At 36.8% G+C, this 72,089-nt stretch overlaps 1 long non-coding RNA gene across 1 annotated transcript; it reads right to left on the bottom strand.

Moving 5' to 3' along the window:
* Positions 1 to 25,798: 25,798 nt before the first annotated feature.
* LOC146762632 (uncharacterized) lies at positions 25,799 to 45,535 on the bottom strand. Its single transcript, XR_014946781.1, has 4 exons — positions 44,978 to 45,535; positions 41,817 to 41,896; positions 33,413 to 33,497; positions 25,799 to 30,734 (listed from the first exon to the last, which is right to left on the bottom strand). It is a non-coding gene; the product is annotated as an uncharacterized LOC146762632 (long non-coding RNA).
* Between the last annotated feature and the right edge of the window lie 26,554 nt (positions 45,536 to 72,089).

The following is a 72,089-nucleotide window of genomic DNA, read 5'->3' as shown; positions in this document are numbered from 1 at the left end:
GTACATCAGAGCTTTTGTGCCCTAGTCATACCCTGTCTTCACACAGGGGTAAGACTGAAGTATGTGGAAAGACTGACTTACCACTGCACCTGCATTTCCGTAGGAAAGAAATCTGCATGTATGAAGCAGGAAGCAGTTGCTTCAAATGAGAAGTGAAGAAAGGCAATGGGTGAAATATACATAGACACGGGACTGCAAATCTTTCTGATAGCTATCTTATTTTGGAACTAAAGACCACAGAAATAACACTCACACCACAAAAATGGCAGGCCGTTAAAAAAGACTCGATCTTTAAGAAAGCCATCTTTAACATGACTGCTGACAGAAATACATGCCTATTAAAGAGAAAAAAAAGGAAAAAAATAATTTTAAGAGAACAAAATTGCCTATTTAGAGCTTTTGATGAAAGAAAAAGTGATAAAAGATACAGCTGAGACTAGCTAGCTCTGTAGAATGTAGTGCTTATTATATCTCACACAGTTTCAAAGTGTTTTTCATTACGTAATATTTAACAGCTTTATATTTCTAATTGCAGACAAATTGTTCCTGGTGTACTGAATACTACTATATATTTTAATTAAGAGTACATAAAATCACTGGATAATGGAAATTAACAAGGACTTGTACTTTTGAGTTGTCGCATTTTTAACACCACAAAGTAGTAAACATAACACAGTTAAAATGCTTATTGGAAAACATTCTTTTAAGAAATGAAGTTTGGAAAATGTTTCCAATTCCTAAAGTGCATTTTAAATGAGCTGATGACATAATATCCACCTCTTGAGATTCTATATTATTCTTAATGCTATGAGAAGTGTCACTAAAATCAGCCCAAACTGCTTGTATGAATGAAAATACAAATATGCAGTTGGACTAAAGTTTATGTGTATTTTTACTTCTGGCAAAATATAAATAGCTCTTATTTTTAAATGTGGATGTTTTGTCTGCTGTGTTATATCAAAACTCAGTGACAGCAATTAAATCTGGACATATACAAATGAAAATGCAAATTGGAATCAGAACCAATATTTAGATTTTTGAAATCTACATTTTATTTATTTTTCCCCCCACTGGTGAGGCCACACTTCAAGTACTGTTTTCAGTTTTGGGCTCCTCACTACAAGAAAGACACTGAGGCCCTGGAACGTGTCCAGAGAAGGGCAATGAAACTTGTGAGGGGTCTCGAGCACAAGTCCTATGAGGAGTGGCTCAGGGAGCTGGGATTGTTTAGTCTGGAGTAGAGGAGGCTCAGGGAGACCTCATTGCACTCTACAACTTCCTGAAGGGAGGGTGTGATGAGGAGGGGCTTGGCCTCTTCTCCCAGGCAACAAACAGAACCCGAGGCCATAAGTTGTACCAGAAGAGGTTTAGATTAGACATAAGAAGGAAATTTTCTTTCAGAGAGTGGTCAAGCACTCGAACAGATGCCCAGGGAAGTGGTGGAGTCGCTGTCCATGGCAGTGTTCAAGAGTTGTCTGGATGAGGAGCTACCAGAGATTGTTTAGTGGTTTTCTGTAGCTATGGTAATAGGAGGACAGTTGGGCTACATGATCTTGTAGGTCCTTTCCAACCTTGTGATTCTGTGATTCTATGATTTATAATACTAATTACTTCAGATAAAAACTTCTGGAACCAGAATTGAGAATTCATCAACTAACTTCAAAATTGGACTAGAAATGCCTTTAGCAGATGAAGGCAACTGGAAAAAAGTACCAGTACATTAGGATGAACATCTGATTCTTATTTATTTTATTTTGTGTGTGTGTGTGTTTTAAAACAACAAAGTATTTTTAAACTTACTGAAGATCTTTTCAGATCTGGTAGCTTAGTGGTATGTGATCAGGCAATTCAAGTTGTAGAGACATAAATATTCTGGGAGACTAACAGTAAGTATTCAGTAACGCTATATAATTTTTCCATGCCATCATTGTTCTCTGGGGTTTGTTTCATTTCTGTAAACTTGCCATCTGAGAAATTAAATGTACAAAGTAGTCTGACTTTTTACACTGCGTGCCCCAAGCAAGAAGTCCATGAGAAGTCATTCAATTTCATAACTATTTGTATATCTGAACATGTTTTATGTTTCATTTTATAATAAGCTTTTGAGCAAACATATCATGCATTCTCACTTTTATAGTAGAAACTTTGCAGGCAGACTGTCTTCTTTCATCCATTACCTTAGGCTGCAATACATAAAGTTCATCACTGAATCTGAACATAAAGAAAACTACACAAACTCTCTACACTGTGAAGAGACAGCTGCCAAATTTTCTTTTTTTAATCTTCATGTAGGTCTTTAGACAGGTCAAAAAAATCTCAGAGGGTTTCTTAACAGGGAGTGTATTCCTCTCTCTCTGGGCAAATGCAGTCCCATTTTCAGGTGGTTTCACACCAGTAGGTAGTTCAGCATTACCACAGTCTGCTCTCAATCCCTCTCCTCAGGAGAAGATGGGGAGAAAATAGGAGAAAGAAAAATGCTAGTTTTTTGAGGCAAGAACATGGAGATCGGAGATCAGTCACCAGTTACCATCATAGGCAAACAGATTCAGCTTTGGGAAGATAGATTTAATTTATTGCCAATTGCTAATAGACCAGAGCAATGAGAAGCAAAAGCAAAGCACAAACACCTCTGCACATCCACTCTCTTCTACCTCCTCTCCACAAGCAGCACAGGAGAATAATGAAAGAGAGATGCCGTCAGTCCATAATGCTCTGTCTGTGTTGCTCCTCCATTATTACTTTCTGCCTCTGTTCCGTGTGAGGTCTCTCCCACAGGCTGTTATCCTTCCTGAACAGATCCTGCATGGGCTTCCCACAGGCTGCATCTTTCCCAGCACTGCCCTAACACAGCTCTGTACTGTGGGGCCCACCCTTCAGGCACTGCTTCAACATGGGTCTCCATGAGCAGCAGCTCCTCCAGCCCTCCTGCTCCATCCACTTCAAACTGCTCTCCACTGGCCACAGCTGTGGCCTGAACTGTTCCTGCAGGGGCTCTGCATGGGCTGTTCTTCCTCTGGGTATCACCCACTGCTGCCCCATGGGCTCCTCCATGACTGCACGTGAAGATCTGCTCCATGCGGTGCCCATGGGCTGCATGGAGATGGCCTGAGTTTCCATGAGCCTCTCCTGGGCTGCAGGGAGCTGCTGTTGTGTGCCTGGAGCACCTCCGGCCCCCACCTTGGTGTCTGCAGGGCTGTTTCAATATTCTTCACTTCTCTCTTCCAACTGCTGTTCATAGAATCATAAAATGGTTTGGGTTGGAAGGGACCTTCAGGCAGGCCTTTGCCTGTAAATAGAAAGGGTTCATTCACTTGGTGGTGGCTCTGAGGAGACAGATTATGAAGAAACATGAGATACTCCTTAAAATGTTCTGATTATGGAGTCCTTGGGCAAACAAATATTGTTGGGTCTGACCTGTTACCTGCAATTTAAAAAAAATTATTATTGTCAGCATTAAGCATTGTGCTCCAGTGGTAAACATAGTCTCTCTTTTCTGCCCTTGGAGAGTCGATAATTTAGGAACTTTTAATTAAATTCTGATTGTTGATACCCACCAAAGTACTTGACTTTGAGAATACTTTTCTTTTAGCTAACTTGCCAAAATGCTTCAAAGAGCCTACAACAAAACACAACAAAGAAGTGCAGCTGAGGAAGTGCATCGTCAAGAATACATTTGCTGCCAGTCACTCCAGTTTTCAATTAAAATACTGAAGTGAGTGTAAGTTAGAAATGAACGTTAACTCTGATATCAATAAAAGTCAGCAAAATTTTATAGTGTTTCACACTTTTTTGTCAATTAAAATGCAGGGAGGAGTTTTGTGAGCATATCATCTCCTTGACCAACATCTTTCAAATTGATGTTTACAGTCCTTAGAATTCTGTGTATCTTCTCTTTCATTGGCATGAAAACTACATTTTCCCTCTTGAGCAGAAGTTTAAACCTTCAAATCCTAATAAATCTTTTTCTATCTTTTTCTTAAGCCTGAGATTGCTGCAGTCATGTAAGATAGCTAATGCTGAAACAAAAGTCTCGAAAGGGGAAATGGCAGAAGTAGAATGTAATACCAGTTAACTTGGCCAGCTTGCTTCAGGTACAACCAAGATTAAAATATCAGTTTGCAGGTTATGATATTTTTTTTTATTTTTTTTTTCCCATGAAGAAATATACTTATTTTAGTCACACACACTCTTGGGTGAAAAGTAAAAAACATCACAGAGGGCAGAGGTGCTGTTAAGAGAGCAAAGGACAGCTTGGAAAAGCAATTAACATTTACAGTGAAAAAGATTTCCTAGAAGCTACTGAATAAAATGGCTTAATAACAAAATACATACATCTCTTAATGCACAAACCACTAGTGAATGGCTGATATAGCACAGCAAAAGTATAGTTATTATTTTGTTTTTGCTGGATTGTTTTCGGTCATATTTTAACAAGCAGTACAACTTAGAGTGTTTTCTAATAAACTGTCCATTTTAAAACGTAGAAAAGGAAGCCCTAACTTTTTTTAGAATATAGAGCTAAACACTTGTTGTTGTTTTTTTTCCTTTCCTTTTTTATTTTTAATGAAATTAAAGCATTTACAACAGCTTTAGAGACTTTAATATAGTGCCCCTAAAACAAGCTCTTAAAATATTTTAATTAAAACAATATTTTGAGTAACTGCTGTGCCTAAAAATACCCAGAAGCTTCTAAAATCGCAGGGTAGAGGAAGTAGATATATTTTTTAAATGAAACACTATGCTAAGAAGTTGAGAAGGATCCATTAAAGAAAAATATACATCCTGAAGTACTAATCACTTGCATCAAACAAACAAAAAAATCAAATCCATATGCAAGCTAATCCTTTGATTCTCATCTATGAGCTATTTGTTTGTAAAATACGTGAAACAAATAAAGCAGCACTTGGAAGGGCCTCACAAGTAACAACAAGTCTAACTCCTGACTTCACATAGGAATCTGTTCTATTGCCCAACTAACCTCTTGACATAGATCTTTGCCTAATACCTAACCTGACCCTCCATACTGTTCCCTTGAGTCCTGTCACTGTCACCAGAGAGCAGAGATCAGAACTGTCCCTCTGCTCCCCTTGTAGGAAGTTGTAGGCTGCCATGAGTCTTCCTCTTAGCTTCTTCTGCTCTAGACTGAACAAACTGAGGGACCTCAGCTGATTCTAAAATACCTTGACCTCTAAACCCTTCAGTGTCTTTGTTGCCATCCTTATGAATCTAAAAGTTTAATATAATTCTTGGATTCTAGTGCTCAAAAGTGCACATGGTGCAGAGCAAGACAATCACTTGAGCCCTTGATCAGCTAGTAGTGTTGTACTTGAGGTACCCCAGGATATGGTTCACCCTTTTACCACATTTTTTGGTGAAATGGTGGAAAACTGCTGGCTTGAGAAAACGAGCCAGTTCATCAGTTCTGATAGTATCAAGTCCCCGTCCCTGTAATATGATCACAGAATTTGGCCATGAGATCTCCACACCTTTTCTTACTCCATGTGTGTTTTTTTGTTGTGTGTTGGTTATTTGTTTGTTTGTTTGTTTGTTTTGTTTTTTGTTATTTGTTGTTGTTTTTTTTTCTTATAGTCATCATGTCCTTGCCAAGGCTCTGTATTAGCAAAGCATTTTTGTATGAAGGTGTAAGGTATCTCTGCACAGGCATAACCTCAAGAGTCATCACTATTCATGGAGAAATCCTGTTACACAATCTATTGCCATGCACAAAATCTCCAGGGACTCTTGGGTTACTTACTATTTTGGGAGTAATGGTAATTGACTTGTAGTCATAGGTTGTTTCATTTAGATGCATGCTCAGTTGACTCTCAGCTGTTGAACCAGGTGTCTGCTATCCATTCTTTCAGCCCCTCAGTTTGAGACAGATTTGTGGTTGTTGATCTGTTTTAGAGGCAGTGTAATCTTGCTCATTGTCTCCCTATGCAAAGTGTGTGCATGTGTGTGGAGAGGAGGCATGTGCAAGAATGTTGAAGAACAACAGATATTAGAGGAAGTAATAAAGAACATCAAGAAAAAAATCAGAAAACTAAGATAATATGTCAAGAGGTATAACTGAGATAATGTTATTCAGCAAGGGAAGGATCAAATTGGCTTTTTGATCTTGATAGAGCTTTGGGTGAACAACAGTTTGTACTTAGAGTTGTACACACAGCAGACTTGGAGCAGTTTCTGGACTGCCTCGGTAGTATAATGTGACACTCAAGAAAAACCCTTTGAGGCAAAAGTATCACTAGATGCCAGTTAACATTGAAGATCACAGGTCAGTGACCACCAGACAACTGACTACTAGTTTTCTATTCTCAGCTTAAAGGAAACACTTCACCCTTTTGTGACTTCTCCCTTATTTGCCTTAAGTGTAAGAAAAACATCTTTTAATTGTCACTATTTAAAATTTTACCTCTTTAAGTATACACAACATCATCCAGGTTGACAAATCTTAGCAAAATGCTCTATGCTTCTACTTTAAGAAAGAACCTTTCTAGAGATTAGAGGAAAACCATGCATCCCCGAAATAGAAAGAGCAGGTTATCTACTGCTCTAATGATTTGTAACTCCTTCAAAAAATAGCAGATTTTTTTTTTTTCTGCTATTTTACTGAAACTCTAAGCTGATAAGTAAGAGGTAGAAGGAAAATGACTGTGAGCTCTACTGAGCTGTCAGTTGTTTTATGGAATTAATATGGAAATTATGTTAAGGGGGATCTGAAAGCATTGGAGAAGCTGTTTGAAGACTTGCACAAATAAAGAAGAGGGCTTTGTTCTCCATAAACTGTTTTATTTCCCTGCAGTGTTTATGCCCTTAGCAGATGATGTTTGCTTCTTGAAGCTCCAGAGAGTCAAAGGTAAAAAATGCCACATAGAAGTAATATTTCAAGAGGATTTTTAGAAGGTCAATTTTCCTTTCACTTTTCTTTCACAGATGTTCCCTCATTTGTCTGAACTCACTGTGAGCTTTCAGTTTTTACCAGCACAATCCTGTAATAGCCTTAATGCTAATATGGAATTAGCTCTAAGAAAACAGACCTAAAAAGTATTAGGCCATTTCTATCAAGCACAGTATTAGATATGGAGTGTGTTTAAATTTGTCTTGAAACCTCTGAAAGTTATTTTCTTTCTGCTGCTTTGTCCTTAATTTCCATTGCCTCAATGCAAAACAGAAGTGCCATTCTCATTCTTCCTTTTCATTTCTATGTAAAACTTGTATGAAGGAAATGTGAGAATGCCTGTATTTCTTGTGAACTCTAAAACAGACAAAGACTATGGGTTATATGGAGTCATGCTATGAGTACAGTTGACTATTGGTAGTCTAAATAAGCACAAACCTTAAAAAGGAGAGAGGAACTGAAAAAAAAAAAAAAGATAAAGGTAGATTTTTCTAACGTATCTTTTAAAATTTCTTTAAAACAGAAGAACCTGTGTCTTCTTGCAACTTTCTTCAATCTTTTAGCATTGTCTATGTCAGTGTATTGCTTGCACTATGAATAAGTACACAATGCAATCATTACTCATTAATCTTCATGTTCAAAAAATTAACACTGAATTCTGTTTGTGCTTATGCAACAGGAGTATCCATAGTAAAAACTGTCCAAGTTTCCAATAGCAATTTCCTGAACATGGAGAACAGATCTATAAGGAGAAATAGGCTCACCAGTGGAGCTCAGAGGAATGGCTCATAGGTCAGCAATGTGTGAGTGTGAAGGGCTTTATTGAAAACAACATTCTTAGAAGTATCCAATGGTTTATCACAGCTTTCTGCATCAGTTTATTCATTATATTACTGCACTAATGTTAAAAAATTTAAGAAGGCATTCTCTTATATTAGTTGAACACAATCATAGCAGACCCTCAGTTGAACACAATATTCTGTCCACTGAAAAAAATGAAAAAAACATTTTTTTGGACTTCTTTGTTTCATTTTGCAGTTTCTATTCCATAGGAAATACAATTTTCTTAATGATAAAATGGAATTTTTAATAGGCTTTGAGAGAATAGTGTTACATGTGAAGATAGGGGTCTCTGTGCACAGCCCCAGGCAATGTTAGGGTAGATGGAGAAGTGCTGTACAAATATATCTGTAATGGTATGTTTATTCATTCACAGTAAGCGGGGCTAAAAGAGCATTTCTTACTTTTCTAAAGTCAAGAAACAAAAAATTATTTTAAGGTAATTATCATACTAGAAATTATTTTGACTTTCATGGTGAATTTGTTATTTTCATATCCCAAAGAATTCTTCTTCCTTGCAACTTTCTGCCTTTTCTTATGCCAGCATAGTATTGATATAACAGCTGTTTTTAAAAAGACAGAAACACTATAGTAGAAAAACATTTAACTCACACATTTTGAGAGATTTGACTATTTGTTTTTGAAAAAATACTGGATATTATGTTCATTTTCACACTTCAACCTGTCTGAACATTCTCTATGAACTGCTAAGTCTTGTGGGCCTGAGGCAGTCCAGGATCCAAGTGGGGAAAGTAATCTCCCACATAATAATCCCAGCCTTTTAAGTTCTACTCTCTGCTAAGGTCTTAAGAAGATTTATACAAAGCCTACAAGTTCCCAGTTTGGGTCCTTGGCAGCACACTTGAATTTTAAACCTGCTCTTTTTTTGGTTTATCAGCTGGGCCGGGAGGGGAAATAGTTACTCACTTTTTAAACTCCTGCTTCTGTATTCCTCTGCCAAAATTATACCCAGTTTTGCAGTTTAGATTCTTGAGAGTCATCAGCCTCACTTTTTCACAAAGTTTAGCCTTGTGTTCTCTCCAGCTAATCCTCTCTCTGTCTTCTTTCACATATCCCTAATGCTCTTAGGAATTCTTCACACAAATCTTACTAAGAGGCAGAAGTAGCCCATGATGAGGACCCTGTTTTCATATTCATCCTTCTTGCTGAAAGTGACAAACTGTCAAGCTAACATTGCACTTACAACTATTACGAGTTTTTGAATGGAATTTTCTCTAGCAAAATATTTATTAAAAAACAAAAACAAAAACAAAAACAGGATTTTAATATAAATGCAATTGAGAGCATTAAAACAAAACCTGGAAGAAATAGCCATCAAAGGTTAATGCTTTGAGCCACCACCTTGCTCTTTTCTGTGCCTCCAACATAAGATTTAGGTAGTTTATTACACCTGATTTATAATGGAAATGATATTTTTATCAGTCAATTTTTTTAAAGCGTATTTCCTCTCCTTCGCTTGCCTGTCTTTTTTATCCTTCTCAGCTTACAAAGTAACAACATATCAAACTTCCAACTGGAAGTCACATGCACCTAATAGGAACATTAATATGACCTCACATGGTAGCCTGTTTTCACATTATTTGTATATCAATTGATAGCAGAAGATGTTCTAGTTTTTTCAGACCTGTGGGCATTAATACCATCATCTCTGGATTCAAGAAACACCCTGGGTCAAAAAGCAGATCAACAAATTTCTTTTAAAGGAGTAACCTTTAAAAGGGGGTTCTTTCTCCTTAGTTTTACCTAATATATCTGTATCACATCTCAAGGCATAAAAATTCAGTGATGCCACTATTTCTCTACTGGATTTATTTTCACATAAAGTATATTTGAAATATCAAGAGCTGTATTTTGTTTACTGCTGTTTTAAACCTGGACCTTTTCTGTAATTGTTTCCAGAATGGCTCAAGAATCATAGAACTGTAAGAGTTGGAAGGGACCTTTGCAGATCACCTAGTCCAACACTCCTACTAAAGCAGCTTCCCTAGGGTTGGTTGCACAGGATTGTGTCCAGGTGGGTTCTGAATATCTCCACAGATGGAGACTCCACAACCTCTCTGGGCAGCCTGTTCTCATATTTATATGGAACTTCCTGTGTTCCAGTTTTGTGCCCATTGTCCTTTGTTCTGCTGCTGGGCACCACCAGGAAAAAACTGGCCCCATCCACTTGAAACTCACCCTTTAGATATCTGTAACCATTAACAAGATCCCATCTCATTCTTACGGCTCTTCAGGCAAGGATTCAAGACTTTTCATGTTGATATTTCTGATAGAGAAAGACCTCTTAAATGCTTTCACAAAAGCTTGAAACTGAATTGGTCTTGGACAGATACAGAAAACTTCATAATAAAGCACTATTTACCAAAATAAGTTATTAGCTAATGAATACTTCTATAGCTAGAGTCTATTATGTCAGAAGCCAAAGCCTTTTTGTTCTACTGGCCAGGTCCTCTTCACTGCAGGTTTTCAACATTCAGTCTCAGAAGCTACTGAATTCAGATGTAAAGTTAAGCTTTAATTGTAAGCTAACCATTACTGCAAAAAATCTCTCAGGTTTCTTTTTAAGAAGACTAAAAAATTCCTGGCCTTCCAGTTATCATCTAAAATATACACAATCCTAGATTTATTTTAGTATCCTCAGTGTTTGACATGTTGTCTCAGCATTGAGTTTCTTTCATCTTAAAGGAGTTGTGATCCAGACATTTGCCTTTTAGCTCAGTGTTTATTCTCCCATAACCTGTCACACTCTGCTCACTTACAGATATTTTTTCATGTATTATCCTTAGGTTAGGTGCACTTTTTTTTTTTTTTTTTTTTTTTTTTTTTTTTTTTTTAAAGAATATCAGTAGTTTGTCAGTTCTTGAAAAGTAATTGTTCCATTGTCTGTTAACTGAGAAGGATTTTCTAGCTGTCAACATACCAGAATTACTGGGATTGCATGTTGACAATATATTTTTGAAGTAATGCATGTTTTCAGTTCTGCATTTTCCCTTTCTCTGCAGGTTGACTTAAACTTCTTTGCACTCTACAAACTCTTTCCAAAGCTTAGTGCTGTCTGTCAAAGCATTTCTGTATTTGAAGAGGTCATGAAACTGAGATAACAGCAGATGTGACAGCCAGATACTGGGAAAATAACCAGGGTACTCACAAGCTAAAAGAAAAATTTCATTGTCTCTTACTAAAGTGTGAAGTTGCATATACAGGATAGTTGTGGAATCACATCCCTCATGAACTAGGCTCAGAAATGAGTAAGCAGCACTCAATTTAACAGTTTAAAAACTCATCCCACGTGTTATATAATCTATTGCTAGCTGGGCATATTGTATGAGTGTGCCACAAGACACCATGCAGTTTATCATCCTGTTGGTCTGCATGAGCAGACTCAGAACTTCCAAACTCCTACAGCTCTAAAAGTGCTCAGCAATTCAGGATAATTCTTATTTCTCTGTTTAATAAAATGTATACATATTTTTATGTGCACACATAAAATATTTCCATTTCCTCATTAAGAAAAAGGTAGCCATTTTCTTTCAAAGATTCTTTTGTTTACTACTTTTTCCTTCCACAAAAATCACATTTCTCTAATCTAAAATACTGCTACCCTGTATTTTTTGGACTTCTCATGAAAGGCTCATTTGATTTTCCTGTACTATGTCACGTACCTGAACACTCTCCTTAAATCCACACATAATACAACAGCATGCTTAAGATGAAGAAGCAGTGTTAGTAAGAATTCTTCTCAAGTTATTTGAACACAAACACTAATGCCCAACTATAGCTAGCTGTCTGAACAACAGATGAAAAAATTTATACCACTAAAAATCAAAAACTTATTCTAAAGTGTTAGAGGAATACTATCAAAGAAATATGCTTTCAGTACTCTGAGATGATGAAGAAAAAAACACTTTCTATTTTCTATTGATCTTTCCAAGTTTATCAGACCAAAACATTTTACCAGCATATGTACAATACACATCAAAACACAAATATTAAACCTACAGGACATTTAATGACATTCATAGGCCTACTGGGGTAGTCGACTCTCTCATTTGTATTTCACTTGTTTGGAAAAGGAAAGATACTGCATCAGCAACAAGCCTGACTGAGCAAGAATAGGCACCCTACACACATCATGTGGGACATGGGCAGCTATGTTGCACAAAGAGAAAAATGAAATAAAACAATGTCTTGAGGTGGTAGGAGTTTACAAATTTCAGATGTAAGATCCTTTTACATGCTACAAGGGAATTATACCATGCTTTGTTGTATAGTATGCCACAATTCTGTATCTAGGTTCATCTGCATTCCATATGCTTAATACATAGCTAAAGCAACTTTCAGTTTAATTCTAGCTTAAATAACCAACATAGACTCAGAGAACAGCCCCCAAAAAACTGAAAATTTGAGCTGTGGCACACTGGTGAATTGAGATCCACATATGTGATGGCAGACTGTGAGAGGTAAATTACAGAAACAGCAACTGCTGCCATCTCTGAAATTTCTATTTAGTCAACATCAGTGCAGCAGATGATCCATAACAACCTGTCTCTTATCAACAGGAACATCTTGTCTCCAGAAAAAGAATCATTTCTGCTTAGCATTACACAATCTAAGGCAAAAGTCTGCTTGTACCACTTTCAGCATGTCTGATAGCAGAAGCTTAGTCTGTCACATACCTGTTCATGTGGGAAACCTTGGAAAAACTCTGTACATTCCCTAGTGTTTTGCACCATAGCAAAGTGATAATTAATAGAAAATTATAGCAATAACAAATCTGATTGCAATAACTTATTACCTCCTCCATGCTACTACTGTGGGTTAGCCCTGCTTAGAAGTTAAGCCCTTCACACAGATGCTTTCTCACTAACCCCATCCAGATGAAATAGGGGAAAGTTAAAGAATAAATCCCCGGGCTAAGATAAAAATAGCAAAAGCTGTGTGCAAGCAAAACAAAACAAGGAATTCACTCAGTACTTCCCATTGATATGCGGGTGCTCAGCCCAGGAGAGTACTACAGGAGAGTAGGTTTTATCATGTGTTATAGGTTTTACTTGTGGAGGCCAGCTCTGAATGTTTCCCCTACCTTCTTAATTTTATTGCTGAGCACATCATGTGGTGTGGGATATCCCTTTGACCACTTCAGGTCAGCTGTCCTTTCTGTGTCCCTTCTCAGCTCACTGTTCCCCTCAGCTCCTTGCTGATAGCACAGTGTGACAGAGTAGTCCTCGACTGTGCAAGAACAGCTAAAATATTATTGTACTGTCACTGCTGCTTCTGTCAAAAATAAAAAAACATGGTATCATATAAACTACTATGAAGAAAACTAACTCTATCCTATGCCTCCATGGAAAGGATCTTACAGTCTGCCAGATGAGAAAGTATACATTAAATATCATAATTTTGATAGGCACATCCTCATCAAATTGGATCTCCCAATATGAATTGTTTTTTGGGGAAAGAAGGAGAGAAAGCATAAACCTCCAGACACAGAAAGCAAGAAGTCATTTCCCAGGAAGGAGTAGTATGGTTCAGTAGGAAACCTGACATGCCAATAACTTTCCCCATAATGGTTAAGAAATAAGGATGGAGAAAAGGAGTCTCTCTCTGCAGGGTTATCACTAAGTCATATCAACTCAGGGAAGAATTACTCATCTTTCTCTGTACAGAGAGGGAGACATTTGCCATAGGAGTATGCCTCCATAAACTCCCTGTGAAATAATGCAACTCCACTCGTTCCTACTTTGTGCATCATAAAAATAAAACAGTCTAGTCCTGAACAGAATACATTCCTTTTTTCTAAATGTTTGCATGGTCTTTCCAGTGGCTGGAACATTAGCCAGCCTGTGTCAATTTACAGACACAAGAGATTTCCAACTTACTTCAGAAATCTGCGGGGAATTTGATTTTGTGTCATCATTAAGTTATATTTTAAGCAAATTTTCTAACTGGACCTTCTATCTAGCTCTGTCTTTGTATAGACAAATACCTTATCTGCGCAATAGTTTCTTCTAAGCATCCATTTTTTCCTGAAGATAATAAGGAACATATTTTCCAACTGTGAATTTTATTTTAGCATGTGAACACTTTGCTGTTCTGTCTGCAGCCTGATGCATGTCTAAGTAGTGAGCACTGGTGGGAATGGCATTGCTGTTCATCTTGTTTTGGGAGAGAGCCATCACTCAAGTGCACTTACTAAGGTCCATTTGATGATGACCTGTCTGGTCAGACAGTTGGAGTGTCTGAGCAGGTACCACAATTTAGAGACCTAGAACTTAGCCACATTTAGGAGGGCAAAATGCACTTGTTAAAGTGCCAAGTGGTCATTTATAGGAAACCATTTCTAGAGAAACATTACAACTTGCCTCTTCTTTAGATGAAGAAAGGATGAACAAACATCTGTCTGGGCAAACATTTGTCATGCAGACAGTCTTGATATCTCACTACAAAATAAATAAATAAATAAATAAAATGTTGGGGGCAAGCATGCTTTGGTTTGAAAACAGTATTCTGAATACATAAAATTCATCACTATAGCTCTTGGACAGTAAGGCAGGTTTTGGATTTGTACTTGTTTCTTCAGTGCTTATGCTCATCCTCTATCATTAAACACTAAACTTTAGATCTTTGGTTTTTAAAGAAAGGTGTACTAATTGGAAAGAAAAAAAAAAAATCCACAATCAAGTCAGAAACTATCAGTAATTTACCTCTTTAGCCTTTTATGTTTTAAAAAGAAATTCACTCTTTCATCTTTGGAGGCAAAAATGAAAGTTAATTTCCTACCTGAATAAAATTTGGAGGTTTCATCTTTAATGGCATATCAAATCATGCTGTAAGCAAAGGTTTAGTGGCAAGCTTAACTAGCCTTTACAAAAGAAATTCTGCCTACAGAGCTACACTTAAAGCATGGGATTGACATTACAAGCTGTTAGTCAAAGGAGAAATACAGTCTTAGCTACCAGCTGCTGTGATAATAGCCTTCATTTGAAAGGCTAGTGGGACAAAGGGACAGGTTTTTCCTAGTAGGCATGACTTTTTAGTCTCTGGTTTTGGTTATTTCTGTCTATGTAAAGGAAGAGCTAGAGGCCCTCTTCATTGTCACTTTAATTATGGCTGTGCCAACAGAAATCTGCCATTTAGTTGGGATTCTTGAAGATGTCCTTAGTCTATGTAGTTGTTTCCCTTTAAAATTAAAAGAGAATAAAAAATATTTTGTAAAAAAATGTGAATGCAGATGGGGCAAGGGGTTACATACATGTCCCCTGAGATGAATAGGAGGACCTTTATCAATCTCTCTGCCTAGTGGAAACTGCAGAAGAGCTGAACTTTGGCTAACAGTTTGGGTCAGAAGAGGTAGAGCTAGATGTATTCAGAGTCTGTATACTTACTATAGCACAGAGACAGATGGCCAGAATACACTGTCCAGGGTAATGAGATGCTGTTTCCTCCCTGCTAATTAGTTGTGAAGAGAAAGCTTTGCATTCAGCAGCAAATTCATTACACAGCACCTTTTTTTTTGTTTGTTTGTTTTAGGACAAATTATAGAATGTGTGAATCTCTTGTGAAAGGAAAATTCTGAAGGAACAAATACAGTATCTGTCTTTCATCAGCACTGAACCAATAATTCTGGACACAAAGGTTTCTTGGCTTTCATGTCTCCAGCAATCTTTCAGCCTCAATTAATGCATATAGACTAGGAAGTGTGAGAAATAATGAATTTAAGGGCCTCTTGGGTTTGTAACTGGGCCAAGAAGAAAATGGAAGGAGTTTCACTTTGGAAATTTGGAGATTTCTATTGATGGCTGATCTTGAAGGTTGCTTGAGTACTAGCAAGGTTTCTCAGATAATGGAGATGGGTGAGACTGCTGCACTGAAGTGTAGTTGCTCTGGTTAAGAAGAACTGGCTGCTGAGAACAGCCTGCAGGAAGCTACTCTAAGTCACAGGAGTTTCACTTTTGATTCAAGCGGAGGCCTCCTTCCTTCATCCCACTTCTTCTCAGTTTTCCATTTTGGTTGTCTGAAGTTCCAATGAACATGAGGTTAATTGAAGCCTGGCAAAGGTTTTCCAACATTTCACCACCAAATGTTCCTTCAGCAGTTTGAAAATAATTTACCATTTGTCTGTAGATCAGATGATTTACAATACTGAACGAACACATGGAGTTTGCCCATATTATGCTTCAAGCTTAGTTCCTACACACAGCACATATACATTAAGTTAAGCAAACAATTCTATTAATTACCAGTACATTAAAACACTTTTCCCTCCATTGCCTTTGCTTATTTGTGAAATGAAATATGACACATCTTTGTTTTCCTTTCCTAGTGCCACCTTTGTGTGACAGGATGCTACTGGATGTGAAAACAAACAGCAATGAAAAGGAGTATAAGCTGCAGCTGATACACTTATTTCTCAATTAGTACACATTGGACATACATTGCTCAGCTCTCAATTAAATTATTCTCTTCACACTCTACATGACCTTTCTGGTTGCAATAAGCTTATTTGTTTTAAAATAAGTTCTACAATACTCTTTTTTTTCTGATAAAGCAGGTCAGGTATAACTTTTCTTAAAAAGGAATGTATATGTATACACCAACATACACTCAGTGATGTCATTTTATTACCAGAAACAATAATGCTATCACACAGCCTGGATTATGTACACGTGTACAGAACTATTCAAGCAAGGTAATATACATGTATGCTTGTAAATTATTTTGAGTTCTTTCTGTGCTTCTTTCTTGATTCTTTTTTAACTTGAAAATCAGGCTTGTTATCAGTGAAGCATTTCTGTAGTTTCATATAGCTTTTTGCACACAGCTTCATTCTTTTCAATAAATTTATTTATTTATTTATTGTAGAAAAGAGCCATTCATTTTCATTAGCAGCCTATGTTTTTCTTTACCATTGTTTAGTGTTCTCCAGATACTGCAGACAGTCAACCTCTGAAGCATGTTCATCTCACATGCTGTTGTTAACCAGCAAAATTCATTTCAAAGACATGACTTCTATGAGGTTATAAAGGAAACAAAATGAAAAATACATTCCACTCCATGCAGCAGCAAGGAAGGGTCAGGAGGAAAGGTTTGATCAGTCATTCCACAGGCAAGTGGAATATTTTGCTGAAAAATATTGCTTTATTCCTCAAAAATGCATGTATTTTTTACTTAGAAAACAAGAGATGATCAAGATGATTTAAAGACTCCACATGCATTTCAAAAACAGCTGCCCTTGATTGCTCTCCCTTGCATTTCTCTCTGGAGTTTTCAGTATAGCCAGCTGCGCTCCTGCATCCTGGGGAAACAGAAAACCTTCTGCTCTGACACTTAGAATGTTTACAGTTTGGGGGAATCGGACTTTTTTGGAGGAAATGGGAAGAATAACAACATACAAAAATAGAGAAATGTGTCTCCCTTTCATGAATTACAAGGATGTACCATGTATGAAAAGCAGAGGTATGAGGGTGATAGTAGTTGTGTTATATTATACAAAGTAGTTTATTTTTCTTTTTTTTTTTTTTTTCATATTTGTTTTTTGCTCCAGTAACAAGAGAATCTTCCAGACTGAAGTTTTCTGGAGAACACCTTCTCTGCTTTCGAAAGGATTATTTTTAGTTTGAGAGAAAATTCAGTGGCAAAGAAACCAAAACATACACAGAGTTTTAACTGATACCATGTGAAGGAAATTGAAAGAAAAGGTCATTTTGACTGAAATACTTTTATTGTGATTGCCTTTAAACACAAGCAAAACACACTTCAATAGTATTTGGAAGGATATTGAAGTAGTCATGGAAGAAAGGATTCACTGTGTTTATATTTTTGTCAGTTGAAGAACAAAAAATACATTATTAAGACATAAGGTTTTGTACATTTTTGTTGTTGTTATTCAGAAGTCTTTCTTCTTTTAATATAAACGTTATATTTACAATGAAAAAAAATCTATTTTAAATGGCAGATGATATTTTAGATGGTACCAGATATGTAACCCCAGCAGACACTGTTCGGTATCTTCTGTGAGACTGAAGGGTTAAGAATTGTAAGCTCCAGTCTAGCTTTTCTCTACATTAGTTTTTATTTATTGTCAAAGTCTGCTCATCTGTGACCATCCAGGTGTAATTCTACAAAAGCAAACTTTCCTTTAAAATTCACTCTTCACTATTGAACTTCTGTTGGCATCTCAGAGACAGTAACACATGTTGCACAATACTACTGAGGCAGAGGGTATCAGTTTGCATGTATAAAATTTCTGCCTAAGATTGAGTTCATGATAAATCTTTGTTGATGTAACAAATAAGACACAACTGAAGATTTTAAGCAGCTTTTTGTGTGCATTTAATGACAGAAATGTGACAACACTCTTTGTGTCTGATATCACAGTTTTTATTTGTATCGCATCAAGTTTTCTTCTCAAAAGCTGACATCTAATTTCAGCCTGAAAACATGAACACTATTGTGTTCATAGAACATCTGAATCAGTAGAGGCACAAGCTAGGAGAATGTTACTTTTAAATTGTTTTCCTTAAATATGCATCAAAAACCAATATGAAATATATTATATTAAAGTGTATATAACTTAATACTTCGGTTTATTATCTTTAAGAATATAATATTTACACTCAGGCTTACAGCCTCTCTGAGATTCAGCCTGCATGTCTGTATTTCCTCCTAATATGAAGAGTGGCTGATGGAACTAGGATTGCTCAGTCTGGAGAAGAGGATGCTCGGGGTGACCTTATCACTCTCTACGACCACCTAAAAGGAGGTTGTGGTGAGGTGGGGGTTGGCCTCTTCTTTGTGATACAACAAGAGGGAATGGCCTCAAGATTCACCAGGGGAGGTTCAGGTTGGGTATTAGGAAAAATTCATTTTCTGAAAGAATGTCCAGGCACTGGAATGGGCTGCCCGCGGAGGAGGTTGATTAAGTGTTCATGGAGAGTTCAAGGAACATTTAGATTTTGTACTTACAGAAATGATCTAGTGGGGAAATATTGGTGGTTTGGTTGCTGGCTTTGATCACCCTGGATCTTGTCCAACTCTGGTGATCCTATGATTCTATAACTTCATGTTTTCCACTAGTTTTTTTCATAATGTTCAGCTTTTCCCTTGCTTGTGAAGAGCATGCAGCTGGGGGACCAGCAGCCCTTAATGTTATGGATGTTTCTGCTCACTGGATCTAAGTATGTACATAGTTCTTCCTCACAGGAGAGTCTGACAATAGTTTCCCAGTCTACTGTTTACAAGGAGCATTGAAAAGATAAGTTGAGAAGAGGAAAAATACGATTATCTGCTGAACAACTCTGGAGCTGTCTGTAGGAAACAAAGGCAACAAACATGTATCAGCAGTATTACTAGGGAGGAATAGAGAAGATAAATTGAAACAGTTTGACAAAACTTAGGTTTTTCTCCTTTTCACCAGACCGTACCAACAAATGCGCTTCAATGATTAAGCTTGAATATTTTTCCTGGGTAAACTATTGCCTCTAGAATAGCTGGAAAAAGATATTTCCTGACAACAAGAAGCTCCATTGTAACAGCTGAAGCACAAAGCAGATAAGATCTCCTTTACAAGAAAATAAATAAATAAATAAATCTACATTCATTGATTAGAAATTCACTAAAACAAAACACATAGCAGAACATAGTTTGAAACATGAATGTTGGGCCTTGCTGACCATGTTAGTCATGGACTCCATAGCCTTCAGTCACACAGCAAACTGGAAAACACTTCCTACTTTTTCATTCTTCAGTTTTCTCAGTTCATGCTCTGTGTAATCTATGTGATTTGCATGGTTCTTCAGCAAGGAGTAGATATGTGCCACACATCCCAAAATGTGAAGACCGTAGACACTCTGTTTCCAAAGCAAAAGCTTATACTGTTCAATTATTGGGCATATTCTTCTAAAATAATGAAGGACAGTGCAGGACCACTTGCCTTGCAATCATTTCAATTTAATCTTGTCAACCTTGTTATTTGATTTACTGAATCCCCAAAATTTACCATTTTATTTGAGTGTGAAGCTTTATGGACTGACACAACTATTACATTTTCAGTATAACTGTGCCCAATTAGTCACTGAAAATTTATATATACAAATGTTTGAAGATGCCCCTTAATTTTATCAACCAAAAATGTTGACAGTTCCAACTGCTGCAGTACTGAGTCTTTGAAAAGATCTACTGCTTAAGTCTCTCTATATGTACCTATATACCACAGAGGAGTCTTCTGATCTTGTTATTATATAGCAACTCCAACAAGAGCTCTTCGGTCTTCAAATCATAGTCACTGACTGACTTGAAGCATAAGAAAACTGACTGGAAAAGCAAAATAGATGGAACCTACATTCTTGATTGATTAAATGCTTTTTAAGAGTTGATAGGAAAAGTGTTGAATTCTCGCACTTTTGTTGGTTTTGTTTTGTTTTGTTTTTTTTTGACCTTTATGAAACAGCTACACTATAGTGAAAGGCAGTCTTGTATCATCAGACCAACAATCCGATTAGCTGTATTTACCCGATAGACAGTATAGAATATTTGACAACAGCTGAACTAACACATGCAGAAAACTTTGGCAGATAAAGGGCAAATAATTCATTAACAAAGATGAACAGAAAATTTGTACTGCCTTTTTGCTGTTGTTTTGTTGCCAAACAATACCAGATGTTCATGACAAAACTGCTTGTGAAATTGGAGAGACTTTTTTACTAATTTCATTTTTGTGTGTGTAATTCTTTTAATGTGAAAGCTGGGGGGTTGAGTCAAAATAAAGAAAATTAAATTTCAAATGAATCCAAATGGCAGCTTACAAAAAAAACCAACCAAACAAACAAACAACAAAACAAAACAAACCAACCAACCAAACAAAAAGATATTTTGGCTCTGTCACAATAGTAGGATAAGTGATACAAATAAGAAAAAATCATTTAAATCCATGAAATGCAGCCAGTAAAAATAATGTTTTATTTCTTCTGTGATTTGCTGAATTATCAAAACTAAAAAGCATTCTTAATCTAGCAAAATCTATAAGTTTAACAGTATAACACTGCTTTATATCTATTCTTCAAATACTAACTACGACCATTTCGGTCATGTCTAAGTACATCTGGACATGCGATTTGGGCAGCTAGAAGGAAAGAAGGGAAAGTTTAACCAGCATCTGCAAGTATCAGATCTATGTTCTTCTTTTCTAGCTAAGGCCCTGAAAGCTGTCACAAGGAATACTGAAAATGCAGTGCTTCTCTTGAAGAATTAATCCATTACACATTAACTTTAGAGCTGAATGTAATTTTATCTGTATGAAAACTGTGATGGAAATTGGAGAAACACTAAACGAAATGGTAGGTTAATTTGAAGTTTCTTGAGGCGTTACTTATACTAACATGCTTGAGCTGCTGATGTTTAGTCTGGATTGGGCACATGTTGGAACATGCCTATTCCTGTCTAGGAAGCATGACTGTTACTTTTATTTTTGTTAGTTACCTTAATGTCATATCTACACTCATTCTTTGAAGACCTGTGATCTTTCCCTATTTGTGCATGTTGAATGACTTTAGTGAATTTACAGCATAACTTCAACCAACACTCATCTGCACAGGGGTCTGTGGTGAGGCAGATAAGAAGGTAGAAGGATTTCTGAGTTTGCTACTAAAAAAGCAATGCCACATAAGCCACTACAGCTCCTCACATATTCCTCCGTCCCAGTGTGCCATTATTGCTGATGCCAGCAGAAATTGTGAGAGCGTGTAAAAGTGTACCTTCTCCTGATAAGAAGAGATCAGACAGAAGGGAGGCAGAGCCATGACTATTGTTATCAGCAGCCCATTCAATTACAAAGCTTCCTCATCCCATAAGATTAACAGTTAAACTGACAGGGTCACCTTTTATTTTCCTGTGGTTTGACTACTCCTATATCTGTATTAAAAACCCACACTGTCACAAACACTTAACATTCTTCAGATTTATGCAGTATGCAGGTTGGATTTTAATTTTGTTTTTGTCTTGTTTGAGTTTGTTTTTCTCCTTGGAAATGAAAAAATGTATTAAAAATACTCCAAGTAGTCTACTTCCAACAGGCTGCATATGTCCCTTATGCATATTACCCCAAGCAGGTTTCTTAATTGGTCTAATTATTTTTGCAGCTTTTTAAAGATAATTTTCAGATAACACCTACAAATTTTGATGTTTAGGTGCTCTATCTGTAAAAGTTGTGTAAACACACCTACGAATGAATGAGAAAATGGTTGCAAGATTATATCCAGAGAGTAGTGGTCAATGGCTCAGTGTACAAATGCTAAGTGAAGAGTGGTGTCCCTCAGGGGTTTGTAGTGCAATTGATGCTCTTTAATACCTTCATCAATAACGTCAACAATGGGATGGAGTGCACACTCAGAAGGTTTGTGGATGACATCAAGCTGTGTGATGCAGTTGACATGCTCAAGAGAGGATGCCATTCAGAGAGACCTGGATAGTCTTGAGCAGTGGGCCAAGGTGAACCTCATGAAGTTCAACAAATCCAAGTTCAAGGTGTTACACCTGTCTTACAGCAACTCCCACTAACCATACAAGATGGCTGACAAAAGGATACAGAATAGCCCTACCAAAAAAGACTTGGGACTACTGATAGATGGCATGCTGGACATGAACCAGCAAAGCACTTTGCTGGCCCGTGAAAAAGCCAACCATGTCCTGGGCTGAATTAAAAGAAGTATGGCCAGCAGGGTGAGGTAGGTGGTCCTGTTCCTCTACTCATGGTGAGACTTCACTCGCAGTACTGTGTCCAGATTTGGAGTTCTCAGTGTCATGGAACTGTTGGATTGTGTCCAGAGGAGGATCACAAAAGTGATCCAAGGGATGGAACACCTCTCCTATGAGGACAGGCTGAGAGAGATGAGGCTGTTCATCCTGGAGAAGAGAAGGTTCCTGACAGTAGCCTTTCTTGTCTGTCAAGGACAAGTGTTACATGCGCAATGTTTTTCCATGGTAAAATGAGAACACCACCAGCTAAATATCTAAGGCATTCTTTAAAATATTGTAGGTGGATCCGAATCTTCTAGAAGGAATGCAAAAGAGCTGCAGATAATCTCAACATGAAGTCTACCTGTGATATTGCAATACATTCAGAACACATTTGTTGCCTTTTGAATGTGTTAACCTACATATTACATCCTTGACCATGAAATGAGTCTCTTATCTAGTTAGGCTTCCCAAATAAGATTCTCTAATAGATTTGAATGGTATTAGAGACAATGTTATAAGTAGCAGAGCTTGTTAAAATATAAAAGTTTATGCTTGAAAGGGAGCTCTGATGAAATATCCTTTCCTCTTTACATCAATAGTTTAAAATAAATAAATAAGGAAATAAATAAATAAATAAATGATTATAGTTTCCTAAGAACAGAATAATTAAAACAAATAATTTAAGCTATATTTAAGCGATATATTAGAATAACAGCTGTAAGAAATCAGAGTTCCCTATGCAGCTTTAGTAATTAACTTCTGTGACTATTTTGTAAGAATAGCATTCTGTCCTCAGGTACTATTTAGGTTTTGTTGAATTGACATTTTCTTCTGAAACTGTCAGCTGTTCTGAGTTTTCAGTTGGCTCTTGGAAATAGCTGTCAGAGCCTGTATGTGTTGGCTTAAAAAGCAACACGTGCAGAGCTGATCTATTGTCCTATTCTCTTTCCTGGGAAGAAACTGCTGCTGAATTTGTCCCTTTATAAATACTACTTATATCCATGCAAGAGGATCTAAAGAATTTGGTAGTGTTCCCTTTAGCATAACACTTCTGCCAGTCCTTTTTTAATGCACGTGTGTGTAACTTTTTGAAAAGCTTTAATGTCAATATAGGACAAGCCATGTCACTGTGGGAAGATATAATTGGAGCCTTGACACAAGGCACTTCACAGCACGTTGCTACAAATGCTTATGGTACCCAGTTGCCTCAGAGAGCAGGGGTGCTGCTTACATTCATCCTTACAGAGGATGAATCAAAGTTAGACACTAATGCAAGCAGTCGGAGTCACTTACTGTCCATCCTCATTGCATTAGGAGCCAAGAAGAGCTAACAGATGATTTTGAATGGCACACTGGGTACATAGAGTTAAATAGTGCTAGTGCTGTAATTCTGCTGTAACTGGAGTTCCATTTTAGTATCATCTAGAATCTGATACTAAGATTTTAGTTTCATCTAGAATGTTGAGTTTAGTATCACAGATATTATGACTGTGAGTTTGTTCAGGATCATTTTTAGGCTGCAAGAGTTGTTAACCAAGTTTATGTGATATTTCTTCCATGTTACAAACAAGCAATGTGAGCTTTGCCCTTTGTTATATTCAGAATATTTTCATTCTTCTTCTGAAAGTCTCTTCCATTTTGTCCTTCACTGTCCTGATGACCTCTCACTAAACAGAAACTTTTCTTCCTTGCTTCATATAAGTGTCTGCAGCATGTCTTACAACTAAGCTAAACACCATAGACATCTTGAGAATGCACATTGCTGTTTGTGAGGTTCAGCCCTTTGATTGCACAAACCCGACAGGGCAATAGTTTTTTTTCTGTTGAGTGGGTGCTCTAACAGCACTATTTCAATCAACAGCACATTTCCACCTTCCCAAAATACCCTTGCTCCAGCTACATATTTCTATCTCTGCTCTGAGATATGCTTTCCACGTAACTGCAAAGCCCTGTGTCAAATGCTGTATTTAGTATTTGCTATGCAAGTAAATTACCTTCAATGAATATTGTTCTTAATATTCTTCTTTCACTTTACTGATAAAAGATCTATTTTATGAACTGTTCGGGTTAAACCTCATTGTATATTAGACAATACATACAATGAATATTAATTTTGTGTAACATGCGTGAGAAACACAAGGCTGGCCCCTAGCTCTATAAAGAAGTTATTCCTTCTGGCATAAAAATCTGAAGATAAAAGAAGTCTTGAAGAGGACTCCAAGAAACCTGCTTGTTGGAATCAGGGGGAAGTGTTTCTCATCATTAGTTAACTTGCAGTGCTTACTAGATTTGAGAATTTAATGATTATAAAGTGTTAGGCTGAGATTTTCAAAGCCATGTTTGAGATTGACATGTTCTGTTTTATTGAGATGAAAGATGGAAGTAGTGAGCCTCTGCAGGATTACCACAGTAAAGAGGGTCAAAGAGGACTGTGACTGGGGAGGACACTGGAAAAGCAAAATAGAATATTGATGCCAATGCAGCAATGGCAATAGCAATGCTTATATAATTTTAATTTACCACAGGTGATTTGCTGGAACAACAGGTGTTAACATTTCATCCAGTGAGCACTATAGAATTGAGGATTGCTGAAGGAGAGGCAGGCTACTCATTCTTAATTGGATTTCCCACTGGCTTAATCATAAAAAAGACAATTTTCTAGGCAATTAGTTGAAGTTCAGAATTCAGCTTTATGTCAGGTTGCTAAAATATTTTAGACTGTTCTTATAGTGGTAGGGCCTGAAGTAGATTTGTGTGGAAACTGAGTTAGTAAGTATTACTACCTGTGCAGATCAGCACTGAGTACTTGTAACAAATAAATACAGTTTTTCATTGAATGAAAGCTGTTTTCATCAGGCTCAGCCATTATAAGAAGTCTATATATTTCTCAATTTATGTATAGATATGTTACAACGTAAGTTGAGCTGAACACACAGATGCTCTACTTTTCAAAGTACACAAGAGTAGGACCAAATCTTTCATGATAGGTTATTTATCGCCTTTAAGTGGGTTCTGATCTGGGATATGAGAGGTGACCCTAAAGCTCCCTGCTGTGCCATGCAGCTGCTTCTCGACACTGAGTTGAAAATGATCTGATACTTTGCCTTAACGCGTTTCTGTTGCTAAACCACAACTGAGCCACTGGATGGAGCTCTCAACACACAGTTGACATTCCCCACAAACTGCCGTGTTCATTTCATGGCCTCCCTATGTACGAACTACAACGCACAGTGTTTAGTAGAGGTAAGAGAATGAATGAAATCCAATTCTGAGAGCACGTAAAATAGTGCAGGAAAATAGCTGTTCACATTTTTAAAAAGGGTTCATTTATTTCTGCTTGTGTTTACTATACAGAAGTAGGTATTTACAGCATCAGAACAACCACGTTCTTAATCTTCTTCCTAGAATTTAAATAGATGGAGCCTTTTATCTTCAGCAGTAAGAGAAGACTTTCCTTTTGTCACTTCTGTTGCCCATCATTCATTTTCACTGTTCACTAAAAATTAATTACAATTCGAGTTCGACTGTTTAAAGGTGTGCACTGAATCAGTCCAAGCTGCAAGTTCTGTAGATATAGTCTTCAGAGCACTGTGCAGGTTTCAGCTTCTGAGAAATGGATGAACACACGAGGGAGCTGCGTGGCCTGTGATGGCTTCTAACATTTGCAGGAAGAAAAAGGGATGGAAGCAGAAACAATTCTATGCTGATACACATTTTATTTGTCACACGTCTGTTTCTCCTGCTTTTGCTCTCAACTAGTATAGAAGAGCTTATTATAATTATTTGCTGAAGGTTAGATATCTGTGATCTGTTTCCTCACTTCTAGCCCCTACATATAAATAAATATAAATTTTCTTTTTCTTCTGACTCAGACTCCGCTCATGTTTCTCCCATTTTCAGCCTTTCCCATTTTCTGATAAGGCGGGTTTAATGCAAGAAGATGCCACACACCTGTTCTCTTTTGTATTGCTAAAACTGCATTTCTATCAATTGTCATCCTTACATGTTTTTCCATTCCAAAGGCCCTGCCTTAAACTGCTGCCATTTTGAAGGGAAAAAAAAAAAAAAAAAAAAAGGTAAGAATTTCACAAACCTACAAATTAAAATTCTCACGTGAAAACTGTCTAATTAGAAACTGGTGTCAAAGGAAAGACAGCTGGATTTAAGCTTTTCCACAGCCGTCTCTATGGAAATAGTTTGACCTTGTGACTGCACAATGGATTTTAATTTTGCCATTCTAAATCCATAAAATGCACTGCCTCTTCACCATCCATGCTCTCTTTCCTTCTAAACTGCCTTATTACAGAGAAATGTCTTGTTTGAGACCTATATAAATACTATAGAATACTACAGCAAGCCTTTATTCTTAGGGGTTGCAAAGTAAAAATACATGAAGATCCATGTTCAGAACAGCTAGGAGCCTGAGGACAAACTATCAAAAAAGAGTTATTTCCAGATGAAAAATTAAAGGATCAGATATGATGACTTCTGTAGCAGAGCTGAGAAGCTCACTGGCAGAATGGAGTAGACAGACAATATTTATTTTACAGGGGAAGAAAAGTAACTAGAAGAAGCTTTGCCTTCCAAAATTGCTGCAGTAATTCAGCTTTGATAATCAGAACACATTTGCTTAGGGAAAACAAAGACTGTCCAAGAGCTGATGGCAGCCTTAGTATCCACGGACACAGAGCAGCAGAGCTGCTGGCACACAGTGTTTTGCTGGGACAAACACAGGGATGGAGTGTCCACAGCCAAGTAAAATTCTTGGTAGCTGGAATGAAGTTAGCCAACAGTGCTGACACGCAGTGTTTCCAACCACTCAGACACCCCAAATAATTGGCAATCATCAACAACAGACAGGCACTCCTCTGAATATTGTGGGAGTGACTGCTGTGGTCATAGGCCCTTTGTTTTGATAGCCATTTTGTCTTACCAGTACATCATCTTCCCCCCATTATTCTCAGAAGGATACAAGGTTTTGGGCCTGGTATTGTTTCTTTCCTTTTCATCGGTGGTAGAAAGTTGAAAAGCTCTTACAACAGGGTGTACTGGATCTCTAAACAATCAGTAGTGTTACCTAGCTATAGAAATGAATAAATAAATGCCCACACTATTCACTGGAAAACACTTTGCTCAAATGTCTCATTCAGTTACATCCAAGCTCTGCCATGGATTGTTCCAGGGGATCACGTACACTCCTTGGCAGAGCAGATTTTGACATCTGAAGGATGCATTTTTAGTGGCAGTGTTTGGAATGGCTCAATTACGAACAGTACTTTCCAAGCATACAGCCGCTCAGTGTAATGATTTCATCTGTTTCCTTGGGGGAATTATGTGATGAATCTACACAGAGCATCTGATTGCATTTACCACCTGCAGGAGGTTTTAAAGTTCTTTTTGGTTGTTTTGTTTTGTTTTGTATGTATTGTATGTTATGTTTTGTTTGTATTAGGGACTTTAGAGCTTCACTTGCCCAATGAGTCTGATGGTGAGTTTTAGAAAGGTAGTGAATTATGTCTTTTATGTGGGTATCACTATTGCAAAGTCTACTGTTGTGTATCACCTCTGAAAGGGGTATGATAGAAAGTCCCACAAGTGAGGGAAACACGTTTCTAGTGTGGATATTTTGTTATAAAAAAAAATGCTGAGTTTCTAAATCAGCCTAAACCTTTTACAGAGAGCTGGTGGAACAAGCAGTCTTCTGCAGAGTATTTTTGGCCTTCTAAGTATTGTGTGACATATTTTGAATGAGATTTATTTGCACTTGTTCATCATGCCTGCCCACATTAAAATGAAGCAATATATTTTCTTGATACTACAGCTTACATTTCCATCTGTTACTGTGCACTCAAACCATTATGTATTATGCAGTTGAGACGTAGAGCCACATTCCATCATTTTACTCTTCTATGTTAGGCCTCAGTCTTTGAGCACAAATATTCCCTCAGTTTAATGATTTGTGACTTAAATTTTTCTCTTAGAAGACCTATACTTAAACAAACAAGAAAGAATACATTAGTGTGACAGACTCTTCTGGCCCTGTTATTTTAATAATCACTAGGATGCCTTCTACACAAACAAACTTAAACTTAAGCACCTTAGAATTAATCTATTGATGAAATCTCTGACTTTTGTGCAGAATTCTGCAAAACTGTAGAAGTGTCTGAAGGGATTTTACCAATCAAAAATGTGCATGTTTGAACACTATATTCTTTTTATTTTCCCTTGTTTCATTTGATAGCTCTCCAATTTGGCAAACTGTGTACATGCCACCACTAAGATGCCCACAAGCAGCTAGATAGTCTGAACATTACAGCACCTCTATAGCTCATAACTATGGCAATATGCTTAAGAACCTCTAGGGAACTTCAAGCATTGTAATCCTTCAAAAGTAGATCAACAGAACTGGTCTCTCATAAAGCTGGGATCTTTTTAAAGCACTTTTAAAATAAACTTGAACATTAAGGGATACAGCAGGAAAAGTGTTATGATTAGCTGACTATATCCCTATAAGCTGTTTACTGTAAGAGACACTAAAATAACAGACTATGGTTTCCTCTGCTACTAAGCAATGAATGTTGATCTTGGTTTTTCAGATTCTGCAAATCTGAATTCTCAAATTATGAGCTAAGCCTTATTAAATTTCTCTAGAAAGAGCAATTTCACTTGAATAGTTCTAGCAATCAGTCTTTCAGAATGTCACATGTGAACATGTCATGGTTTGATGGTTTCTCATCGGTATTCCACATCATGATGTCACTCAGTACAATAGGAGCTAAAGAGTTAATGTTGCATTTACTTCCATGAATTATTGACATTTCCAGTCTCTTGGTTGGAGAAGAGAAGAATGAACTGTAATTTCCAGAAGACTTCATTTTTCTGTTTCTGTTTTCCATTCAGAGGGAAAAATAAAACTGTCTGGGAGTCAGTAGACTTTGCTCCCTGGCTGTCTCTCCTACAGCATTAGAGTAAGGACTTCAGTTTTGGAAACTCTCTCATTTTATTTGATTTATTATGATATAGGCATCCACCTGACTCTCACAAACATTCTAAACAGGTACATCTTTTCTCTCTAGTGCAGTCAGTCAGACTGGGTTTAACATAATCTATATAAGATTGGACAAGCCTATTCCCTCTGACACCAGGGAAGAAAAAAACAGGATGAAAGCTAAGTGGAACTGAAATAGGTTCCTGTATCTCCTAGCAAGGTTTCTCCATGTTTTATTTTTTAAATCACCTTTTCCCTCTTATGTCTGTGTTTCTTCTCAGCTGTGTGTCACAAAGGAGCACATGCAAGGTCACAGCTCTTGTGGATAGGAAAAAGAAAACTGGTACGAATACTCCTCAAGATCTTCCTTAATTCTAGTTAATCGTGTCAGCGTGTAAACTGAAAATATTTTGCATTAGCGAAAATAGTCAAAGAGGTTCCGCATGGAGATACAATACCTGCTTCATCAACAAGAAAGTTTCTTTAATTACTTATTGGCTTATCTGTGTCATCTTACATCTCCAAGGGACAAGAGTATCTAGTCATAGGAACTGCATTCCAGCTTCACTCTCTCTTATCTAGTGGTCTGTGAAGCTATGGGGATACCTCAGAGTCTTAAGGATCAGGTGCCTCAAGTTCCATGCCTTCAGTTGTAGGTACATACATGACACCTTGTAGCTCTCAGTTTCAAGAAACACATAGGCATGTTAGAAGCCTCTTAGGGCAAAGTATGAAATCTATTTATTTCCTTCAAAGTGCAGTTTGAAGTCTGGTCTTGACAGTGTGACACAGTTTGTAGAGAGATAAAAACATAATATAGATCATAGAATCATAGAAACATAGAATCACCAAGGTTGGAAAATAACTAAAAGATCATCCAGTCCAACTGTTCACATATTACAAATAGCTCCCACTAAACCATGTCCCTCAATACAACATCCAGTCATTCCTTGAACACCCCCAAAGATGTCTGCATCTGAAATTAACTATGAAAACAGTTTAGAGTGACAAAGATTTACAATATTCTATCAATGACATAGCTACTGTCTAAAAAAGGAGCTGAGGAAGACCGTTTCAGATGCACATAGAGCACTGTAGTTGTCTTAAGTTTGTGAAGAGTAATCCCCTTTCATTTTGTCTACTTTTATGAAAGCTGGGGGCTGAACAGAGGAAACATGCCCAAACTGGCTTTCCCGTGGAAATGAATGCAGTACCATGAGGTCAACAGTCATTGATCAGTGGGTTGAAAGCCTGGATACCAGATAAAGAGGAGAATTAGCACAGACCAAGGTTCATTACTGCTTCTGCTACATGATTTGTTTGAATGCATACTTGCAATGAGTAGATTCAGCATGAGTATTGTGCAGGTAAGCTCTTTTTTTTTTTTTTTTTTTTTTTAATTAAAGTCAAACTGGGAATATAATACATAATTACACTTCTCCCTTCAAATTATTTTCAGTAACACTCAGGTCTTTAATCATGATATTTAAGAACTATAGGACCATAAAATGCTTTCTACTTACTGAGCTGCATCAAGCTATGTTTATTGTATTTTTATATTTCCCAGGAGATGTGTAGTGGGTTATTATCTCCTATCTATATCAGTATCTGAATTGTCCACCGCTAATTCCAATTTCTGCATTCCAATAGCTATGACCACATAAGCTAAGCAGCTTCCGAATACAGTCAACTATTAAAATGCAGCTGATGTTATGTCATAAAAAAGTTATAAAGATAATAGTGCAGAATTCAATCTTGGTTCCTTTTTTTCCACACAATATATTCCATATTTCTAAAATCCTTATTTTTGCCCTGACCTAACATACTGCATGGAGCCAATCTATATATGAGCCATAAAACATATCAGTGCGTCTATAAAATCAGTAAGATACTCTTAAGCTTTCTTCCTCCTTGAGTAAAACAATCACATGAATCTAAATAAATATTCTCCAAGTAGTAGAGCCTGAATTGGAAGGTTTAATAACACTACATTAGGACAACATATTGCCATTAAGAGAATTAGTCTAGTGTTTCAAAGCTCTGCTTTGTATCCAAAACTCATCTTTCTTCTAAGGCCTTGTATCTTCTAAAGTAACAATATTTAGTCTTGGTTTCCTCCAGAACCAGAAGTCTCTTACACACAAGCTCCTGTTTCACTTGCTCATATAGACATGTGCACTCCTCCTAAGAGAGAGTTAATAAGCAGATGAAACCACTCTAAGACTTCAGCTGTATCCTAGAATTTAGTGAAGAATTATGCACACAACCATATAAGTCAAGTCAGCTCATGCAGAGTAATAAGGCCTCAAAACATTACATTTCTGGAAAGAACAAAGGCATTACTGATTAAAAAGGCTAATAAAAGAAGGGGTTTAAACTGTCAACCACAAAAGCTTTGCATTATACATGGTAACAGCACAAACAAGGCAATAAAATAAACAAAGGACAAAAGGTAATTGGAAGTCATTATACTTCTTTCTGTCTTCTTATGTTAGCACTACTCTGTGACAGGAAGTGGGAGTTGTAGAACTAGTGGATGCTAACCATCATGTAAAGGGTCCTTGATGGAAAACATCTACAAGCCCCTGCTACCCTTTAATATATTTCAGATGGAAATCCCTCCCAAAAAAAGCACACAATTCTTTCTTTAAGGTATCCATCACAGATAACTGGAGTGAGAAGTGTGCCTGCAATCACAACCCACCTTTTTCAGCAAGTGCCAGGGTTTAATAGCAAAGTAAGAATAACATGTATTCAACAAAACGTAAGGTAAAACATCTGGCTAAGGACTAGAAACAAGAAAGGAAGGGAAGATTTAGGTTGAATATCAGGGGGAAGTTCTTTGCCTAGAGAGTGGTGAGGTGCTGGAACAGGCTGCCCAGAGAGGTTGTAGATGCCCTGTCCCTGGAGGCGTTCAAAGCCAAGTTGAATGAGCCCCTGGCAGCCTGGTCTAGTATTAAATGGGGAGGCTGGTGGCCTTGCCTGCGGTGGGGGGGCTGAATCTCTATGATCCTTGAGGTCTCTTCCAACCCAAGCCATTCTTTGATTTTATGAAATACATAAAAGCATTCTTCACCTCAATTTAACAGTACTGTTTCCATAATCGTGGCTGTGAGAAGCCACTAGAGAAATAAAGACACAGGTACATTGCCTGTACTCTTTCCTTATGATGTCTTCAGCTTTACAGCTCTTCTCTTTGCCCTGATCACAGAGCAAAGAATAAATGTAGATGTCTCTACAGTTCTTTTCCAAATCAATTATGTTACAGATTAATATTCAATATCTGTCCTTCCTAATATACTTAATCTGTAGGATAAGAATAACATAAAGGCTGCTGTAAATGCTGTTAGTGATGCACATTTCTCCATAGTTTAAGCAAAATTCTACCCTGTTTGCCTGTAATGTTTCTTTTTGTTACCAACACATCCTTGGTAACATGAATCATGATTATGGTTACATGTATATTTTATGAAGCTTAGCATATTCAGTACATTTTTCAGTTTGCTGTTAAGGCTACTACTCAACCATATAGATACTGTTCATGACAAAGCATTTTGTCCAGCCTCCTTTCCAAGCAGACACTGTAAGTTTTAGGGTCTGTTTTCAGACATAGTGTACAGAATCATATATTCTGGGCTATCAGCTACTCATACCCATATGCTATTTTTCCCTATTTATTTTTCTGATTTGAAGAATTTTTCAGTCTCTTCCTGAATTGGCTGTCATGAAATTATTTTTCTCCAGATCATGTAAAACAAATAGAAGGTATGATGTATTGCAGTGTTCAAGGAAATAAATTCAATTTCATTCATCTCACTCCCTATTTCTCTTTGTCATCTCATCACAGCCAACCATAATAGTAAAATTTTATTTCATGGGGAATTAAGCATGAGCTATTTTGCACATCTAAACTGAAGAATTTGCATTACCTGAAGTCTGGAACTGGTGAGTCTCTTTAGTAGGTAAAAAAATTGTGGTCCAAAAATCCATTATGCAACTTCAGTTAGGAGGGTCCTGTTAAGGTGTGACTTCAATTAGGATTTTAGAGAAATTTAAAAAATAAAGCAGCTTTTTTGTTTGTTTGTTTTATGTTAACAGATTTTTGTAAATATCTTCTCAGCATTCAGTTATATTTCTTTATATCTAGATATGTACTGCAAGAGAGTAGGTAGTGGTATAGTATGTCACAACAAAAATGAATCACTAATTAAGAATGCCAGCGGAGACAAGTGAAGCTGATAAACAAGAATTAATTGCAATTTGTGCATTTATAAGCTTATGCATCCTAAGAAATCAGCTCATATATTTGATCATGAAAATTGACTTCCAGTATTACTGAATAAGATGGATCTGATATGATTGTAAAACAACAGCTCAGAAAGGAAAACAGTAAGTAGCACTTCTTGCTCAGATTTCTGCTTCAGACTTCATAGTTCTCCACAAAAACAAAACAAAACAACAACAAAAAAACCAACATATTTTAAACAACTTAAAAAAGCTAGAGTGTATTTAACAGCACTATTTATATAATAGTAAAATCTAGTGATCTCCTCAATATTTTTGATGGAGAAGAAACCTGATGAAGCCTACTGAAAAATGAGAAATATCATATCAACCCACCTTCCAACTGGTAATCATTTGGCTGATCAGCTCCTATTATTTTAACCAACTTTGAGAGGTGATGCCCACAAAAAAAGTCAACTTATAAACTCTTGAGTTGTAAAAATGATTTCATGGTATGCCAATGACACACAGTCTATGCATCTTTGTAGAATCTGATCTCACAGGTTTACAAAGATCAGTGGTACTTAAGGCAAGGCAGAGGGTGAGGGAAAGTAAAAATTCAGCAGAAGAGTTGAGTAATTTGAGTTGATTGTAAGATCATATATTTCATCATCATCTAATTTCATATCTTTTCCATCTTCATTGGGGACCTATGTAATTCACTGGATAAAAATAAAAATGCTAGGAGTAGCAACACTCTGAGCCTGGTTATTTCTCTGTCTTAGAGTGGTGATCTCCCACTGCAACACTTTCTAAAGTGTTAGTTTCTGTTGAGATTTCCCTCCTTTTTTATGATGCAGCCTCACAATATAAAATGTAGACTCTTTCTAAACTGTACAGTCAGATCAAACATACTGCAGACTTGTCAGAGCTTGAAATCTGAGTAAGAAAGGGAAGGGAAGACCAGAGACCAATAATGTAAATCTTGAACTCTGATTTCTTTTGGAAAATGAACAAAAGTATTTGTTCAGAAATAAGGGTGGTCAAAACCAAACTGACTAATTAAATAATGCCTAATATCAGGAAAATTATTATTCTGAAAGATCCTCCACTGTGCTGAGTCCACTCTGGGCACAAGCAGATTTCCTGGTGGATTTTTTTTTCTCTAGGATATTTTAATATTTTGAAAGAAAACAAAATGAACTAGGGATTTCCATTTCTTCCTGTTCTACACAGAGTTTAATCAACATTTAAAATAATTTAAAAAGAACCGCAAAGGCACGTGATCTGAAGATATACATACATGCAGTAGAATTCACATCCCTACTAGATGAGTTTTCTTGTACTTATAATCCTGATATAACACCACATGTTTTCTCCTGCATTTTTGGCTGTATTTTGACATCTTTTTATAAGGGATATCTACAGGAAAAAATCCACTGGATATTCTCTCATTTGTATGCTTTGGCAACTGCAGGCAGAAACTGAAGTCCAAAAATACAAGACAGTCTCCAGAGAATGTTGTTAATAACCTAACACATTTTTCACTGAAAATTGAAATAGATCTACCCAGTGTTCACTGGGTATTGGTGAACACACCAGCAGGTTGAGTCAGGTTTCAAAGATCTTGTTTTCTGACAGAGTTTTTGTAGAGACATATTCTGGGTTACAGAGAAAAAAGTATTTTTATTTACCTTAAATAGGCTTGTAGTAATAAAACATTAAATAACTACTAATCTAATAATCAAATTAATCCAATTATCTTAATAATCCAAACTAATTCCACAGCACTAAATTGACCATCTAAAATTTTCCATGTGCCTAACAGTAAATCACTACACTCGGAATTTAAACATATGACATCACAGTGATAAAACAAAAGTGTTCAAGTCCAGATCTGTGAATGTTAATCTATGATCTAATTTGATAGCGACATGTAATTTAATAGCCTGGGAAATATTAATAACAGACAGCTATGACCTACTTAATGTTAAATTTTAACAACTAGTTGCAACAGAGTTTTTTAGTATAGAAAAAAAGTAATTTAAAAATAAATTTTTAATGCAAAAAGTATCGGAATTTGTATGAGAGAAAGTATTTAACAATCAATATACCGTGTTCATTCACAGAAGAAACCAACATCCACAGTGTTTCACCTACGCTTCTTTTCTACATTTGGAAAGTTTTGCTCTTGCATTCACAGCAAAGAATCATTTCTGTGCCTCAGGAATCATGAGAAGGAGTCCATAGGTTCTAACTTTGAACTTAGTATTTAAGTTTCATAATTCTCACAATACAAATCTTGAACTCAGGCATATATTTAAGAGGATTTATTTTTTTTTTTCCTAACAGAAAAGCTGAAGTCTGACAGAGAAAGCATTTTCCTTTTTAAGAGGTTTAAAGAGAAAACATGAAAGAGATTTACTGAGATATTCTGGAACTACATGGAATAATAAAATGAGAGCCTGAACAATGAACATGCCTGGGGAGTCCGGATTTTTGTATCAGCCCTTGTAGCCATATTCAGAAGATCTAAATTCTTCATTAGTCTCTTTAGGAGACTGTTTCTACAGTATGTATTACTGCCTGACTGCAGGTCTTCAGGGATTCCTAGCCAAGAGCAGATGCCATGCCAAATTAACAGAACAATCTGAAGATGTCATAGGGCAACATGCAAGTTTATGTGCTGTGAAGAATTTCTTAAACAAATAAAAATTACTCTGGTCTAGGCTTCAGTAAGTTTTTAGTTATTTGTTCTTCAGGGATGTTAAGGCAAGGCTGACAACATGATGCAATATTTGCTTTTTTCTTCTAGATCTCACAGATGACCTGAAACAACAGTTCAGGCTGTTTGTGACCTTTCAGTTGGCTTTGTTGAGCCTCATTTGGTTCACGTGGGCCCACTTCTCAAGCCTGTCCAGGTCTATTAGAATGTCATAATTTCCTTCTTTTGTGTCATCTACACCATTCAGCTTGGTGTCATCAACAATTTTTTCTGTGTCTCTGATGTGAAGAGCACTGGTCTCAAGGCAGACCTCCGGGTGATACCACTCATGGTCTCCACCTGAACAACCTGTGTGACTATCCAATCAATTCTTCATCCACCAAACAGTCCAGTCTTCAAACCCACATCTCTCCAACTTGGAGATAAGGATGTGATGTGAGACCATGTCATAAGCCTTGCAGAAGTCCAGGTAGATGTCATCAGCTGTTTTTCCATTGTCCATCAATGTCTTCACTTCATCATAGAAGAACATCAGATAAGTGACACATGATCTGCCCTTCACATGCCTTAAGATCTCTTTCAGGAGGATCTGCTCCATGATCTTCCGAGGCACAGACGTGAGGCTCACCAGTCTGTAGTTCCCAGGTCTTTCTCCCTGTCTTAAAAATGGGAGTGATTTTTCCCTTTTTCAGTGTAGAGTCTCAGGCTTACAGTAAAAAAAAAAACACTTGACACCGTAGTACATCCTATAGTGTTTGAAATGAAAGTAAACTACCTGAACAAATGAAATTTAGGTGTGCACTAGAAAGGTTACATATGGTTTTAATGTCACAAAGCTGAACTGATAGTTCAACTGACTGACAAGCTCAGTCATTTTACATGAAAGATAAGGTGCTATGTTAGCAAGAACAGAAGAAGGCTAATAAACATCCCAAGTTACTTCAGAAAGGAACTTATGAAGGAGCAGCTAATTACTTTCCCTTCTATTTGTCTTTTTCCTTTCCCATGCAAACTTCACACACAAGATGAACCTGTGAAGTAGCAAACCTCTCACAAAGTAAAACTGTAGTGCATGTGCTTGTAACCCATCAGTATGCTGTTTTCTGCAAACAAAATCAAAACAGCTTTGGGTTTTAAAATACCTTATCTTGACTCAGAAACAAATAAGAAATCCCTACTCAATCTCATTTTGCAGACCAGTAAATGAGGTGAGATCAAGAGTTCATTTTTACGTTGCAGTGTGAACTACAACAGTAAGTACTATCAACCCTGTTTGAACAAAGAAACAGTGCTTTGGGGAGATGGACGGGAGCAGAATACAATTGGATTTCAGGAAGTTCCATCTTGGCTGAACCACTGCTGGTCTCACCTTCATTTCTGCAGACTACCTACAGTGTGCAAGGACATCATGTCCAGGAGTGCGGGAGACCAATGACAGCAGTCAAACCAATAGAGGTGAGCCTCAGTAAATATTTACATATAGTCTACTAGAAAGTTTCTGTGTGAAGAAAGTATGTCTACATTATTTCATTTTCTGTACTTCTTTGAAGCATGAACCCCTGCTTTTGCGAAACTGCTGAACTATGTAATAAATCTGCAATATCCACAAACAGGGGTAGGAATGAGATACCCCAGCTTATTTTCATTTGACGGGGCTTAAGTACTGAGTATTTAGAAATCAAAGGCTAATACCAACTCTCTTTATGACCTCTTTCCCTGCCATATGTGGGTCTGTTGTACTGAAACTGCCTTTTCATGATGAAAATAGGAACGTAAATAGGACAGACTTCAAAACAGGTGAAAACTGTGTTTGTAAAGAAACACTAACAACATAATTAAGTTTTCTGTTGCAGTCTCAGCTTATTGTCTGTGTTTCTAGCACTGACAACAGAAATGAACTGTGTAGAAAACTATTTTATCTGTCTCACAAAAGGAACACATATTAACTGGTATTAAAGTAAGATGTATACGTCACTTTAAAATAATTATTTTTTAAATCTCCATTTCTTTATAAGGTTATGGAAGACTACTTATCCTTTCAAAGAATGAACCAATTTAAGACACAGAATTCTGTGCAGACTGTTCCTTTTCTATGTTCTCCTTAACGTGCTTTTTTTGTGTGTTTAGTTTTTATGTAACAAAAGATCACTACATTAAAAAGCAAATAGCATCATTCCATTTGTACAAAACAAAACAAAATTATTAACCAGTTTTTACCTGGTACTTATTTGCATTTGGATAGAATGATAAATTACTTTGCTTTTGAATAAACAAAAGATGCTACTGTTTTAGTAGACCATAATTTTACCCGTAGGCTTACAAATTTTCCACCCTAAACAATTAAACAAAGGAATGTGATCCTGAGCCCAGCAGCTGGTGTTGACAGGAGCAGTCACAAGACAGTTCCCAAATGTGTTACCAAGTGTTCCTTGCAAGTTACATGACAAGAGGAAAAGACAGACCTCACCCATAAGCGCACATTGTGTTTTCATTTTGTTTTGCTTTTTTAGCTGTTGCAGTTTCACAGGTCATCTTTAGTTCCAATTAAAGATCAGTAATAGGAAATCTTGTGAAGTAAGTTAAAATGCATTTAAAAAGCAAATAAATCAAGAACATTGTAGGAAGTGGGGGGGAAAAACAGATTGTTTGGCTCTGGAATATCATTGTGTACTGATCAGATATATCAGCCTTCTGCTTTGTAAATTAGCTCATGTTGACAGTAATTTCAATGGAATTGTCTCTTTCAGTACGAAGGTGGGATAATTTTTGCTAAGCTGTCTCAAGCAATTTCAGTTCCACCTAAAAGAAAGGCTATAGTAATATTTTACTTTGTACTCTTCTGCATGTCTCACATTAGAAAAAATTCTCATTGCTGAGATAACTGCTGTGCATGGAAGAGGAAACAGCCAGAAGTGGGATCTGGAACACTGAAATCTACGTTCTGACTTTCTTTTATGAAGCCTTCTTAAAAATAGCTGTAGATTGTGGTATCACATTATCGTATCTGTGCAGACTGCTTTGGAATGAGGTTCAGTTTGTACAAACAGCTGAGAAGACTGAGAGAAGGCACTGTACAGATTCTGCTGGTTTTATCATGCTGACAGCTTGTTCCAGCTATTTTGCACTGGATTCTCTAAAAGAGAAGATTTTCTGCCTATCTGATAAACTGAAAGACATCACACAATCTGTAGTATGTAAACAATTGTTCTCAGGATACTTTTTTTTTTACTACCTAAATAGCATCCTACTACTCCAACTCTCTACTATAGGTTTATATTCAGCTAAATAATCATTTATTTCTGGGGACATTAGAGCTGGTCCCAGTAACAGTGCCTGACAGCATGTTGAAAGCTTCACGCATCTAGAAAGAATCTGACCGTAATCTCATGTAAATAAAACATATACATATGTAAAAATCATAGAATCACCTATGCTGGAAAAGACTTTCTAGATAATCTAGTCCAACCATCTACCTATCGCCAATAGTTGTAGTAAGGGTAAATGCAGTGGTATTGTCCAGCCTCAGCAGCAGCTAGAGAGGTGCAGTAAAAACACACCAGGGAAATTTTTAATGATTACTTGGTAAAGTGACAGAGTGCAGTGGTTTTGTCACGATTCTCCACAAACTCATGTATTTAGAGGGCTGTGTTAAGAGGATCAGCATTACACATCATAGATGCCTCAAAGAAGGTGCAATATTCGAATTTTCATGACTTTAGGTCTCTATTTTAGCCTCTTTCTCAAGTATCACTGAGGCCCTTTGCATAGAATTGTAGAATCATATTATCGTAGAACCATAGAATCCTTAGGGTTGGAAGGGACTTTTAAATGTCATCTAGTCCAGCTCCCCTGCAATGAATACTACAGCTAGATTAGGTGGACCAGGGCCTGATCCATACTCACCTTGAAAGTCTCCAGGGAAAGGGCATCAACCACATCTCCAGGCAACCTGTTCCAGTGCCTCACTACCCTCACTGTGCAAGTCTTTTTCCGTATATCCAACCTAAATATACTCTCTTTATGAAGCCATTTCCCCTCATTCTATCACCACAGACCCTGATGAAGAGTCTGTAGCTCCCCTCTAGATATTAAAAGGCTATCAGGTCACCCTGGAGACTTCTCCAGGCTGAAGAGTCCCAGCTCCCTTGGCCTGTCCTCATAGGAGAAGCGTTACATTCTATGGATCATTTTAGTGGTCCTTCTTTGGATGAAATCCATCAGGTCCATGTCTCTCTTGTACTGAGACATATCTGGCCATAGTACACTAGGTGAGGCCTCACCAGTGCAGAGCAGAGGGACAGGATCACCTCCACTGCCTTGCTAGCAATGCTTCTTTGGATACAGCCCAGGATATGACTGGCCTTGTGGGCTGTGAGGGCACATTGCTGGCTCATATCCAACTTCCCACCCAGCAGTACCCCAGCTCATTTTTGGCAGGGCTACACTCTTTCATATACTTTCATCCCCCAGTTTTTATTCATAATGGGGGTGGCCTCAACCCAGGTGCAAGATCTTGCATGAGGAACCTTATCAGATTCACCTGCACCCACTGCTCAAGCCTGTCTAGTGTCCCTCTGGATGGCATCCTGTCCTTCTGCTACAGTGATCTTATGCCTGTTTTATTGGTTTTGTTAATGAGTCTACTTATCAAGTATATGAACAGGAAGATGCAATTATAAATAATATAGGTTAATGGGATCTTAATTTTATCAAAATAACCTTTGCAGAAGTTTGACATCAACTCTCTCTTAAAAAATATGCAAAGTGACATAATTATTCAGTTAGGTCAAATAATTGAGTAATCCAGATACTGAATATCTTCAAAGGATTAATCTTTTTATTAATTTTAACTAAGACCAATACATAAGCTTGCAAATGTTGAGAAAATTAATTTCTTATATAGAGAATAAATGACAGCAGAACTGTGAACGATCTGCTGGGTTTCTTCATATATTTAAATGAAATTATGTTTAAATGAAAATTGTAATGAATTTTCAGTGAAAAACGAACGATTTTATAAGTATGTGCAGTCTAACTCCAAGCATATTAAAGAGAGAACTCACTACATTACATCTGATCACAGGTTGTTCTGTTTCATGACATTTTGCATCTTTTTCTTTTTTTTTCCTCCTTAATTTACCTACCTTCAACTTTCACATCTTACATTATGAACTTTGCCTAGCAGAGCAGTTCTATGCTTCTAAATAATTAGCAGTGAGAAAGGAGCAAAATGATCTTATTCTAAATGCTGTTCATCTACTTTTTCCATGGGTGTTAGTTCAGCATGGAGAAGTGAAAAAATATATGTATATATATTATTATATCAATATTATCTATACCTACATTTCTTGAGGAAGTGGAAATGTACTATCTAGTTGACTAACCTCGAGATGAAAAGCCGATACTGAACAACAACAGCAGATACGTGAGGGATGAGGTGAGGTATCAGTGAGAGCTGATAAGCCTGCAGAGATAAAGAAACTGTCAGTATAAGACCAAAAATAATCTGTAAATTGGTAATTAAGATGTAACTGTGCTCCGTGCTGTTCCCACAACCTAGAAACTACTGTACTGAGTCCTGTGCACAAAAGTGCTCATGGTACCCAGTTGATTGATTCAAGGCAGAGTCTTACTAGCAGGACTTCTTTCTAACAGAAAGTGTGAACAAAGACTTAGTAACTGAAATTGCTGCAGGGTACCCAGGACAGCCAAAATGATAGCACTTTATGAAAAATACACAGTGGGGGGGGGGGGGGGGGGGGGGAGGGGGGGAGGGGGGTGGGTATGAGAGAGAGAAAGAAAACTTGAAAACCTTTTCCTCCAATGTAATTGAAAACACATTCCACAGTTTTGCTAAACATGAGGGCTGCCTCTGTAACAAACCAACTTGGAAGTACACTAAGAATTCTAGTAAGGCACCTGTGTATATTGCCATAAATCTAAAAAAAAAAAAAATACTGTGAACTGTGAATTTGAACTTCAAATGTTGTGCTCGGTTTGGTGGTTCCTAAAAATATACCATCAGAATCAGTTATGTTTTTATCTGCAAACCTAAGTGTAGACAAATTCAGTACCAAGATTTTGACTCAGCAGCTTCCTGAATCTTGCTATTGAGACTTGCTATTTCATCCTGTAGTAAAGGGCTGGTAAAAGCATTTTATTTTTTTCTGCAATTTACATATATCTTGACTATTAAAACAACGGCATAGCAAAATTAACTATATCCACATTATTAGCTGACTATGATTGCTAATTTGCTTGGCTCAAATCAATACAGAGGTCAGGAAGCAAATGTTAGTTCTGATTTATATGCTTGTCTGAACCTCCTACTCTACTACTTATAGAGTGCTAAAACACTCCAGGAGATAATAAGACTATGCATTCCCCTGAAAGCAGTCTTGAGCTGACCCACTTAATTCTGGAATTAGAAAATTCAGTTCTCTTTTGTTGTAAGATTTTCTTAATCTGTATCAGCATCTTGAGACACAACAGCCAGCACTTCTTCTCTGCCTACATCTCTCAGGCTGCCTCTGCTTTTCAGACTATATTCTAGCACACAATAGAGGTATCTTCTCCTGGTTCTCAGCCAGGAATATTTTATTGGTTCCACCGAAGCATCCACTGATTTTTTGCTTGTTTTTTTAATATAGTATTTAGAGTTATTTATGAGAAAATCTGGATCCCATGCCATCTTGATTCTCATAGATTGCACTTTCAGTTCTTTTTCTGCCATGCTAGGGTTGGAGTTAAAAACTGTTAGCAGTTACTACCCAAGCAAGAACTATTAACAGGCAAAACCTGCTACAGCAGGTAATAAATTAATTAACAAACAAACAAAAACCTACAAAACAATACACACACACACAAAAGCAACTCCCGTGCAAAACACCTCCACTAATGGGCTATCTTGAAATGAACAAGAGACATTATCTGCCCTGACTAATTAGTAAATTCATTGTGTAACATTCAGGAAGAGAGGAATGTGCTAATTTCCCAGAAGGAGGATATATCTGAAGCCCTATTCCTTGACCCTTTAAGAAGTACATTAGGGAGAGAATCAGAGTTGCTGTATCTTGCAATTTAATTAGGCAAGTGTTTAAGAAAAACTAATTATTTGTTAGATCCTTCATCTGTAGTTCTTTCTCATACAAATGAATAACTGCAAGATGGGTTCCTAATTACATCTTATCAACTATTCAATCTATTCAGAGTCCAAAAGAGAGGAGTGTATATGCAGACACTTGAATGCTGTTAATCCACTATTCACTGTAATTTTTTTCTGTTACTAAGTTTTCTAGAGTAGAAGTGCTAAATAAAGTGAATTAGAATGGCAGACCTGTGTAGAATAGTTCATTTTCAATTTTAAATTTCTGTTCTTCTCTAGCCACTTCCTGTAACTCTGCATCCACCTTTGACACTGGTTCTTGTTATTTTGCTTAAATGGTCAAGGAGGGATACTGCTTCGCTGAGAAAAAAAAGTATTAATAAGTCTACCTCCGTAACAGTTTTACTGCTGGTCACTGGAAAACTGGCAGAATAATTGAACATGAGAGTGACAGGAAAATGATAATTTTTTACAGAGAAAAGTCAATACTAGAAACAGTAAGCAATCTTTTTCCAGGTTTTAGTTTTACACAGAGAGAAATATCCAAGACATTTTTTTCTAGCTAAAGTCTCCCAGAAATGAATCATAATATCTGTAATGTGCATATACATACTGTAATTTAACTGGTCTTTAGAACAATGAATCTCTAGTGTGAAATTTTCCTTGTTAGTGATCAGCATAAGCTATCGTTCTTAATGCAATTATGAATCTAAGACTTACAATCTATAGGCAACAGAGTAACAAGATGATATAATTAAACTTCTCATTTGGTTCACTGATACCTACAGGGAATAGGCAGCCATTAGTATAAGAAGCTCACTTTTTCTATCAGCAAAAAAGACTCTAGCATAGATTAAATTACATATCATAGGCTCTTTATTCCCTAAGCTATGCAAATAAATTGTTCCAGCATTCTTTTTATTTGGAATAACATTAAAGAAAAAAAGGCAGCGCAGATAAGGAAAGAAACTTTCAAGATGCCAAGATGCACCAAATCCACCAGACTCTTTGGGGAAATTTATCTCCTTGAAGGAAGATCCAGCGTACAAAGACTACCATCCAACAATGGACAGCTTCATAAACAGGAACCAAGACCTACACTAGTCCACTTACCTGGGAGCCAGAGCCATCCAATAAAATTTCCCAACAGAACTAGGATAGCTACCTCCCATAGCCTCCAAAAGTCTGTATATATTGTGGCATGCCTTCCTTCACCTCACTTTGGTCAGTAACCTGACTGGGAAGGCTTAACAGCTTTCACCTCAGTAGGAAAGCTGTGTTTAATCTGGGTGGCATTGGGTTGATAAGCCTAGAGCTTTCAGCCACTGCATCAATAGCATAAGCTATTGATTCTCAGCTAATGTCTCTTTCAATAGCACATGGTCTGTCAGCAAAGTAAATGGGCCCTCCTTAAAAGATTTCAGCGATCAATTCACTTACCACGCAAGCAGGCATTCTTAGTTGCCCCATAGTATTTTTCACACAGTCTTACAAGGCAGACAGTCCCAGAGCAGAAGTTTCTGTACATGTTAGTTATCATCACTGTGGCTGGTCTTTTTAGTATCATCAGTTCAGGAAGTCGTGGGCAGTGTGCTGGCACACCTAGCTGATTATCCTTGGTGAATAAGCACAGTTCTTTCTGTTACGTCTATCATGCATTACATATCCTTTTAAAAACAGGTAGATAAAAGAAACAAACAAACAAAACAAACAAAGAAAAAAAAAACCACAAAACCTTTTTTTCACTGGGTTTAGAATAAGATAATCTTTTTCAGTGGTAAAACAAAGTGGCCTACAAAGAGGACTTCTTCCTTCATCTCTTCTTAGAGGCACTCCAGAATATATAGCTTTTCTTCCCGTAACAAACACTGAATCAAACAAGTACTACAGTATCCTGGGGGTAAAAAAAATAACATAATGAGCTTTAGAATACAATAGATACAAAAATATAAGAATATTATATTTTAGGTAAAGTATAATAAGAAATGGAAAATTCAATCAGTGTGACAAGGTTCATGTAAGAAGTGAACTAAAAGAAAGAAGTAACAACAGCAACAAAACCTAGAACACACATTCTTCAATCAAACAATTAGGAAACCTGTTACTACTGTCCAGATAGTGAAAAGGAAAAAGCAAGAAGGTTTTCACAGAACTTATTAATCCATAGATACTTCTAGATATGGATATATCACTGGAAACAGTCAGTAGCATCCACCATTCATTATGACGCCACATAATACACTGAGGTTTTTAAACTCATACACCTATAACTAATGAAGAAAACCTTAGGAAAAACTAACAATTTACTACCTGCCTTTTTGCCTATCACCTACTATTAAAACTACTACTACCTACTATAGCTATTAAAACTATCTTAAAATCTACTATTTATAAGTTATAAAATTTGAAGAAAAAATATTTTCAATAAACTTGATCACAAAATGAACTTGAACACTGGGAACTAAAACAGAATATTTTTTTTCTGATTGCATGTTACAGGATGCTTGGTAGAAAATACTTCTTTCAACTTTTATTTCATTACTTCTGCCTGAATACAGAATTTCAATTCTAAACCACCTATAAAAAGCTAAATATTCTACCATGTCAAAACTTATAGAGAAAAAAACCATATTTTATTTTATTTATATTTCTGTTATTATCATCTTAAATTTGCTTTACTCAGGAGGACAACTGGCATGCTTAGTAACAGATATCTCACACATAAAGAAGGTTCTCTATATCCCCTATGATAAAGTTCATGTGAAATCGAGAATAACTTCCTTTAACAGAAAAAAAAAAAAAAAAAAAAAAAAGAAAAAAAAGAAAAAAAAAGGAGATTTTAAAGATGTTTTATGAGGATCTGCTTGAGAAACTGTGAACAGTAGGAGAACAGTAGGAGTCTTGGATAAACAGCTCTTTAACACAAACTGCCAAAAAAAAATGTTATTAAAGAGGAGCTAGTAACTGTGTGGATATATTCTCATATGTGAGCATATATTCACATACATGTCCCTAAACCCAAGATTTCCAAATCAACTCTGCTGAGTAAAATCAGAAAGATCTTTAAAATTCAGATATTTCTGATGGATAAATTGTTTAATAATTTCTTTAAAATCTCCAGTGATGTGGATGCCATTTCCTTTTCAGGAGGCAGTTAATTCAATTTATGCTCACCCTTACACTCAGCACGTTTTCCTCCACTATCCAACCCACATCTGCTTTGACATAAATTATTTGGTGCCTTATCCTTTGGAAGGAATACATTGCCTTTTAACTTGTAACATTCGCTGTATTTATAACTGACGACTGTTATTACAGCTTTTCTCTGTTCATTGTCCTCTACATTAAACAGCTTCAGTTCTATTTTTCTTCATAGATTTATTTTTTTTTTCTTTCCTTCTTTCTTTTTTTCCTTTCCTTCTCTTTTTTTTTTTTTTTTTTTTTTTCCTAGACCTCTGATCCATTCCTTTCTTTGTGCTCTGGATTTGTTAAAAGGTCACATGTAACCTGAACACAGTAATTCAGCTGTGGCCTTATTAAAATGGAAATACTCTGAGTTTTACACACTCTGTAGACAGCATAATCTATACATGTATATTTTTGAAGCAATGTGTAAATTTTGATTACTACTTGGTCCGTGATCTATCTTATTCTCTGTAACTCATGCATTTTGAGCATGTTCTTAATTAATTATTTTACTGTTTTCAGGAAGATTTTAAAACTTAATCCGTAAGATTAATTAAGAATGAGTTTAATCATGGATGAAAACTTAGGGAGGAAAGAATGCTGATAGATGAGAACATATCCATGCAGTTACTAGCCTCTCTTTACTAACATTTTTTGTTTTAGTAGTTTTGTGTTGAAGAGTTGCTAATTCAAATTCTCAGGATGGATCTAATGTATTGAAAAATGCCAGATAAGTGCTTATGTAAACTGACTATCATGTGGCTGAGGAAATAAGTGTTTGCAAAGGGATCTGCTATAAACCTCGTGTAGTCATGCTTCAGTAATAGAATATTTCAATAAGAAGAATATTGTAATCTCTTGCTGACTTCTACCTACAGTCAGCTTTCCAAAACAGAAGGTAACAGTGCTGCGGTGAAGGAGTAGCTACATTTAGTGCAATACTGCATTTAGCCAAAGAGGGAATTCTGTAACCATTAATACTGTATATACAAGGGTTAAGTTTTCATATTCAAAATGTTCATTTGCCCTCCCATATATCAATTTACTTCAGACAAAATAGATTTTCCCACAGTTTGATGAGGATTAAGTTGTTATTAACAGCTGCAGATTCATATCTTGTTGCAGTGAGGGACAAATATGAGATGGGAAAAATACCAGCAATAATGGCATGGTAGTAAATATGTTAGTATTGTAGGCTGCAAGGTTTTGTTCATTGAAATACTTTAAAATGTCTCCTTAACCATAAGCTTTTTGATCTCATCTCCTCTTCAAAATCTCCCTAGGAAGGCCATACAACCCTTGCACAAAACAACACAACTCCTACAAGTTCCATGTCTCCTCAGCAGCTTTTTTTCTCTCTGGGGATATGGGGTACCTCGTGATTTCCTCTCAAAGGGCAGTGTGGCCAGAGAACCAGATATGACTCTTTGTGCCAGGGGTAAAATCACCTCATGGCTTACCCCTGATATTTGCTCCCTTCTGATTGAAATGTGACCTGGAGTTTACTGTGTTCTGCAATGCTTTGTAGAAGCTCCTGAGTACATGAAGGACCCCTGAGAGAATAAACAGGGTGAGTACACAATAATAACTTCTAGATTTATGCAACTAAAGAGTAAATCTTTTCATGTTTATGACACTGAATGACTGATGCTTCCAAGATCTGTTTTATATCCTCCTTAAAACATCTTTCCATTATTTAATCCTTTGGTTTATTTTACTTAAGCAGCTAGGTGCATTTAATCTGCTGCCTTTCGCTGGTATTTGATAAAATAAATGTACCTCTATTAAAATACGGTTCATTTAAAATAAATTGTGTGCTTCCATAAAGAATGATTTGCACTATGCTTGTACATAAAATGAGATGAGGTGGCTAAAAGCTAAAAGTATTGCATTCAGAAGCAAGAAGCATTCAGCCTGTGATGTGTTAAATAAAAATATTCTAATAGCTATGCTGAGTTCCTGTGGATAGGGTTTCACGCTATAGCAAGGCTCTGAAAATTTACAAAAAGATATCGGTATTAAAACACATTTGAATGCAAAGGGCACATGCAGTGTTAGAGAGTTTATACAATAAGGACAGTGTATATACCCTGGACTGGAGCCTCCGGAGTTTTGGCAATTGCTATGATAAATTTAATATTTTCAACAAACATTTATATCAGTAGGAACTGAGTATACAAAATATCCAACAGAATCAGACCACCACATAATACTTGTCCTAGAGCTGAGAAGTTATCCTAGGAATATTAATACATTATAGGGAGAGAAAAGGCTGCATGAACATCTTGGGAAATAGCTCTTAAATGGCTTACAAGTCCCTCTGGTAAAAAATGGGAAGCCTCCTAAAGCCAGAAAGGCCCTCCTGTATAACAACTCAGAGTAAACAATTTTAATATATATTTTGTCAATAGGAAGAACTATAATAAACATTTAGAGTTAAAATAAGCCATTTTATTGGTTTTGTTTGAACTGATTTAGGAGGAAGCAGGAGAATACTCAAGACAGAAAATAATTAATGTAAATAATGCATGGGAAGCTTTTACACTGATGCTTCCAATTGCAGAAATGTGATTAGCATTTCACTTATCAACTGGCAGTTTTAGGTCACTGGCCTAGTCTAGCATGAATAAAATTAGCGAATGAAAAATGGCAATCATGAAGCAAAATTAAAGAAAGGCGATTTGGAAAGGGAACTTTTGCTACATCAAGTAAAGCAGATTAAATTTAATACCTCATTTAATGTCACCATTAATCTGTCATTGCACTGGGTCAATATGTGTAGAGGCAAATGGAGACAAAGAGGAGACTCTGGGTAATGGGGCTTATGTGCATTTCCTTCACTTCGGAAGTTTGACTTGGTAAAGATTAAACAGACTGAAAATGATTAGTCCCGGCCTTTGCAGTGCCCTTGAGATCTGGGGCCCTCCCTAAATAGCTGAGTAATCACAGATGATGACATCAGGTTCAGAGGCACAACACCTGGAAAAGCAATGCTCCCGTTACAGGTAAACTCCATCACCAATGGTTTTCAGATTCTGCCAGAGCTGAGTATGCAGAGCTGCCCTCAAGGTGATATATTAAGTTCCACTCCAAATCAAACAGTATTTCAGAATCAGAGATGTGATGTACTCTTCACACTTACTGCTCTCATAGTCCATATTTTTAATCTATAGATAGATACACACATAGATATACACATATATGTGCATATATGCATGAATATGCATATACATAAAACATCTCAATTCATAAATAAATTAAAACCCATCTGCAAACTCAGGTTCAGGCATAGGTTTAAACTGCAATGAACTAAGTGTGAACATAAAAACAGCTTCCAGAACTGGGTCACAATACTTGATTCAGACAGTAGGTGCTGGTGAGTCATTTCCACTGCTATGTATAAAAAAGGAAACTCATCTACTCCTACATCTTTATAATAGTGTACTTTAAGGCCATTGGTTCTTGGAAGTGCAAGCATGAATCTTATTTTCCATTAATTTCCACATAGAATCACTGTTTAAAGTTTTTATTTGATATTTGATTACAGGTATAAATGACAGCCATAAGACCACAAGAAAATGTTGCAGCTGCATACAGAAATAAAATGTTTTTTCGTATTTCGCTGCAAGCAAAGGTGCATCAACCGTAGGGAAACTGATAGTTTGTGAGAGGGATATACTAGTAACTTTTAAAGACTTAAGAAAACAAAACTTTTTAGTGTTTGAATGTTGCCTTGGAGATACTGAAAAAATTCTTGCAGTCTGTAGAATTGGGCACAAGTTCTCCAATAAAACAGAAGCTACTGTTTCTAAAAGTATTAATCATTTTCACAAGAAAGAAAAGAATTTTCTGTTTACCGTTAAGGAATATTACATTATTCTGCAAGCATGAAAAGCATTAGATAAACAGCTAGACCCATGCAGTTCAGATAAGAGTATAAATGACATTTTTTGTCCTAAATTGGAGAAGTAACAGTGATACAGAAACACACACACCAACACAAAAATCCAAAGGAATCTTGGTCCCTCAGTGAAACCATATTCGTGGAACAAGTTAGAAAGATATGTTAACCTGACATTGTTAGAGAGTCTGACAAATTTAATTAGTATTACCCACTTATTATCTGAGAACCATCAGAAAAATGTTTAGAGTTGAATTCTCCTACCTCGTCTATTAGAAAGCTATAAAATTTTGTTGGAGAATCTGAAGAAAATAGATTAGATATGACCATATAAATTTTGTTCTATTTCTCAAAACAGAATACCTTCCTGAGCATGAAAACAGGCAACAAGAAATTACAAGAGTGAAGTAGACAGAATGTACTAGTAGCCAGTAGTCTCAGATAAGATCAAGTTTGAATAGGAAAAAATAGTTATTTTTCAGTAGGAAACCTGAAATAAAGGCAGTATATAAGTTACATTTGCTCTCTACAATATCACTAACATGCATGTAGAGTACAGGAAAGATGAAAACTAGGTGCACAAGTCTTAGCAATAATAAGCTTGGGTCTTTGGTGTTGTGGTATGTGACAGGTTTGTATGTGATTGCAAAATAACAAATTACAATTATAGATGATAACAGAAAATGTTTATTCTAGACTTTGAGGTTCTAGGGGCTTACACTCAACAAAACTTTCATCTTTTGTGCCAAAAGCATCAAATTCTGCTTCCTGTCAAAAGGTAATTTTTATTGTTATTTCTTAAGAATGGAAAAATGTTTCAACTATTGGAGTGTAAATTCATTTTCCGTTGTTGTTTGGTTTGGTTTTTAGTGCTACTTATTTTACCACAGGTAGCGTTAAGTAAGCTACGATGAAGGTGAAAAGTAGTGTCAGACTGACCTGTGCTGGTGCAGCCACAAAAGAAAGCAGAATTTTGCTCAGTCATAGCTGTATGGGAAACTGGAAATCACATCCTGAACCTCTGATTAATCAGCTGAGGCAAGTTTCAGGTCAGCTCTGGGAGCACAGGTGAGGGTAATTCAGCTGTGCTCCTGGAAGGGGTGGAGCCTGACTCCACCTCCTCTAGACCTCATTTAAGGGCTGACCACCCCTATAGCAGCATCTCTTTGAGACGTCTCCTTGGTGTAGATTGCTTCAGGTCCTCTATTGGGTGAGTCTTTCCTTTAAATAACCTTTTGGATACTTATCACCACCTCTCTTGTACCATCTTTGCTTTATTGTCATTATACATCACTGTACATATTGCAGAAGAGAATATATAGGAATGTGGTGAGAGTCAGGAAATTTGGACTGTCTCAGATGCTGGTGATACCTTGAATCCAGATGGTCAACTGCATCTGTGTGATGGAGAGTATGCTGATGGTCTAACAGAGCATGCTAGTCTACTGCTTTTCAATATTCCCAGGCAGATTTTAGATAAATGAAATAATACAGAACTCTTTTGAAACAGCAAGTTACTATCTCATGGAAATAGCATTAGGACTAGATCTTTGTTACTTCTGAAAATGTATGTAGTTAGGAAACTTGAATTATAAAAGGAATCTTTAAGAAGTGAAGATTAACTATTCTAAACATAACCTTGTGTGGTTATATTATGAATAGGATATGCAAATGTTTATATCTCTTAATTCAATTTTTGTGCAGATGCGTATTACTTATCAAATACAATTTTGCTGTGAAGTACTGATAGAATGAGATCTGATCTTTCTGACATTTTGCTTTGGGATGACCCCCCCCACAGGACTCAGTGTTTGCAATCCATTAGCGCCCCCCTCGAAAGTCTTTCTTGGGCTGTAAACTACTGAGAGCTAAACCTGTTGTAAGATTTTTTGAGACTGCTGAAATAGATAACTTGGCTTATGTGCTGAAATGTACCACAGCAGCTGACTGCAGACTTCAGGAAGAAACTACTAAATCCTCTTTTTAGTTGCTATCCTTTTGGCTCCCAGTAGCTGAAGATAATGATGTAAGTACTGAAGGTTTATGAATCAAAATACTTTAAGTATAGACTTGCTGAAGCTCCTGTTAGCTGTCTGCATTTACGAAGGCTGAAGACTATGAACCAGCATTACACAAACAGCTGGGGTGCAGTTCCTGTGTCTGCATGCGTGATCACAAATAGCAGAGAGAATATATCCAGGTTTGTTTCTGAATATGACACATAGAAAACAAGATATTCTTGTAAGAAAATACCTGTGTGGAGGTAACAATGCTTTAATTCAAAGCCTGCATCCGTCCTGATGCAATAACTCACAGGATACTTAACTAGAAGTCTGTAGGCAACAGGTGTTTGGCAAAGCACCATGTGACTCTCATTTAGCTGATTCTTTATTTTGCAAATGAACAGAAGAAAATGAATTATCCTAGGTAAATCTGTTAAGAAGCTCAAGCAAAGCTCTGGGACAAAAGAATACACTGATGAATTAGAAACAAAGATCAAAGAAGCAAACAGCCAGAGGTGCTCAGCTGCAAGGAGCTAGAGTATCTCATCCATTACCTGTGGGTGTTGAAACATGGGGAATTATTGATAGAGATGGGAAAAACAGTGAGGCTTAAATATTGAAAGTTAAGGTTCTAAATGTACTTAAGGTACTTCCACGATATGTCAGGCTAACCAAGGCTGTAAAGTCTTGATTTTGGAAATCTTTAAAACATGTAAATCATTAAATTTCATTTGTTATGCTTTTCTGTTATTGTTAAAAAAAGCCACAATTGTTTTCAAGTTGTCACTCTTGCAAGTTCTTAATTCTGTAATTTAAAGATTAAAACTGGAAAAAAAAAAAAAGCAGTAAATGTATTACATTACATTTGATGTCTGACTGAGATTCAGACAGATGTTAGGAGTTTAAGGATCTCTAAATTCCTTGAGACCTGGACTCCAAAACATCTGTGTCAGTACATCAAATCTGCTACTAAACAGACTGTCAAATATGCAAGACACTTTAAATATTTTAATGTTCAGATATAGAAATCCTTCATCTCCATTCCCTTAATTCTCTTAGACATAAGCTTTAAAATATGATTTTAATATTGGAAATACTAATACATCATAACATTTTCAAGAAACAGTCCTTTTCCTAGATTAAAGATGAAGCTGTATACCTAAGGTTTTCATTTTAAGGGTTCGAGATGAATAAGAGAGCATGAAGACATTTTTGTCTACTATACTTCTTTGGCTCATACTTCTCTCTCTGTACTGCAATTGAGTTTGTTTTTTTTTTAACTACTGTATCAATTATAATGAAGACCTCTGAATATTGAAGTATGTCTGTGAAATTCATAGGATTCATTTATTTTTTTAATAAATCACAGAATAATTGAGGTAGAAAGGGATCTCTGCACACAGTCTTATCAAACTCCATACTAAAGCAGGGACATGCAGAACTGAGTGCCTCAGTCCATGTCCACATGACATTTGAAGATCTCCAAGGAGACTCAGCAACATCTGAGTAACCTGTGCCAATGCTCCACCGCCAATATGGCGTAGAAGTGTTACCTGATTATTGTGGTAATCAAATCTGCACCACCCAGCTGTTTGCTCATTGTCTGTCCCCCAGAGAAAATGGTGAAAGAACTGGGGGAAAAAAAGAACACAGCAGAACTTGTGCATCAAGATAAAAACTTTTCACTAAACAAAAGAAAAAGAAGGCAAAAGGAAAATGATAGTAGTAATGATAATAATATATATTTACAAAATGATGCATGATGCAAAGGCTCACCACACACTGGCTGATGCTCAGCCAGTCCCCGGGCAGTAGCAACTTCCTACCAACTCTCCACCATTTTTTAAAGCTTTTTTTTTTTTTTCTTTTTTGCATGATGTTATAAGGTATAGAATGTCTCTTTGGCAAGTTTAGGCGAGCTGCCCGGATTCTCCCAGATTTCATTGCCACTTGTCCTGGCAATGAGCACTACTGAAAAGAGCCTGTCTTCATTGCACCCTCCTTTTTTGCACCATCCCTATCAAACTTTCTTTTTTCTTTGTTCCATATTTCTGTCTTTCCTCACAGGAGGGATACCCTGAGGTGCTCTCTCCAGTATGCTCATGTCCCTCTTGGGCTGGGAAGCCCAGAACTGGATGCATTACTATTGATTTGTATGTTCTTACCAATACTAAGTAGAGATCTGCACAGGCTTTGTTTTCATCTGTCCATGAAAAGCCAGCTGGAATCCAATGCAGTTCAGTTAATCCTATGAGCACATGACCCAGGCATATTGTACTACACAGGAAGGAACTTGGTTATATGAGAGAAATGATGCAGTCTTTTCTCAGATAACAGGTCTGAGGAAAGCTTGGGAAGCCCCTTGAGGTATTTATTTTATTCATATGCTCCATTATTTTGATAAGTTCTGGAGTATTACAGTGTGGATATGCTGTTTTTGTTGAGACCACAAAAAACTACATTCTTCAACTGTCTCCTGTTTGACAAGATGTTCTGTAACTACTATTTCTTGTATGTAAGTGGGAGAAATATTTTGTGTGTGCTTTTTTTCCTGATTCAAAACAAAACCAACTTAAGATCTATTCATCTCAGTTGTGGCTGTATCAAATGTCTATGAGAAGGGAAAGGAAGGAGGGGAGGAAAGGATTATTTTATGCATATGACCACCTGTTTCTGACTACAAGCTGTATGCTATAGTCTGTATGACTGAAAACTAACAAGGATTTAACTGTAGAACCAATGTAAGAATTTAAGAAATAAGAGTCTTGCTATCAAGTCAAGTAAAAACAATTGAAAACATTTTCATTTCACATATCCAGTCCATAGAAGTTCTCTGTGATTCAGATTTAGTCAGTAGGCATTTGTCTATTCATTGTCTACATTGCTGCCTTTTAGCAAGCACAGAAACACAGTAAATCAGCTAAACGTCTTTGCTGAATTCTCTGTGATTATCATGATGCGAAAATACAATAAATAAAATTTCACGTGCCATTTACTCTGGAGGCCAACATCAGAATTCTACAATTTTATTGCAATAAAATAGTATATTTAGAAAATTTAGCATAAGAGACAGAAGAAACTTTACTTGTCTTTTTGGCCAAATAATGCAGTTAGATTAATATTTCAGTTTTAAAATGTATTTTATATTTTCCTGTCTGCTGGCTCATCTCCTACAGACAGTTTGCCTTTTGAAATCATATGAAGAAAATCTCCAATTTATTTTCAGTCACACCCAATAAACATTGCTGAGATATACAGCCTCAAGACATGAAGTTCCATGGCATCACTCAGTGAGGTTCTCTTACTTCAGCTTGAATCTCTCCACAGCCAAAAAAGAGTTGTGAATTGGGCACAAAAAGATTTACAGAAGCCCATTTTTCTGCTTGGGGTCAACAGTACCTGTTTATTAGTATCTGTGGATACTCTTTCCACAGAGTTATCTCTTTAAGAGCCTTAAGCCACTGTGATGAAGCTTATTGGTCTTAGAGCAGCTCTTGAGCTCAGAGAAGCATTTCTTATTTAAGTGCACATAAGCAATTCCTCTGTGATCTTAGCTTCACTTGTGACATATTTGGGGAAAGTTAAATCTGACAAGTAATACTGTAGGCATGTTTTTCAGTCACTTGATTGTGATAAATACAAGTTAGATCAGAATCCTTGATATTTTAAAATATCTTGTGTTCCTATATGCTGTCCCTACTGATCCTTATGTTGAAAACCATCCTGTTTCTCAGTTCCTTTAGAGAGCTGGTCTGTCAATATTATAGTAGCTTTAACCCTTCTCCTCTCTTCTGCTCAAGTTTTCTTCTCAGGAACTTGACCTATAACCCGCATTCTTCTGTAAATGCTAAGTAATTTTAGGGCTTGCTTTAGTTAATATGTATGCAACTGACTCCCTATGTATTCATGGATATTTTTTTATCTTAATGATTTTTATTTTTTTTTCTTTACAACTATCATTTGCCCTGCAACTACTGTTGACATTATACATCCTGCCTTTACTAACACAGAAAGGAATGCCAACATCAGTTTATAGTCTCTCTTCAGTCTTAGCTGTTTTTGGTATCCCTTCTTAGAGGGAATGGTTTCAAGCTACGGCAGGGGGGGTCCAAGCTGGATGTTAGGAAGTATTACTTCTCAGAAAAGGTGGTCAGGCACTGGAATGGACTGCCCAGGGAGGTGGCAGAGTCGCTAAACCTGGGCGTATTCAAGGAACGACTGCATGTTGTGTTGAGTGACATGGTTTAGAGGGAACTATTGGTAATGGGTGAACGGTTGGACTGGATGATCTTTTAGGTCTTTTCCAACCTTGGTTGATTCTATGATTCTTCAGCCCATCTTCCTGATTTTTCAGAAAAAGTTTCAACGTTTCTTTTGGCTGCAGGAAACAGGGAAATCTACCTAAATTGAAGGAATCCAAGGAAATTGAAATTTAACCTTAAGTATTTTTATTAATATTACAGGTCCTTTGAACCTGATACTTCTTTATTTTGCCTAAGGCAGCACTTCTGCTGACATTCTTGCTGAATTAAAGTTGAGACAAATTACCACTTACACAAAATCATAGCCATAGTTTCCACAATTTCCGTCATCTACTGCTAGCCTATTTTTAATGTTCCTGTGCACTGCATTTGCAATGTAATTGCAACATGCTCTTGCTTTTTTTTTTTTTTTTTTCTGTGAGAATGGTAACTGTAATGTAAAATCCCATGTTCTGGAAACAGATTGTAAAAGAGATTTAGAAGTACTAATTAGTCTTTGATAAATAGTGAAAGAGCTATAGACAATTCACTTATTCACATTCTAGATTTATGCAGTAACAAATGATACTAAGGTTAGGGGGCACAAATACTGTGTATCTTGCAAATGCACTTTTACCTCCTCTGTACTACCTACCTGCTCCATGTTTCCTGGCCCACCAATACTTCTACATCCATTCCCTTCCCTCCTCCTGCCTCCACTTCAATGGCAATGCTGAGAGGCTATCTATTATGTGCTTTAAATCCTGCAATGACTGACTGAATCATAATGGAAGAAGGCCATGTAGAGGGAATAAATAAATGAATAAATAGATAAATATGTAATATTAAAAAAAAAGACCCTTGTTCTCCCCAAGAAATAATTAGAAAAGCGAGCATCATAAATCAATATAAAAACCAGACACATTTAATAAATGAGAAATGTGAAATAATTCCACAAATTTATCATTTGTTCTGATGGAATATGCTGCCGGTGTTTTTCCCTTTGCTGCTGTTTTGTTACGTCTTTTTCCAAAGCCAACTCTTACATAAGAGGAATATCTTTTAATGCGTTTATTAGGCCTTCTGAACTATTAGACACCTGTACTACCTAAGTAGTGTTTTTTCTCTGACTTGCCTGCTATTTATTCTGGGTTATGATGGCAAGCTAAGGGTTACACTGGCTTCTCTGCAATTTTTGAGCATCCTTAAATCAACAGATATATCACATGAGTTTTCAGTGTACAGTACCGGAGAGGAAAAAAAAAAAAAAAAAAAAAGGATACAATACTCAGAAATCTGGTTTCCTAGGTCTTGAGAAAGCTGGCTGTGGCATACAAATTAGAGTTTTGTTTCCTCTGAAAAAGCTGGTAAACCTTCCCACAGGAATATGGTTAAAATACTAGAACTAACCAATATAATATATCAAACAATACATGCAATAGCATGTATATTGTACATTCCTCAGTTTACTCCTTATTCTTTACAATTATTTCCTCTCCTCTAGTATATTTTTATGTTTTTCTGATTTTCTCAGATCCAAAATTTCCAAACAAAAAATAAAGCTATGTTTACACTGAAATAGTTTTCTTATAGAAGCAAAATCCCATTAAGTCCAACTCTTTTCTGCTCAGAGTAAAAATAAATAGGTGTACTTTTAGCAGTCTTCCATTCATTCCCACCTCTGTTACGTGGATGAAAAATTAAGACTTTTGCGCATTTCCATTTGTTTGCATCTTTCTGTACAGTCAAGTATTTTGCATACACACAACTGCACAATTTTCTTTGCCCTGATGGGCATAGCCCTGATTAAAAGATGTAAATGCAAAGGCCAAATCCATCAAGCTTGACTTTGACTTCCTAACATGCTGTAGAAGGCCATAGATCACTTCACTGAACAGGATTTAAGAGATTAATTTGTGCCAGCAGTCAATGACAGGCATGCTAGGAGAAAATAGTAATGATGCTAACCCTTCAAAAAGCTGGTTGTTATCTACACTGATTACCGACTCCTCATTAAAGATCACTATTACCGTCTTCTATGGTATTTTCTCTGCAACCTGAGTGGTTAGTAAGTTTTCAGGACTTCCACAGTTTTTCCCATAAAGAAGAGACATCTATGTGATGACAAATATTACTTTCCTTGAATGCATCTTATTTCAAATAATGCAAATAATCTGCTGCTTCTCTCAGCACAAAAAGAATCAAAAAGTCAGGAAGCAGTTCATCGACTCACCATTTTTTACAGAAGTCACTGACTTTTAGCTTGCTCTCTCTCCTAAAGCAAATTACCTTCAACTGATACATTGACCTTTTTTTAAAAGCACACACAATAGTATGCTAAACTCAACACGGACCCATACAACAAATCCTTTATGCTTTTTTAGAGTGACTAATTCTACTGCATGAGACACACTCAATCTTGACATTAATCCAACTAGTAGTAAAATTTAGTTACTCACTTTTGAGTCAAATATACCTACTCTCCCACTCATATACTCAATATACCTACTCACAGATCAAGTGTGCCTCTTTATCAATTTGATGGACTGGAAGAAAGGAACATGAGGGCAAAGTAGATTATTCTGAATGGCCATTTTTTGCTTTCTTAATGGGACTTTTATTCTAAGTAGGCACCTGTCCTGGGAGAGCCAGACCGAATACATGTGTATGCAGAGGGCATGCTCTCCTCTCCTCTTGCATTACTATAGTGACATCACTTCCCTGAGACATGTCCTAGAGCTCAGACTTGGCAAAAATGGCTAGCTATCAGATACAACCAGAAACAAAGAAAGCAAAGCTCTTAGATTAGTGTGCTTGTAGGGAAAATTGAATGAATTTGAGAGGAAAGCCATTCTGCACGGACTGAGTCAGAAAAATGGACAAGTGTTAAATACTTCAATTAACTTCATGCCAATCAGATGTCAGTAACCTTTACACTAGTCTAGTATTAAAAATCTTTGTTTTCCTTTCTCAAAGAAAAAGAATCTCTTCCCAGAGCCTTGAACTCTGCATTTGTATTTCAGCCACTCAGTCCACTTTCCTGAGGAGGATCTGATCTTAACCTTACTTTAAAATCATCTTTGTCCAGGTCAGGAAGAATAAAGCCTTGGCTGACTGGATATTGAGACAAAGACTCAGTAACAGGTAGGCAACAACTGAGGTGCTTTCCAGCTGGAGATCTGTACTCTAAATTCTAAAACAGCTGCATAGAAAGCCAATAATACAAGATTAATGATTACTCATATGTTAACCTAGAATCTTTAGTGTTAACCACTGCTTTTTACCCACTCTTCTGCCAGTTTCTCTTTCAGGCTGATCTGGTCTCATAATCAGTTTCTTTGCTGAGGACTGCATTGAAGGTAAAGCAAAGCCTCCATTTCTCAGAGGTCTCTTTGCATCTAGAGATACACATCCCTATAACATTTTATGCCCTGGCTTACAATTCACACTTTTTCTCACTTCCCTCTCTACAAGCATCCATTTCTGAGGCAAGAACTGAGGAGAGTAAAAAGTTACTTGGGAAGATATTGAAGTTGACATGAGATCAGAATAAGCATTTTTTTCTCTTCAAGAGAGATTCAACGCTTCTCTAAAAAGACAGAAAGGGAGAACAACAAACTTGGACAAAGCAGCGAGTCCCTGCATTGGTTAGGGCTGGTTAGGCTTGTCTGCTGCAAAAATACTTCACTGAAATGAAGTGCAATACTGAAATGAATAAAACTTACAGGTTCCTTGCAGCTCAGGATATTCTATGATTCTATGCCCTTAACAGCACTGTTTTGTCAAGACTTCTGAAGGCAACCATGATTCAATTGGCCTAGAGTCTGATATGCAGTGACATTAGCAAATGGATAGAAAAATATCTCCGTCTGAGTTCAGAACCAAACCAGTCTTCTCCCACTGTTGCTTTCAAAACAGTTGCTAGCCCAAGTATCCCTTTTGGAAGAAGCACTATTACCCCTGTGCCTCCCTCCACAGCAGAAGGAAGTCAGCATGGGTGAAACAGGTTGCAAGGATGAAGGAATATCTGTGCTGGAGGTCAGAGCAGCAGTGGAATCAGAAATTTGTCAGGCACTGTAGTTGGATGATAAATATAAGCTCCTTGCCCTGTCCATCCCAGAGGATCAAATATATTGAATCAGGATCACAGGTTGCTTTCAGCTATTGGTTTCTAATAAGTATTCACAGAAATGGTGGAAGATGCAGCATTAAGGACTACTCACTCATCCGTGGAGTATCGGCATATTGTCTTGATAAGTAGTTAGCAGGTATTGTTCCACAGAGGCTCTGAGGTTTATCTTTGACAAGCACTCACTGCTGGGAAGAGAGGTGATTTTCACCAGCTGTTGGCACCCTGTTTTCAGATGCCATCTATGTCTAGTCAGATGGGGTCACTATGGATCTCCCTCCTCTTTAGTCAACCATTCTGTGCACAGAAAAGCTGACACAGCAGATAATGCTCACTCTATAAGCCCCATGCACATGCAGTCGCATCTGTACGAATCCTTGTGGACAGTCTTCCTTTCCAATTATATCAATGAACCAAGCTGTAGCTCCAATTTATAACTGTCACTGAGTTTAAAGAGAATTAAAAATGACAATCTACCATTTAGGAGTGTTGGAGCCTGAGAGCAGGGAAGAGGAAAAGGTCGGCCTGTGGACAGATGTTAGACAGAAAGCACTGACTGAGGTCTGTTTCCAAGGATCACCCCTCTGTTCCACAAAGTGTAGGATCAGTGAGTTTGAAGCAGAGAATTGTATACTTTCAGAACACTAAGGCAGCTAAGCTGAAGAACAGCACAAGCAGCTAAATAAAGTAAGTTCAGCAGTATAGCATGAAAGCAACAGCATTCCAATGGGACAAGTTTGTGAAGAGAACATAAAGCAAAAGGTGCAAGTGTCTTTTAAAGGCACATTTTAAAATCTAATGTTAAAGCTGTGAAAATTTGTAAATCTGCATCTCTGAAAACAGAAGTTGTGGCTGTGGAAATGAACTCAAAGTGAGACTCAAGCTATTGTATCAGAAAGATTTTGTTGTCATTGCTGTTTCATTATTGCAATAAATAAATAAGGGCTAAATACGTGTAGTATTACATCAGTTTCAAAAGTAATTTTTTTCTGTTTCATAAAAATGATTGCTGTTTGAAATGGAAATCAAGTTCAGTAGCTATTGCAACAAATATTTTTTTGGAGAATTCAATGAAATTTTAGAGCCAGCCTCTCACTGCAGGACTGTGCAGAGCAGCTGTACACTTCCCCTGCTGTAACGGCGATGCAGTAGTGGCTGTCACTGAGATGAGCTTTCCCTGAGTCCCAGCTCAAGGACAAAGGAGCCACTGACCTCCTTCTCTTGTGGCTCCCTCCTCTTTAGACTGTTTCATTCTCCATCTCCATTTCTTGGGTGGGCTCCTGTGTTACCAACTCTCTTAACAGGACCAATACCAAAAGAGTTCTATAACTTTTCCCTTCCATAACAAGTTTTGAGAAAAAGCTGTTTGTTGACTTGACTTTTTTTAATGGAAGACTTTTCTCCCCGTACTTTCAAGCCTAGTAAAGCAGGAGAATAAAAATTAAATCCAAAAGCATAAAATCCCCTTCCCCCAAAGCTCACAAATTTGTTTCTTTATTTTTTTTTAATGAAAAATTGTTTTTTTTGTTTGTTTGTTTTCTCTTGTAGAACTTACTCTTTATAATTTCTGAGGGATTTCACTACAATGCCTCTACCCACAAAGCTTTCAGAAGTGTGTATTGAATTTACACTTATTTACTTCACTGCTGCTTCACGTTCTGTGAATCTGCACTTTACTTTCAGGAATGTTTTTCAATGTAAAAGATACTATATGAATATTCAAGAGTACTTGTGAGAAATATATTAGATTCCTGTTCAAGCATTCATATCGAAAACATGGCACTAGGAATTAAGCTCATTCAACCAAGAAGCCAAGACCACAGCGTGAGATCTGAGTGCAACTGAAAAACTCCCCTCAGATTATTAATATTTACAGGGAATAGCTGGGGAACAAACTGCCACTCAGAACTGTTTGAATAGAAAAATCCATTTGAGAAAACTCAGTATTGTTTTGCAGAACATTCACATAGAGAAAAATAAACATAATATAGTAAATATACTGCCAGTTCCAAAATATGTTCTCAGACTTAGAATCTATTCTGTCTAAAATAGTGCCCATAGACAGCTATTCCACATGAGTAGCATAAATATTCTGGAGACCTCATGGGGTTGTGGAATATTTTTCAGTATATATGCAGGTACAAATACAGAAGTTCACAGCCTTAGAAATAATGGAACAATGGCGTGAACTTCATTATTACTGCAATTTCTTAATTTCTTTTTTCTCTTTCTCAATTCTAGTTGCAGTTCTGTTCTCTTTGCTATGGCATCCAAGTGCCTGGGAGAGTAATAATAACACTACTCCATTCGGAAGTATTTCACTGTGATTGTTGAACTGTCTTTCCCACCACTGTCTTGCTCCACTGTATCCTTATATCAGCAGAAACAGATATCAATCTTTTATGTGCCAGCTGAACCCTTTTTTTTCCTGAATAGAATCATTTGAGATATTCTTCTTGCATTAATTAAATTTCTGCATCTTTCCAGCTCAGCAGATTGTGAGGATGAAGCCAAAACAAGTTTTGTTGATGTTCAGCACTTTATTTCTAAATTTATTTGATAATATTACAGAATATTATAGAATATATATATATATATATATATATATATATATATATAATATAAATAAATTAATTTATTATATTATATATGGATATATAATTTATATATTTAAAATATAAATATAATATATTCTATATAATAATATTATATATATTTAAATATATATATATTGTGTATATATATATAAAAATATAATATATTTTATAAAATATATTATAATATATAAGAGATATATATATAATATAATATATTTTAGCTGGATATTAATGCATTGCATCTTTAATATCTTCCATATGTAAATCCAAATTTCTTACCAGAAATTATTTGGACAGTAGCCAGGCCATCTCTGTTGGGATAGTGAATGTACATAATCATGTAATTATAAGTCATAAGAACTATATTAATGGCATGACTCACTGCTCTTGTTTCAGCTGGGATAGAGCCTATTTTCTCCTAGCAGGTTGTACGGTGCTGTGTTTTGCATTTAGGACAACACAGCAATGTTTTAGTTGTAGCTGAGCCACGCTTATACCAAGTTTTGGACTTTTTTCTCAAGTTTTTTCTCAGTTTCTGGCACTGGATGTGCACAAGGATAGAAACAGAACAGGTAGATCAAACTGGCAAATGGTGTGACCCGTATCCTGCTGAACAATAAAAACTGGGGTGCTGGCAGGTGGGTGGGCATTAGTCAGTGGGTGGTAAGCAATCATATTGTGTGTACACATATTGTGTATTCTTTTATCACTACCATTACTACTATTTTCCTTTCCCATCCTACCAAAATGTCTTTATCTCAACACACAAACTTTACCTTTTTCCTGATTCTCCCATCCCGCTGTGTTTAGGGATCCAGCAAATGGCTGTTTGTAATGTAAATGTGCTGAGCTTCCCACTGGGCTAAACCCCAACACTTGCTTAACCCCACACTTAAGTCTCTATCTTCTGTTTATCAGTTCTAAGTAAAGTCTCCATATATTTGTCTTTTTTTTTTTTTTCCCCCTCCATTTCTAAAACATAAAAAGTGGAAGATTTTTACAATTTTCACTTGTTATTTTCATTAAGTACTACTTACAGGGATAGACATGAATAACTCTCTGACAGCAGCTTTCTTTAGCATGATTTCATTCTAACTGAGAGGACAACTTTCTTTCCTTTGAACAGCACTGCAAATTACTTTCACTAAGCCTTCACAAACTGTTGTTTACAGCCATGCCTCCTTCTGCCTCTTTGGTTTCAGAAGTAAAATTCCCTGTTGGAAAGTAAATTTTTAATGCTTTCTTTTTTTCCTTGTCCTTTTTCTTCTTCAGAAGAACTGTTAAAAGAGAAAAATTGAATGGGAGATTGCAGTAAACTTCTAAGGTTATTACTGACCCTACTGATTCAAGTACAGTCTTTGTCAGAAAAAGAAAAGGATGGTCTAGCTCTGTGTGAAGGATACTGGTAATAGACTGTTACAAGCTGATTAAAACCCCCCGTGGAATAGATGAAATGACAAAACGTGGAATAAAAATCAACTTCAAAAAAGAACTGTCTGTTTAGCTACTGAATGAAGATATACCAATAAAATGTGGGTTCTTCGAGAGTGGATACATTTACGGAAGTCAATGCAATCACTGTTGGTTTTCTAAAATTTTCTAAGCTTTTATTTTACTCAGATATGGAAGATGACAGCGTCTTTATTCAGTGCTGTTTGATGTCAATACTCCAAGGCTCTGAATTGTTTTCAAATATGCCATAATGCAACTGCTCTATGTATTTTGCAGAGAAGCAGTGGTCCATTGCATGCAGTTTAAACAATAATTTTTGTTAGGCTGACATTTTTCCGAGAACTGTATGTCTGACCTCTCTAACTGGTTGATCTGAATAGCATCTCATGAATGTCTACAGTGCTGTAAAGAATAAATAAGATCAACAAGAAGATATAGCAACGAAGTAAACCAAAATAAGGAAAGCAGCTCATTTTCTGCGTTGCTTTCCCAGAAGCTAAATTCACTATGTGCCCTTTTGTTATCTTCAGATCTTATAGCTACAATAGGTAACTTTCCTGATACTGAGAAGGCCTGCAGAAATCAGAGAACACAGCAAGCATAAAGATTTTTTTTTTTTTTTTTCTGAGTAAAATCAATCTCACAAGAGAAAATGACTTGCATAGTGGAAATTTATATAGATTTGCTAGAAGCTATCATATTGACCTTAAGATACCTCTCTTTTCTTCCCATCTCTACCATCATTATGTAATAATCAGATTTCTAACTAATTATGGCACTTCTTAAAGCAATTGCATTGATTATAGCAAGAATGTTCTTCTGGAAGCTTAGCAAATGAAGCATTGGGTAATTGTATGAAGATGTTTACACCACTGGATCATTATTAACATGATCTGGTCAAACACATAATAACAGAAAAATGCTGCCATCTAATTAATGGTGCATAGTGACCTATACATAATGAGCTAGTTTAAGTCCAGATCCTGTTCACAACATAAGAAGCAATCAATTTAATTGGGGATTAATTGGCACCTGGCTTTTCAGTTAGGATAATCCTTAAGGCATAGTCTACATTTTTACTGTAAATGCCTTTGGGGAGGCATCGTTTATTATTCTGCATCATCATCTCTGTGTTATTTTTATCACAAATCCTAAACAACTTATTGTTCTGTCCTTGTAACTGAAAAAAAACAGATGAGCTCATTTGAAGAACAATCAACCTACTGCCTTTGAAGAAGCATACAAAAAATGAACGTTATCCTTGGATCAGTCAAAATCCAAACTAATGGCAGAAGTTCATTTTTCAATTTGGAGATTCCTGAGCTGGTTCCAAAACCAGTTTCTCCATCTTATCATGTAGAAAAATCTATTTGAAACAAACAAGTCTCTCTCTATCAGAGTATAAAGGAAGAAGAAAAAGTCCCTGTCTCTAATCTAGGGGAGATAATGAAAAACTTTGATCAGAATTTTTCTCAGTATATCCTAATAGCACTACAAGGAGCCAACCATGAATACATCTGTAGGGCAAATAACCCCCAATTCTCAATGAGTAATGCTTGTAAGTATTAGCCACAAAATATACGTGACCAAGTAATTAATTCAAACTGACTAAAATAAATAGATGCTATAAACTAGAGAAACTGAAAGAAATTACTTTCCACATGCATGGAAATTTCCTCAGAAAACATTTGTCTTCATCTCTACAAAATTAACTACATCATCTCAGATATACTTAGTTTCACTGGGCACGAGAGAGAATAATAAACCTAAATATGCTAAGCCTTGTTGGATCTATGCAAAGAGATTTTTCTCTCTTCAGAGGATCTGATGAGGTAAAACCACACTGGACAATCATGAACACATAGGTTTGCTTTTATACTTCTAAAGAAGGGGGGGGTGGGGGGGGAAGGAAAGAGTGATTGAATGCAAATAAGTTGGGGGAAAGAAACAACTATTTCCACAAAGTCAATATATCACTTCAGGAATCTTCATTTTTGGAGAGTTAGTAGCAACTAACTGAAGAAAGTCAAAGTTATAGTAAGATAAGGAGGGCAAACACTGAGTGATCAGGGCCAGTAGCAAGAGTGATAAGCTCTGCTATCAGCCAGGACTGCAGGATACTCCAAACTCTTTTTATATCAGTCTTCTGCTTCCAGTAATTAAGGTCACCACATTGGGGCATTAACCGTTTGCCCTTAAGAAAACCATTCTGAGTTTGACAAATAGCATTTTGTGTTTACCTTAATGTTTCACCAAACAAGACCTCAGCTGCAGGAGCAATTCTGCTCACCTGTCTGAAAACTCAGCAGAGTAGATATTATCACAAATTTTCAACATTTCTATGCCTAAAAATATCAGGAGAAACTTTTACCAAAGTCATTATTTAAGTACCACAGATCTACCTTTGGAGAGAAGAAAGTCTGAATATCACAGTGGATATGACTGCAAATGGTCCTTACACATGCTCCTTATATGCTTATTAATTTAAACACATGATTTGGAGTTGGCTTGTTACTCCCCAGAGTAAAATATGAGTAAAGAAAACTGTGTACATGACCTTGTTTCTAATACAGCTGTCTTTCTTTTGGCTACATTACTGTTCTCACTTCAAACAAGCACAAGAAAGATGGCATCAGATGATAAATGGAATTCTATTTGTGAGAAGTAACATACACCAGTTCCAATTTCTCTTAGAATAAGTGAGATCCTTAGGAAACAAAGATAAATCATTTTTTAGGATAGAAGGCTCTAAAGGGCAGCAAGAGTAGCACCTTCAACATATGTGCAAGATTCTGGCATTTTGTGAGGGAGATTCCCTTATTTTCTTTCAAATTATCTTTTCTCCTGACACCTCCATCAGCAGAGAGCTTGTTCACAGCTAAGCAGCTTCATGTGAAGTACTATTGGCTTCTCAAAATCCTGCGGGGAACAGAGGTCACCCTGGACAGTTCAGACAGAAATATCTTTTGAAAAGAAAATTGCATCAAATGGCAAGTTAATGGCAGTATTCAAACCAAAAGCACTGGAACATGGATAGCCTTAAAATAAGTCTTGCACCAACCTACAGATTCAACTAGATCCATAGTCACCACTTTAGATTCAGTTGGAGATTTTGCTAAGCACACGGAGAATCTCTAAAAGACATCTTTCAACATGACACAAAGACAACATTATTTTTTTAAATTGTTTTTACAAAGGAAAACTCAGCTGCTAAGGAGGAAAAGATTTCCCAACCACAGAAGTACTTCCCGAATCATTAATGAAAAATAACTGAAGACTGTAGAGCAGCAGTCATTATGTTAAATACAGCTTTTAAAAATATTTTTTTTTCCACAAGTAGCAAATGTAATGAAGCATGGTAGATGCACCCTGTCTCCCTGGCAATCCCTCTAGCTGAAAGGAACTGCAGTCAGTTCTGTTTCCTTGGGCACTTTGTTGTCGCACAGTACGGGTCTTATTTTCCTGCCAGCATGATGGGAAACGACTCAGCTTCCCTCACTGTAAGTACTAGCTCATATCACTGTTTTCTACTAGCTTTCTTGATAGTTGCAACCTTTTAATTATCCTTGAGATTTCTTTCCTTCCATTCGATTTTATCCCAACGAAATTAAAATTTCAGCAAATTAAAAGGGTCTTGAGGTTGATGGTCAGATAGCGGCTGTAGTGAACTTATCTCAGCCTGATTTCTTGAGGGAAGTAAAAATTGTAGCAGAAATAATTGCTACAATAAGGATAGGGGCCTAATATTAAGTCTTGATTTGAGATCTTCTTGAATAAATGTTATGTTTATTACTCAAGCTCACTATATCAAATTGTATTACTCAGATGGACGTTCTGCTATTGTTCTGTTGAGGGATTTATGGACTCCTATCAACAACATGAAAAACAGATATCAGTAAGAATCAGTGCCAGGTTAAGGAATAGTCAATCTTTTTAAAATAACTGATCTAATTTTATTTTTTTCTGAAAATATTCATCAAGAAAGACAGTAAATTATCCAAAATAATAAAATATCAAAAAAAAAAATTATATATAGGTATCCTGATGTAATGGAAATAAAGATTTTCTTTCTGAAATTCTTGTGCATTCATAGAGGCTGAGAAATAGTAATACGTATCTGCCTTGCTAGGACAAAAACGTTGGCCAAGTTTCACATGTTAAGTTTTTAGAAGAAACTAACTCATCTCTCTGGAAAGTGGGAACTTCACCATGAACAGAAGTTGAATGCCAAAGGCAGATCTCTTCAAGGCCAAGCTCTGATTTTATAATCTTTAATATAAAACCTGTCTTTTCAAGAACATACAGATGCATGCACTTAATTTGGCATCTTGTTTATAGGCATTGAAGTTAAGGTCTAATATGATAAGACTTACACATTGAATGCATTAGGTTTCTTTGACAGTGTCTGAATGACATGGAGTCTAATGGAATTCTTCAGGTCCATAACCTGGATCCTTGGTTACTAGGCACTGATGACAGATTATCAGCTAAACTGGTGTCTGTATACAGCCAGAATGAACGAAGTGCTCTGGTCTAAGAAAGCTCAAACTTAGTAGTCTGAAACCTTTCATAAAAAGGACTGTTGTGAGGACAATGAGGTGAAAATTTGTCTACTAGCATTTGTTACTGAAAATGGAATATTCATCATGTCCATCATCTCATTTAGATTAGCTTAAGCATTAGTCTTAAATTCTGCCTTGAGGAAATTGAAAGATGGAGGGATAAATGAATTTCCATTATAATACTCAGAACCACCTGCAAATGATATCTTCAAACAGGATGGAGCCCACAGACTGTGGGCTGATAAGTCAGTGCCCTCATCTCTACTGGTTGTTGTTCTCATTTTCCCTTTTAAAAATAATTCTGCCATGGTTCCCTCAGATCTGATTTCTAAGTTTGCAGACTGTGGCTCTTTGCTCTGGGCAGAGCTCTGCTGGCTGAGGTTCTGACACTGTTCATTGTCCTGTTCTGTAGGTGCTGGTTGTTGTGCCATCCACACAGCAAGAGACTCTCTGCTCTTTCCGAGTTTGTTAGGAAGCAACATATAGAGAGACTTATTGAGCTCTACTTCTTGTCTATGATTTCTATCAACTTCCCACTGTCCATTCTTCCTTCCACTTATTTTTGCTGGGGAATTTTTGATGACAAAGAGAACTTAGAATGTACCACAAAGTACTGGCTGTGCTCGCAGCAGACAAAAGGTTGGAGAGCCCGTATAATAAAATTTCTTCCAGTAACAATCATTTCTGCAATTTTGCTCTACCTGCACACCCTTTAATACCCCATTAGAGTCTGTGGGAGGTATATGACAAGCAGTGATGTTCAGACAGCTATTTCCTCCTCTCCTTTCTGTTCCTCTGAAGGTGGCTTAAATAGATTTCTCAGCACAGCACTGGTCTCGGGCACCCACTCAACATTTATCTTCCCAAGCCATTAATCACAATCATGAACAATTTAGAGCGGTTCCTGGTCTTTTTCCCTAAAATGAAAGAGTTGCTCTTGTCATGAATATTATTGCTCATGAATCATGGTGATTTCCAGCCATGTCATCAATTACAAACATAGCTAATTGGAGTGCCAACAGGGCTGCCTCTACTTGCAGAGGCTCCTGCCATGGATATTGCTGACCATAAATCACTGTATTTTCTGACAAGAGACTACACTCATCTCCACTGACCTGAATCCAAAGCACCGGTATTGGCTTCTAGAAGTTATCAGGCAATGCAGTGTCACAAACCCACATCTGATCAGTCCACAACAGAAGACACTGTATTTCCTCGTGCCCATATTACTTGCAGTTCTCTCTCACATCTGCCATATCTTTACTTTTGCCTGGCATCATCAGGGAAATTGGCCTGTGGTCTGACAAGTCTCATGCTAAGTCAATAAACCCTACACTTTTTCCACCAGAGACACAGAGACATTAATATCTAAATATATATATATATTCTTCTTTCTCTCCTCACATAGACAACAAGTGTCACGTGTCTGCCAGGACTTTGGTATTGTTTCTCAGTGATAGTAATCATGGAAAATGGATCTTGTGCGGAACTGCGAGCAAGGAGGAGGCTGGAAATTTGAATTGTTCCTAGCAAAAGAACAAGAAGATTGATTAACTTCTGACTTTTAACTTCAGGCACAAAGCAGCATGAGAGTACAGAATTCAGTATATCTTCTGGATATCATGCAAAAGAAAAATCCCTCCCCCACCCCCGCCCCCCCCCCCCCCAAAAAAAAAAATAAATAAATAAATAAAGGAAGCCTGAATCAAAACTGAGTCCTCCTCAGCTGAAAAAAGAAAAATCAGTCTACAACAAATGGAGGAAATGGACGCTAATATGAACAATTTTGTCACCTCCCACAACACTTGGTTCTCACCCACTACAACACAACAAATTGTACTTTCACAAATTGCATTGATGCCATGCTCACTATTAATTACCAAAACAAAACCTTCACTCATTACCTCTTATTTTCACTGATCAAGAACTTTCCCTCATAGCTTCCTGACTTTACTACTGTTTCCTTCAGCTGCTACAAGTAACTGAATAATTTCTTCAGCAGCTTGGGGATCTGTATGTGGACCTCAGACATCTATGGTATCTAGTACTCACAAATTTCAACAGAATCACAAGAAACTTGTGATAAGTGTCTCCTTCAGCAGATCCTCCAGAGCACTGTGAGAGAGCACTGCAGCTATGCTTCCTAGTATCTCATTCTTCTTAGAGGATGCTGAAAAGAAGACTTGACAGAAATATATTCTGACTTGTTTTGTTAGTTGAATGGAAGTAACTGACTTACATGCGCTCAAAAGATGTTTAGGCAAGAACTGCAAAGTTAACTACACAGGCACATGAGAAATGTCCTGTCCTATCAGGAACAAAAAAATGCCCGTATCTCCAGCAAACCAAACATCAGTGAGCTTAGCAGAGTGAAGACTGACCATTCTAACAAAAAACTTCTATCTGGTCAGCTAAAACCTTTTAACAACTCTGTGTATCTTAAAAGGTCACATGAGCTACTGCAACTAAATCAGAACATAG

Source organism: Coturnix japonica, chromosome 1 (assembly GCF_054131305.1).
Source record: "Coturnix japonica strain WE chromosome 1, WE-NBRP24, whole genome shotgun sequence".
NCBI classification, from domain to species: Eukaryota; Metazoa; Chordata; class Aves; order Galliformes; family Phasianidae; genus Coturnix; species Coturnix japonica.
This window is presented reverse-complemented; position numbering and strand designations above follow the sequence as displayed.